The sequence below is a fragment of the Dermacentor andersoni genome, chromosome 7, assembly GCF_023375885.2.
Source record: "Dermacentor andersoni chromosome 7, qqDerAnde1_hic_scaffold, whole genome shotgun sequence".
Taxonomy (NCBI): Eukaryota; Metazoa; Arthropoda; class Arachnida; order Ixodida; family Ixodidae; genus Dermacentor; species Dermacentor andersoni.
Window position 1 is genome coordinate 89,548,289 of NC_092820.1, and position 72,089 is coordinate 89,620,377.

At 45.5% G+C, this 72,089-nt stretch overlaps 1 pseudogene; it reads right to left on the reverse strand.

Annotated features, from left to right (window-relative positions):
* Positions 1-26,982: 26,982 nt before the first annotated feature.
* Positions 26,983-52,784, reverse strand: LOC126534779 (putative nuclease HARBI1; annotated as a pseudogene).
* Between the last annotated feature and the right edge of the window lie 19,305 nt (positions 52,785-72,089).

Consider the following 72,089-nt stretch of genomic DNA (forward strand, 5'->3'; position numbering starts at 1 on the left):
GACTAAAAACAGGTAGCCGGATGACGAGTGGAGGGGGGGGGGGGGGGGGATGCCGTCAAAGATTGGTCCGCATCCGCTTATTTAGCTTCCGGTGGCTAGTCGAAAATCGCGGTGGCCTGCAGCGTCAGGCTAAATTCCGCTGAAGCGGATCCTCAGCACAGAGAAGTGCAAAGGATAGGTCACGATAACCTAAAATATCCTACTGGCCATCTTGACCGAAGGGTTCTACGCCTCCAGGAGTGACCTTACAGAGTTGTGTGCAAGACTTGCCTACTGTATAAGGGCGCTCATTGATTGTAGCGTCATCCAGTAGATCTCAAAGCACTTCCCGACAGCAACGAATCTCCCTGTTTACTGTCACCTACCGCATTCAGCATCCCCCCACATGAGCAACGGCGTGATCCTTACGTGATAGACATCATAACTAAGCTGGAAACATCTGTCTAGACAACTGACGCTTCTCTAAGCATGTTTGTGCTCCAAGACGGTACCTTATGTCTTTACAAGAGGTACCCTGACGGACCTGATTTGCTTATCGTCCTTGCTGGGCGCATGTGTCAGAGCATCTTCGTCCAATTGCAAGATATTCCCACCAGTGGTCAGCTAGGAGATTCATAGACCTATGACCGTATTCAACGTCTCTTTTCTGGCCGGGAATTTGCCGTTCTGTTTCCCGCTATGTTGCTTCCTGAAAATACTCTTTATACGGCAAGAAACCAGCCGGTTTCCCAGCTGAGCACCTTCAACCCATTGAACTACCAGCAAAACCATTCTTCAGGTTCGGTGTTGACCTACTTGGCCCTTTTCTTTTCTTAGTCAGCGGAAAGAAATGAGTAGCAGTTGATACGGACTACATCCATTATGCAATTACACGCTCTCTCGCTATCACCTGTGCATCTTACGCGGCTAATTTCCTCCATAAATATGTAATACTTCACCACGGTGCTCCTCGGCAACTGCTTAGCGAACAAGGATGGTACTTTCCGTCACAGGTTATTGAGGTCATCTTGCACTCCTGCGCCACACAAGTTTACAACGGCGTATCAACCCAGACCAACGTGCTGACACAGCATCCTAATAAAACTATCCCTGACATGCTCGCCACGTACGTGTCCGCTGAACATAAAAACTGGGACGCCGCCCCCCCCCCCCCTTTGTCACATTTGCCTACAACACATCCACACATCGATCCTCAAGCTTCTCCGCATTGTTTTTCTTTTATACGGTCAAGACCCCGCTCTTCCTTTCGGCACGTTTATTACTACTGTTTTTCACATAACGTCAGAACATCCCGTGATGTCATCTCTAGAGGTGCCGATGCGCGTGAAATTTCCCGCTGGCGTCTAAACGCTTCACAGGAAAAGCAACGACGTGTCTATGACGCCCACCACCGCGATGCACATTTCAACCCTGTTGACATGGTCCTCCCCTGGACACTATCACGACGTGTTCATCTTTGTGAGCAGTAGATATCGCCATATTCAAGCCAGCATCGTGTCTTGCGCGAAGTAACCGACGTCACATATGAAATCGTTCCTCTCTATGTCACCATGGCAAAGCTTGACTCTGACATCATCCACGTCACAAGACTAAAGTCATGTCACTTGGACCCACCAAGCGACGGGACGGTGCCTTCACCGCCGGTGGTCAGGCTACGAGGCGCTGTCAGCGATGAAGGTGGTGAGAGAAGGCGACGATGCTCGGTGATGTCGTGTGGTTCGGTAGCCACCTTGAGTGACATCCGAAGCGTCGTTCTGCATATAACCTGCAAATATATTATATGTATTTCGTTCCGGTAACAATATTTCAAAAGTTCGTTAACAATTTTTACCAATTATCTAATTAGACAGATTATGAAAAAGTTATGATAAACTTCAAATGACGGCAAACAGCATTACATTGGTTCTGTCCATCTACTTAGCATCTTTAAATCATTAATCGTGGTGCACGATAGTTGGCGCACCCTGTACGCAGCCTACAACAGCGGTTAGCTATACGCCTTCAGGCTCGATGTGTGGGTCTTCATTTTATGTATTGAAATTCTTTGAAGGTACGTGGTACTTGCTTTGCGTACAAATTAGTTCAAGAGAAGAAACTTGTTCGCTATTTGGTACTGCATAACCTGGGGGAAAACGTAAAAAAAACACGAGCACAGCGGAACGGAACGAAGACACAGCGCTACTAACAACTTAATTCTTATTGCACATGGTTACCACGTATATACCACCGCACAACACGGAAGAAAAGAAAGGTAACTGTTACAACATAGATTTCTTTCCAGCAACATCATCCGTCATAGGATGCTACCACGAAGAAACATGATTTCATTTTTTGACAGGGACACAGATGGGCAAATTACAGATTATCGGTTCTCATCTTTTGGAATGCCTCGATGGTATCCCTAGTGGCACGGCCTCGGTTCCTAAATATCCCATGTGATTTGGTATACAAAGGTTTACTGCCACAATGCGAGCGGTGTGCGGCAAGATAACTAATTTTGACAAGATTATTAACATTGTTCGAACTTTCTCGTAAGCGATCATTGAGGCACTTTCTGTTCGGACCAATGTATGCCTTCCCATAGTCCAAATTAATATGGTACACCACTCCTTCCCTGCAACAATCTAACGCATCTCGGTGTTTATTGCAGTCATGGCACCTCTTTCTAATATTCTTAACTTTCTTGCAAAAACCAGCTAATTTCAAAGGCGCTGAAAAGACGGCGTCAACGCCAACACGATTCCCAGTATTCTTCAAATTATAGATAGTTTGGGCATCACAAGCACTTTTGTGCTTCTGCTCTGTTCGGCAGCGGAATCCGGATGATCATGTTTTTTTAGATGCTCCCAGCCACTGCTGGTAACATTTGCAAGGGCTAGCAAGCTGCGCGTAGGCCGCGAAAGGTTTCCGAAGCTCCTCTTTAGCAGCTCATGGAATGATTTTAGCAGTGTTTTAAAACAAAGGCTTCGGATGCCCCTCTTAACTAGTTTGGAATGAGCTGATGAAAATGCTAGAGTGGCTTTCTTCCCTCTGGGCTCATAGCACCAACATAGATGAAAGCTTCACAAAACAAACGCCAGATCTAAAAACCTAATGGAACAGTTAGCAGGCTATCACGTGACAAAAGAAAAGTTTGAAGGCACTCGCGAGAAAGTGAGCAACGGCTGGCGTAACAGAAGCAAATTATTCATAGTCATATTGTAAATATACTGGATAATCATCAGCATACCTAAAATTTATGCAACCTATGATCTTTTCAGGGTAGTGCACAAAATCCTCTCCTTATGAGCGAGAAATAGGTCGCTTAACAGAGGCGGGAGGCAAGCTCCAATGCATAAGCATTCTCTCTGTAAAAATGTTCAGTTACACCTGTCAGAGAACGGCCAATACAAGTTAATCACGTGATCTTGAGCAAGGTTCTAGATCTCGTGGTCTGGAACACTTTATGAATGGTTTTTATTCGCGCATTCTAAAATTCTGTAAGTCATAAAGTGGGCTAATCACATCCTTTTACTAGGTTTCTTATAGTTGGTAGTGAAACAATGTGAGGTAGCCAATTTTACTGCAGCATAGAAGAGTAATTTTTTAGTAGAAGGAAGCTTTCATAGCGCGCAAGCGCAAAAAAGAGTAACAAAAATAAAGCGTAGCGGCTATTCCGTACCTTCACTCAGTATCGCACAGGCCTAAACAAGTTGCAAGTAAATATGATAGTAATGTTGCTTTCACTGCTCTCAATAAGCTAGGTAAGATATGCGCTGCCGTGCAGAGAAAAAGGAGCAGGCAAAAGGCAAAAAAAAAGAACAGATATTTGCCCTGTGAAGCACAATAAGAACAACAGTTTTACTGACTGTCGTATGGGTGTGGTTTATAATGTTCCGTTTAGCTGTGGTCAGTTCTACGTAGGGCAAACGGGACGGTGTATCAATCAAAGGCTAATGGAACATAAAATGCAATTAACCGGTGGATCGCCTTCTAATCTTTCCCTACATTGCCAAGATTTTAGCTGCACGCCAGAGTTAGATGAATGCGCAATATTGTACACACACAAGAATGAAGATATACGTCTTATGGCAGAGGCATGGCATATCTATAATGGTGGAAGTGCGTGCGTGAGTCAGCCTTCGATTACTTTACTTAAGAAAGAGATTAAGTGCCTGAAAAGCTATCTCTCACGTAGACCGGCACATGTACCCTACGGACACGTGGTCATACCATTCCAGAGATTCCGCAGATGAGTCTTCTTTCTTCTTTTCGCCTCAGTGCTCCCTTCAGTTGATAGTCGGCGTTCGTGTTGTCCACCTCTCTTATCTTGTGTCCTGTCTGCACGCCTCACCTTTTAGTATGCCTGGTAGCCTCCAGGGCGCCGTTTACGCATTGCCACATGCAGCACTACACCTCGTACTCGCTGTCGCTTTCATTGCTTAGCTCTTCGATCAAAACTGTAAATAATAAAAGACAGCGCATTTTATGAGCATGTATTTCCGAACATGCAGCGAAGCGCGCTCTGCTTCTTGGAATATACTGCTGCGCTCGTGTTGCAACTCATTCTTCTGAAATATAAGTCAATCAAAATTTTTTGACGTGAATTCTTAATTGAAGTATGAAAACTGCAACCAGGAATGAAATACTCAGCCTTGTTCTCTTAAGAATAACAGCATCTATAAAACGACTTCAAAACTTTTCTTAGCATGATAATTCTTGTCTAAATAGAATTGTCCGTATTGTTGACGTTGGGAATGCACGTCGCTACAAGCTTTGTAACAAGCGGTCTTTTGCTGCATCAACTGTCATCTGCATTTTCCAATCATTGCATATCTGACTAGGGAAAGGATGCTCCCAAATTCCGAATAGTGACCTTCTGATTCATGGATTTCTGGATTCTGGATTTCTGGATTCTGGATTTCATGGATTTCTGGATTCATGGATTCATGGACTCTGATTCGTGGATTCTTCTGCTTTTTCATGGAAGAAGAAGTCGAGGTGCGGACGTCCCTCACATCGGCTCCATCGTTTTTGAATGTTTGTGCAGCCTTCTTTGCCACCATCACGGATTCAAGCACATCACTGGATTTGTGAAGTCACCGGGAATTTGCGGACACCTTTCTTTGAGGTGGGACTTTCATTTTTGGACTGTTACTGGCCTTTCTTGGTGCAAGACCCAAGTAGGCCTACTGGCCCCGCCGTGCCGCGATGGCGGAAACGCGCATGGAAGATGAAGACGGTACCGGATTAGAAGAGAATGAGGAAGATCTAGGTTGGCAAATTGTGACAAGCCGAAAATTTCGCTCCACCACAAGGATTGCTGGCGATGGGAAAACATCGCCGCAGAGCCAGCAAGAGCAAGGCAACAGCAGCAACAAGGGATCTACAACCACTATGTTCAAAAACCGGATTGTCAAGGCATCAAGGATGCCCCAATTGCCCGAGGAGCACAGCAAAATCATCATCCGCCCACGAGGAGGTCTCAACTTGAGCAAAGTGAGCACCACAGCGATAGGCGTGGCGGTTATTGAAGCATCGGGTCTGACTCCGCAACAAGCCCGAGAGGATGTCGTTTGCCCTAACTTCACGCAAAACATCGTGGTGGTTAGTACACCAGATCCCAACCATGCTGCCAGGTATCTGCGAATCAGGTCAATCATTATAGTGGAAACCAAATACGAAGTGAACGCCTACGAGACAGCTCCGCATACCACGTGTAAAGGAGTGATTCGGAGAGTTGACCTCAGAGACAATCAGGCCACGATAACGAAGAACATTGTGCATGACTTTAACCCACTGGCATTGGCAGCCAAACGTATTAAATCCACGGGTTCGGTTATTGTTCTGTTTGATGGGCTCAAGGTACCCAATTATGTAAGATACGGGTCGACCCTCGTAAAGTGCTACCTGTATAGGAAGCAGTTTGATGTCTGCTATGCTTGCGGAAAGATTGGACATCGATCAGATGTATGTCCAACACCGGACGTGGTACAGTGCAGAGGATGTGGAACTCAAAACCCGAGGACAATCACATGTGCGTGCCTAAGTGCAAATTCTGTGGAGGGGACCACCCAACTGGGGACAAGACTTGCCGACAGCGGTACCAAATTCCATACGTGGTACGAGTTCGACGACGAGAACGCAACAGATCTGCATCGGAGGCGACATCAGCACAGCTGCAATGGGATGCCCAAATGGGCACCAGGGGGCGCACGTGCTCAAGGAGCCCCACACGGTCAAGACGCCGCTCGCCGTCGAAGGGCAGAAGCCGCTCCAAATCACGTGAAGTGCAGGTGCGCTTCGAAGGAGGAGGGCAGACGCCTGGCGACAACACGACATCTGGAACAACCTGGGCCGACAAAGTGAAAGGTATTGTGAGGGCTGCGGAGAGCGGTGCGGGGCGGCTGGTCGGAGATAATGATTCCAGGGTAAAACAGCTAATTAAAGAAGTAACGTGTCTGAGAAAGGCAAATGAAGAACTTACTAAGCAGGTTGTAGAACTTCGCAAGAACTCGCAGTCTAACTCCACAAAAGTAGCAATAGCCAAACCGGTGAATAATGACAACAGCCAGGATGAAGAAAACACACCAGCTCCAAAGAAGCGGGCAATGAGCCCAGTAGAAACGACAGTGTGCTCTGCTTTGGAAGAGATCAAGGAGGCGATTAAACAACTTAGAGATGCCATAGATAAAACTACCTTCAAAGTTGATAAGTTATGGAAATGGAGACTGACGGCTGAAAAGAGGCTCACCAAAGTAGAAGCACAGGGCGATGACGACGAATACCTACCCTCAGAAGCAGAAAGCGTCAGATCGCTCCCAGGCGTGTCGGGGGGTTCTACGAAGCGTACTTTAGCGGGTAGCAGTAAGGCGGGTTCAATAAGCAACGGCTAGCAGGGGGAGCTTTACCGTGTGGCAATGAAATTGCCGAGGATTTTATCACAAAAAAGCACCTCTTATTCAGTTAATAAAAACCTCTCCAGACAAACCGAAAATAATTATGCTGCAGGAAACCTTGGCGGATGAGATCAGCCTATCCGGATACAAAGCGACATGCAGGGGCAAAGAGCCGGGTAGGGGGTTAGCCACGCTCGTAGATAAGAAAATACCTTACATAGAACATGATTTGCGCCTTGGACTAAACGAATTAGAATACTTACTAGTGGAAATGATTTTGAAAAGGAATAGAAGCATACCGCAAAGCCTCTTTTGTCTTAATGTTTATAGCATCCCTAGCGACATGAAACAGAGTTTCAAGGCACTTCTTAATAAGACTATGGCTGTTACTAAGCACGCTCCACTCATTATTGGAGGGGATTTCAACGCCCCACATCAAAACTGGGGATATCGCTGGAATACTAAGAAAGGGGATGGACTCTGACACCTAGCTACAGATCTTAATCTCTCCCTCATCACAGACCCAGCTTATCCCACTAGGTGTGGTACATCTACATGCAGGGACTCCACCCCAGACCTTACTTTTGTATCAAACTTAGCGAACGCTGGCTGGAATAACTCCAATTTTGACCTGGGTAGTGATCATTACATATTACAAATGCTATTGGAAACACCAAGTAATGAGATAAAGCACTTTAACTACGTTGACTGCGATCGTTTTCGGAAAGCAAGGAAAAGCGGAGCTGAGACAGAGGTAGGACAAAAGAAAACACTCCAAACTTGGACCACTCAGCTCAGGGAAGATGTAAAGGCGGCAACGAAGGATATTACCACAGAGGAGGTTATCGAAATCATGGACAGTAGGTTGGCGCACTTGATTGAAGCGAAACAATCTATGTTAAATAGATGGAAAACGCAACGGCTGAACAGGAGACTCAGGAAGCGCATAGCATTGTTGAATAGGGAGATTGAAGAACACTCCAGAAATTTACAGAAACAACAATGGGATGAGCTTTGTAATTCCATAGATGGTCGAATCAGACGTGGTGGGAATTGGAACTTAGTTAGACATTTGCTTCATGAGAACGACACGAAATCTAATAGGAGAACAGCAAAGCACGACTCGTCCATCGTGAGAGTCAGGACACAACGGAGGAGGCCATTCTGGATCTGCTCGCAGCTAGGTATTTACCACTTAAGGATAACGATGAGAGTACCGACCTGCCTGAATATACAGGGGAAGACTGTGAGCCTATGGATCAAGACTTCACAGAAAGCGAAGTTCGTGCAGCCCTGTACGACCTCAACAGTAGATCTGCTGCCGGTCCAGATGGCATTTCCAATAGGCTGTTGAAAAATTTGGACGATCATTCCATAAAATATTTAACAGAGTATTTCAATGAACTCTGGAAAAATGGTGATTATCCGAAGGAATGGAGAATTGCTAACACAATTCTTATTCCCAAACCAGGCAAGCAACTCAATCTAGATAACCTAAGACCCATATCATTAACATCATGTCTGGGCAAAACCATGGAGCATGTCATACTCAATAGACTGACTAAGTATGTAGAAAACAGACATGTTCTTCCGCATAACCTGATCGGTTTCCGTCCTGGACTTTCGACTCAATATGCAATGCTTTTAATCAAGCATCACCTTATTCTTGCTAGCCCGCTACATACGAGAGCTCTTCTAGGCCTCGATGTAGAAAAGGCCTTTGATCGCATCAAGCACAGGGCCATATTGGATATCCTCTGGGAGATGGGATTGGGTAAGCGATTGCACAATATAGTCAAAGCCTTTCTCGGTGGCCATTCTGCTTGTCTCAGGTTAGGCAAACTCCAATCGACAACCCTGGAACTTGGGAATCGTGGGACACCACAAGGGTCTGTCCTATCTCCCATGTTATTTAATTTGGCAATGTCAAAAGTGGCTCGAGGTCTCGCGCAGATTGAGGGTATCCACTTTGCTATATATGCAGATGATGTAACAATCTGGAGTGCCGAAGGTAATATGGGACAAACAGAGATCAAACTACAGGAAAGCATTTATGTGGTAGAAACAACACTTGAGGGTATGGGACTGAACTGCTCTGCTAAAAAATCAGAACTATTGGTATTACGGAGCAGTAAGCGTGGGCGCAGGCCGAACGGATATATCCCAGAGGAAGAACCCCGCATTGACATATACGCCAAGAATGGAGAACCAATCAGGCAGGTGGAGACTATTAGAGTGTTAGGACTTCTCCTGCAAGCGAGCGGATCTAATTGCAGGATGATAGAATACATCTCTAACAAGTCAGAAGAAGTCATTAGGCTTCTGCGTAGAGTTACCAACAAGCATAAGGGGCTAGGAAAAGACAGTGCCATAAGATTGGTACATGCATTCACCTTTTGCCACTTCTCGTACGTGGCTGGCATGCTACAATAGACACAGGCTGATAAGAACAAGCTAAACGCTTTAATCAGACGACTTATAAAGACTGCACTAGGACTTCCCATCAGCACGGCCAATGATAGCTTATTGCGCCTAGGGCTGCATAACACACTAGTGGAGATAGCTGAGGCTCAACAGGTGGCCCACCAGGAGAGACTAATGGGGACACGCCCTGGGAGGGCGCTACTTGAAGAAATTGGCGTAGAAATTAACAACCATACCAACGAAGGAGAATTATTAACACAATTGCAAGCGGGACTACCAGAAACAATAAAGACGACCCCGTTCCCTAGGAACATGCACCCGACACATAACCTCGAGAGACGGAAGGCAAGGGCGAAGGCACTCCTTCAAGACATAGATCAACATAAGCAGCAGGCGGTGTTCGTTGACGCTGCCTGGGTTAAAAATAAGGATGCGTATACCTCCGTTGTCGTAGGCACTCAAGGTAACATACAGGATGCCATCACCGTCTATACCAAGGACCCAGCAGTAGCAGAACAAGTAGCAATCGCGTTAGCCATTCGGGCTAATCGGTGGACACATATATACAGCGACTCTAGAACAGCCATGCGCAACTTTACCAACGAATATGTGACACGGACAGCAACAAAATTACTAGAGAAGGTCAAGAGTGAGAGGATCGAAATCCGCTGGTTTCCTGCACATCTGGGGGTGGTGGACGGAGCTCGGAGAAACCTCAATGAGGTGGCAAATGAATTAGCACGAGGACTTTCTAGCCGTGCTCTTCAAGACCGAGCAACTTACACTTCACCCGGGGAACACAGGGATCGATTATTAACATATAACGAAATCACGAAGCATTATTATTTAAGCAGAAGGGAATACCCATTGCCACACGGTAAGCTTTGCAGAGCCCAAGCGGTCACATTACGTTTGCTACAGACAACAACATACCCAAGTCCATATTTTATTAATAGGATCTACCCGGAGAGGGAAATTCAAACCTACTGTAATAAGTGCAACGGCATCATTACTCTTGACCACATGCTTTGGCAGTGCCCCGCGGTCTTCACAGACCGTGACAAGGAACAAGAATGGTGGCGGCAAATGCTACACAGTGAAACACTCTCTGACCAATTACGGGCAGTCCAGAAGGCCCGCGATGTGGCTGAAGGGCTCGGCCTGACAGTCCCAACGTGGGAGCGGCCCGCGTCAACGTATGCTTGACCTTCAGGACCCAATAAAGTTCTCCATACCATACCATACCTTCTGAATGAAGAAGGAGAAAAACTTTGGCAGCACGTTATACTCGTAACACCTGAAGATGAAGACCTCCTTCAGACATAACGAGCCAAAGTGTGAAGCACGCGTATCCGGCTGTTGGTCGATTTCCTTGGCGACACATGCGAGTACTTAATGCACTACCTAAAGGTTCTTTCGTCCTTTCATTCCTTCTTGATTTTTTTTTCTTTATTTGTTCTTTTTGGGTCTTCCTTTCCTTCCTTCATACTTTCTTGCCTTCTATAATTATTTCTTCTATTCATTCATTCTTCAGCTATTGTATTTTTGCTTTCTTATGGGGGTATGATCCATTACTGATCATGGTATTTTTCGTCGCACAGGAATGGACGCCGCTTTTCCTGTGTATAAGCCATCGCATCGAGAAACTTACGGCTTTCGCTTTAAAATGGTCACTAAGGCGGCGCGCGCACGTGCATCCTATAGCGTGCAACTGTCGCACGGTGCACGTCAATTTTCATAGGGATTCCAGTGGTAGATTGTCGAACCATTACATGACTGCTGAAACTGAAACCTGCTGCTACTGTGAATGCGTGTGCCGTACCTTGGGGTAATCCTAGCAAGCAGCCCAGCCGCAAATTGCTGTAATTGGCCCTTACTTGGCACGGCCCCCGAGACTTGCAGCTGGAATGCTGAGGCCCTGCTACAAATATCGGAACATCAGCTGCACGTCGAACATTTGCGGAAAAAGTGTGTCAGTCAGGCACACGGAGTTTGTCAATGTTTTATTCCTGTAACACTCCTCCCTTTCGTTTTGCACATCAACTGTTTTTACGAAGGTTTGAATTTTAATTGTAATGTAGAAAATTGATAAACACAAGCATAAGCCCAAGTGACGACAATATTTTTATGGAGAGAGTACTTTAAAGCGACGATCTATATGGCTAGAGTTCTATGTGGTTTGCGTGCTAGTGCATCAGCAACAAAAATCTTGAGTGTTTGACGATCCAGGTGATCGCTATATATAGGGCCGAGCCGCGGCGTAGGTGAAACAGGCTTGAAGTATGCGTTAATAATAATAAATCATATTAAAAAAATGAAATACCTTAATCAAGATACATTGTTTCACGTCGATAGGGTATACTGGAATCGTTTTTTAGCATCAGATGAATTCACAAGCAGAAGGCTTTCCCATATACGAAAAGGACAAAATGTACGTTGAACCATACACCCTTTACTGAAAACAAGACATTGCCAGCGATTGTGGGGATGTCTCCGCCGTACAACTGAAAGGCATAAATGTGATCTCCACGGTGTATGCGTCTGTAGGCGCACACAACTGTCATATCTACAAGTTCATGGCAACGGACTTTTCGTTGGTTAGCCCTGATGATACTACCGCTGCGATCATTGTTGGCGACTTCAATGCGGACATTTCAAACCAGGCAATAAATTGTACTTTCGGCTCGTGCTAAGAGTTCGGTTTGAAGTGCCACACCAGTTCATATTATAAGAAGCCAACAAGCATTGCCATCAAGGTCAACACAGGGGAGATTACTTTCGCTTACTAAATGAATTAAATAATGATGAACTTATGGAAAGGAAAGTGGGTGAAAAACAACTTACCACAGGTCGAGAACGATCCCACGTCTTCGCATTACATCCGCGATGCTCTACCAATTGAGCGATTACGGCTCCGTTTTTGCATCCACTTTCTTGGGTATTTATGTTTCCTACTAGAATCCTGGGATTGTTGGCCAGGGCCACCAGAAAAAACCTTGGCGGCGGATGTGGAACATCCTTTGTGCGCCAGGCGTCATGAGTACGTCTTCTTTTTGGGTGAAGGCAACTGGTCAATACACCCAGACATGTTACCTGAAGACATCAATGTACTCAACAACTGAAGTAATCAACAACGGCCGTGTATTGATTTGACTTTTGCCAAGGATCTACTTAAAGTTATATATGAACAATTACCTGTATATTGCAATAATAAAAATGCTTTACACACTATCATTACCAAATGATGAAAATTATACATGTAATCTCTTACCCTGAATGACGTGCTACAGCTTCGCTGGTCATCTAACTTCATCTAGTATGATGGCTCCTTATTTTTTTTCCGTTACAATTTCTGTATTATACATACCATTGCGAAACTTCTTAAATGGCACACAGCGCATGAGATGAATCGATGAAGCACTTCCCCTACACTCATGAGCAAGTCAGGTTCGCCTACAATAGGGGCAAGCTAAATCGGTGGCCGTAGTATGAGGATTGATGTGCGTGCAAGTAAACGCTGGCATATTGCATTGCGAATCTGCAAGGGGAAATGCGATACTGTAGTGTATATTGCAACGAAACAGCCGCCACAGTGTGGCTGCACTGAGGAGGACGAAGACGACGTGTGTGCCGGCTTGATATAGCGTCGCCATTTTGGCCTCCGTGAGCTGCCCTGCAAAAAAACTTGTAAATAGTATTCGGCTTCAGCTTCACGTGACATTAATTTGGTGGAGGTGGACGTTCCCGTACCCGTCATGGAGCTTCGCAGTGGTCGCAACGGCGACAATGCAACCTTGGCTCCTGCTGGCAGCACTTCATCTACGCAAGCGTCTCCGCCTGCAGCCCGGGACCTCCGTCGCCGTTTCCCCACCTCGGGATCCTGGTGTTTTCAACGGAGTCGGCAGTCCTGATGTTGACGACTGGTTCCGCTTATACGAAAGTGTCACCACCAGTCACAGGTGGGATCCGACTATTATGCTTGCCAACGTACTTTTCTACCTCGATGGACCTCCATTGGCGTGGTTCCAGACTCACCAAGAGGAGATCTCGAGCTGGGATCTCTTCAAAAACAAGCTACGCGACCTTTTTGGCAATCCGTTTGGTCGACACGTCAATGCCAAGAAAGCCCTTGCCACACGTGCACAGACGTCGACCGAGTCCTACGTGTCGTACATTCTCGACGTCCTGGCCCTTTGTGCCAAGGCTGACCCGAACATGACTGAGGACGATGACCTTAATCACGTCCTCAAAGGCATTGCTGACGACGCCTTCAATTTACTGGTGTTTACGAACGTCATCAGCATCGATACCATCCTCAAGGAGTGCCGCCGTCTCGAGCATGCTAAAAGCCGCCGGGTATCCCAGCACACCACGCGACTTTCCAACACAGCTGCTACGTCATCCTGTGAACTCTTCCACCAACCGTCGGGATGTGACAACTTGACCGGCATCATCCGTCGTGAGGTCGAAGCGGCACAACCGGCGGCCCCTTCATTCCCGTTACCTGATCATTCTCCGGTGACAGTCTCCTTGATCCAGGCCGTCGTCCGTCAAGAGTTGTCCAACGTCGGCCTGCAATCCATCCGGTCCGTACGCTCGGAACCTTTGTCTCCCCGCACGTCCACACCGCGCTCTTCTTACTCCTCTTATGGACAGCGCAACCCCTCCGAATGGCAAACCGTGGACGTCAAGCCGATCTGTTTTAACTGCCGACGCATTGGACATCTCGTTCGCCACTACCGCAGCCGCTGGACTTCTCCGACGCACTGTTATCCTAATTACCCCCTCGCCCCTCCAGCGCATCCTTTTCCTTCGCCCCTTCTATGCCCGCTCCATCATCTGACCCTGCGACACATTTGACACGAGCCCGCTACTCCCGCTCGCCTTCTCCCTCCTGCCATCAATGTCGCTCGCCCCCGTCAAGCCGTGCTCCTTCTCTGACCTACTCGCCGCACCCCCGACCGGAAAACTAGACAGTGCAGCTTCGGGAGGTGAAGCTGTATTGACGACATTGGCACGAAATCCTCGCTTCACCTTACCCACGAACAAGAATCTTTTGAACGTTCTCGTCGACAATGTACCTGTGTGCGCGTTGATTGACACCGGGGCGCATCTGTCCATTATGAGTGCTGCTCTTCGCCGTTGGCTCAAGAAAGTTCTGACGCCTGCCCCGAACCGAGTTGTACAAGTCACCGACGGAGGGACTGCCGCTATTGTTGGCATGTGTTCTGCCCGACTCACCATTGCTGAGAGACACACCGTCGTTCTCTTCACCGTCATCGAGCATTGGCCTCACGAACTCATTGTCGGTCTGGATTTTCTTGCCAATCATTCTGCCCTCATTGACTGTTCGGCCGGCTCCCTTCGCCTTGACTTGCCTCGTCTTGCCGATCCTGTGGACCCGCCCCAAGCCATCTGAGCTCCATGGATTTTATTCGCCTACCGCCTCACTCTTTGACACACGTCGACTTGTCCTCCCCAGCTGTACCTGACGGCAATTACGTGGCCGCACCAATTCCGGCCGTTATGCTTGCACATGGTGTTACCGTGCCGCACACTGTGCTGAACATTACTGGCAACCGCACCTGCCTTCAACTTGTCAATTTCGCGCTAACCGCGCAAGTTCTGCCTCAGGGGATCTCCTTGGCTATAATTAGAGCTTTGCAGGATGATAAGGTCGAGCCCTTCACAGTGGAAGATCGTTACAGCTCAGCCCATACCGTGACGTCATCGCACGGTACTGACGTCGACATTAAGAAGATGGTTTCCTCTGATTTTACACCTGCTGAAGCTGAAGCTCTTTGCCGCGTTCTTGAAGGCTATCGCGACATTTTTGACTTTGACAATAGACCCTTAGGTCAAGCGTCCGTCGTGACACATCGCATAAATACTGGCCATGCGAACCCTATTCACCGAAGTCCATATCGTGTTTCTGCGTCGGAACAAGCTGTTATCCAACAGGAAGTCAAAAAGAAGCTTGCGAAGGACATTATCGAGCCTTCCTGTAGTCCCTGGACATCTCCCGTCGTACTTGTCAAAAAGAAGGATGGGACGTGGCGCTTTTGTGTAGTTTATCGTCGCCTGAACATAATCACAAAGAAGGACGTGTACCCTTTGCACGTATTGATGACGCTCTAGACTGACTGCCTGTATGATGCCGCCTATTTTTCTTCTATCGACTTACGGTCCGGCTACTGGCAGATATCCGTCGATGCCAAGGACCGCGAGAAGACTGCATTTGTTACCCCTGACGGCCTTTATCAGTTCAAGGTGATGCCTTGCGGTCTCTGTAACGCTCCCGCCACCTTCGAACGAATGATGGACTCTTTGCTTCAGGGGTTCAATTGGTCCACCTGTTCGTCCTATCTGGACGACGTCATCGTTTATTCGCCCACATTCGACACGCATATAGACCGTCTTTCAGCTATTCTTGACGTGTTCCGCCGCGCCGGTCTCCAGTTGAACTCGTCAAAATGTCATTTCGCTCGCCGCGAAATCGCCGTCCTTGGGCACCTTGTAGACCCCAGAGGCGTGCGCCCCGATCCGGAGAAAATTCGTGCCGTTACAAATTTTCCTGTTCCGAAGTCTACCAAGGACGTTCGTAGTTTCGTAGGGCTGTGCTCTTATTTCCGGCGCTTGGTGAAGGATTTTGCGACCATCGCACGTCTCCTTACTGACCTCTTGAAGAAAGACGCCCCTTTTTCTTAGGGTCCTGACCATGCTGCATCTTTTTCGCAGCTGGCTACACTCCTTGCCACGCCTCCAATTTTGGCCCACTTTGATCCGTCTGCCTCAACGGAAGTTCGAACTGATGCCAGTGGTCACGGCATAGGAGCAGTGTTAGCACATCGCCAGCGTGGACACGATCGCGTTATAGCTTTTGCGAGCCGAATTCTGTCACCCGCCGAGCGCAAATATTCAATCACAGAGCGCGAGTGCCGCACAGAGTGCGATTACCCCTTCGACGAACCGGCTGATGCGGACGCCATCGCTTGCGTTTTCTCTGTGTCCCAGTTGCTTCACATCGGCAACGAGCAACGGCGCGATCCTTCATTACGAGCCCTCATCGACCGTCTGGAGTCAACTCCTGGCGACGCCTCTCTCCGGATGTTTTTGCTTAAGGAGGGGGCATTACACCGCCGCAATTTTGATCCACACGGCCTTGACCTTCTGCTCGTCATTCCATCGAACCTGCGTTCGACTGTCCTCCACCAACTTCAGGATGCTCCCTTGGCTGGACACATGGGCGTCTCGCGCACATACGACCGTGTACACCGTGGATTCTTTTGGCCGTGTCTCGCCCGCTCCGTGCGGCGCTACGTTGCCGCTTGTGAGCCCTGTCAGCGCCAGAAGAAGCCCTCCACACCTCCACCTGGATGTCTCCAGCCGATCGACATCCCACCCAAACCCTTTTTCCGTGTTTGTCAAGACCTTCTTGAACAATTTCCTCTCTCGGGCTCCGGAAATAAATGGGTCGCCGTCGCTACCGATTATGCTACGCGGTACGCAATCACCAGAGCCCTCCCAACAAGTTGCACTACTGACGTTGCTGACTTTCTGCTCTATGACATCATTTTAGTGCGCGGTGCTCCGCGCCAATTACTCACTGACCGTGGCCGCAGCTTTCTGTCGGCAGTCGTCGAGGAGATCCTCCGCTCCTGCTCGACAAAGCACAAGTTCAGCTCGTCCTACCACCCACAGACCAACGGCCTCAGGGAACGCCTCAACCGGACCATCACCGACATGCTTTCGAGGTAGGTTGCGACGGACCACCACTACTGGGATCTTGACTTACCATGTGTAACGTTCGCATATGATTCATCGCGCCACGACAACACCGGCTATTCGCCATTCTATCTCCTATATGGCCGAGAAACCATGTTGCCCTTGGACACTTTGATGTCCTCGGCCACACGTTCCGCCACTGAATACACCCGCGACGCGATCGCACACGCCGACCACGCGCGCCAGCTCGCCCGCACCCGTCTCGAGGCCTTACAGGAGCATCAGAGATGCCTCTATGATTGCCACCATCGTGACGTGCCCTTTTCTCCGAGTTCTCTGGTGCTTCTCTGGTCACCCGTTCGCCGCGTGGGCCTTTCCGAAAAGCTGCTGTCGCGCTACACTGGCCCTTACCCTGGGGCACGACAAGTGACCGATGTCACGTATGAAATCATCCCCGCCGATCTCTCAGCGTCATCATCAGCTGTAAGTGACACCGTTCACGTGGCAAGACTAAAACCATACCACACACCTTTCACCGCGGATGTGTAGATTAAGCACCGGGACGGTGCTTCTACAGCCAGGGGGGATGCTACGGAACAGCCGCCACAGTGCGGCTGCACTGAGGAGGACGAAGACGACGTGTGTGCCGGCTTGATTAACGTGGCCATTTTGGCCTCCGTGAGCTTCCCTGTAAATAACTTGTAAATAGTATTCGGTTTCAGCTTCACGTAACAATATTACCAAGATTTCATTCCCCAGACTATCTTTGTGACTCTCCTCACTATAGTTATCTTAGACAAGAACTGGCTGCCTAAGATGGGCTACAGTTGCTACGGCAGGAACATGCAGTTCTGTGACGATGGTTGGGTATTTTATCAAAACAGATGGTCTTCAACGCGTTGCTCCGCTTTCTGAGCACAAGCGATCAAGTTTTTCTTACAGTGAAGGCTCACGTACTGCATTGTGTTCAGTCTACGTTTTTCATATTGGCTATTTTTATATTCGGCTTCTTTCTTTCTGTTTATTTTCAGAAAGCCTTTCCCTCCTGCCCATTAGCAAGACTGTTTTACAATGACTGATATCCTTGTTTTGTTTATTTTGTTGCGCTCCTCCTGGCAATAAGAATGATGAAATGGACTCCGTAAACAATCACCTGTATAGACGAACTCTTCAGTAAAATTGAATTTATTTGTTTTGCAATATTTTTATTCAACTTTGAACATTGATATAACTCAAAGTCGGTATGGTGTACTCCCTTCTGACACCTCTTTATTTATATTACCAAAGCACTTATGCGGACATTCCAGATGAATTTGAGCCGTCATCGCTATCATTGCTGTCACCGTAATAATCGACATTAAGGCCAACTGCGATAAAGTCCTATCCCGCAACGCGACTCCGTAGGAGGTAGGTGCAAGTGAAAGCTTGTGAGGATGAGCCGCGAAGTTGAGCTCAAAGTTGTGCGCTAAAGGGGCGTTTGGTGAGCTCGCGCTAAGGGGGGGGGGGGGGGCACAGTAGGGAAGCAGTTTACTTTGAAACCACGCACGCCTCTAATTTTAGCTGGGCGTCGCTGCTTGTGGCGCGGTAGCGCACGCACTACCTGCGAGGTAATCTGCTCATGGTACAAGTCCTAGAAGAACCGCGATGGCTCATGTTTTTTCGTTTTCGCCGTGTTTACGCGCGCTTATCACTGGAGTTCATCTCATCTCAAGTCTACAAGTGTTGAAGCAACTAGTATGCGCCGGTTGAAAAATAGTGCTGTATTTTTGAACCGATGTAACATTTCACTTGCACCTGCACAGTTACGAGCATTCTCACCAAGCAAACCGCTCCAGTGGCTCCACGGAAGCTGAGGAACCCCGTGACCCCGTCCTTGTACTTGCCACCTATTCCAGGAGAGCTGACTTTGCGTTGCCGGCGCTGTGCCAATGACCTTGTAAACTGATGTTGTGAGCTGCCTCGCACACGAGCGCAATTCGTATCAAGTGATCGTTTGAATTACCTAACGAGGCACAATGCATCCCTGGCACATTTAAAATGTTGGTCCACCGGAATCATCGGAGAAACCCGTGCCCTTTTTTCTAATGTTGTTGCAAAATAGAAACAAAATAGAAGCCGATAGAACAACTTTTTATTTGGCTGTGTCTCGTAATAAGTGTCTCTGTTACGTAAACTATGCTCATCGGTGATAAATATTGTACACACCTTTCTATGAAGATTGTTTTTTTTTTTATTTCTTCTTGCTGCAGGAGTGTTTTGAAGATTGAGACGGCACCGAATTCTAACCAGCAACAGGTACGAATGGGTAATCCACTTCCAGAGGTTTTCTTGTCGTTGTCGTTATTTCTTCAGCACACACGACGGCTGTAAGAAAACCACTGTTAGATTTCGAACGTTGTATAAAAGAATCACAATGACCTCAGTACTATATCTACGCACTAAACGGACAAAATACTTTACTTGGTGATACCTACTCGATTAGCTGCGGTGAGTCTTGATTATAGCGACTTTATCTGTAGCCTGTTCGGTATTTATATACCTAACGTCTCAATTGCTGCCGTAGACAGCCGGTGACTTTCCTGCGTTTGTCTTTACGTGAATATTGCTTCAGTATGATACTATGATTGTGTCAATAGATTTCTTTTTGTGCATTGTCGCGTTCTCCAGGGTAGCGTATCCCACAGGTGCCAAATTGTTGCGACGCCTGTTTATCAAAGCTCGACCGACTTTACTATTGGGTAGCGTGACGTTGTCGGCGGGCTGCAGGCATCCGCTAGACCATGGCGACCAGGCAAGGACGAGACGATTTCTAGTGCGAAACTTGCACGGTTTATTCAATGGTTGGTGAAAGATAAGAAGAGAATGAAGTAAAAAAAGAGTACATTAGGGAGTCCCTTTAAATGGATTCTCTAAAATCGGGGACGGGATCTTGCTCACGTCAACGTCACGTGACATGCACTGAGTCTGGTTTGTGGATGGACGTCTCCCACTTTCAGTGAGCCGGTACGGGCCCGACTCCGCAGGTACCAACCCGCAGGTCCCAGATCGGAGGCGCTTATCCTTTCTTCTAGGCGACGTTGGTTTGCGGAAAGGATGCCTGGTCCATTCTCCCAGCATACGTGGCAAGCCCTCGTCGTGGCTTTGCAGCTGCTCTCACTTTCAGTGAGCCTCTAGGTCCGGTAGGGGCGGCTTGATCCTTTCTTCTAGGCGCCGTTGGTTCGCGGAAGTTCTCCAGTAGAGCTTGGCAGCTCGTTGAAAGGGCGTCCGGTTGTGGATAGGCGGCTGATCCATTGTCCCAGTTGACGTGTTCACCAGCGTGTCTCCGCTGGCGGCAGCACGGGGGTTCTGTCTATTTCGCGGAAAGGGTGCACACACACGAAGGTGCCTGCGAGCACTGCGGGGCCCCACCAGACCGGTGATCCACTCCAGATAACCATAGTGAATTATGAATTCACCCTTGGTTTGAGGCATGGTGGTCGAGCATACCTTTTTCACGGGGTGCTACACGCCAGTCGTAACAGCATACAGCGGCTAGTAAAAAAACTTGATGACGTTAAAGTTTCATTACCCGTAATATTTGTGCAGCATTTTCAACTTTTTTATACCTTGTAGCATCATGACATTCTAAAATGTTGCTAATACCATATTTCTTTATAGTCTCTATCCACGCGTTTTCTGATACTATGAAGCGGTCATCGCCTATAAGGGAGCCGATTTTCTTTTTTTTTTATAGAAAAGCTGCAAGGGAAGCAGCACACCCGGTTTTGGGGGCCACGAAGGCTTGTATGCAGAAAAGTAACATGTTAATAAAGCACAGTGAGTCCCGCTTGTTTCCTCTGATAGTATTATGATATTATTTGACAATTTATTTGTACGTTAGTCAAGTTTTTGAAAACTTAGAAGTGTCGTTTGTTCAACGAGAAATTCAAATTTTTGTTTTCGACGTTGCTTTTTGCCAGTTCAGTATGAGAGTTCCTATGAGTTTGTACGGCTGCCGCAGTGAAACATGACGCTGGGCTGCTGTGGCAAAGCCTGCGAGCGAGAGACCCTTAATAAAATCCAGCTTAACATAATCCCACGTTTCATAAAAGCAGAGAATGCGTTTATATACTAAAACAGGAAAGAAAATAAACGCCATGCACATTCACAACCTTATAGATATATTACCTTCAATTGTGAACGCATCTATTATGCTTAACAAAACACATAGAAAGAGGATGCTTAGTTAACGCGCATACAACTTTATTTCAGCTGCCCACTAGTGACTATCTACCAGCGCGTACTCAGATCTGCACGTGTCCTCAAACATGTCAGTGCACATTTCGTGGGTAAGCATCGCCACCCTGCAAGAACAATATAACCCAGAACAACTCAGTCCCTCTGAATCAGTCAGTCAGTATTGATTTACCTTTTGTTAAAGCTAACTTGCGCTTTTGGTTCTTTGATATCCACAATACCGTAGGTATGTTTTTGTGTACGGGGTTGTCCAACTTCTCCCATATATTTCATTCTTTAATTATGTTGCTCTTGCCTCTTCATTGCAAGGTATTTTCCTTCCAGTTTTGTATTCTGCCACTGATTTCAATGGCATGAGATATTATTACGTTATATCGGTCAAGAATGACCGACATAACTTTCTAAATCACTAAATTTGATTTGATGAATGTAACGGCGCGTTATTTGTGTATTTTCTCTAGCCATGGGCTATTTTTCTTGTGACCCATCAAACATGAATCAGTATCAGCATGTCTTTATAACTATGTTTCTTCAAGTCGTTAAGAAACGTGCAATCTATCTCATATCTATATAGACCTGTATTATTTTAGTGACATAATTTTGCATAAAAGTGTAAAAGTGTGCATTTTTTCAGTAACTTATAACACGATTTAGCCCATTTTTAGGTTCACAAGAGTTAAATTTTCGCACATAAGTAGCTAATACAAAATAGCACAGCGCCCGCTAAAGCACCGCTGCTATAAAAAATGTAAGGATATAATTCTAGACCAGTCTTCAAAAGAGAAAAAAAAGAAGCCCACTTCAACTAAGTGCACGCATCTCAAAATAGGTGTAAACATATAGTCGGTAATATGACTTAACTTTTAGTTATACAGCAACTTGACAACGCAATTACAATATCCCAACGAAGATACCAAATCCTGCGCCTCTTACGCTTACCGAACCCATAGTACAAATTATTGTGTTTTAATAGCAAACAGAATATAATAAAATGTCTTGACTTTCAGGTCTGGTAACAACATAATACTAATGGAATATGATCCCTCTTTCTTATATAGGCAGCAATATCGTGAACTCTCGACGTTTAAGTTTTAATGCCAAGTTACGCCGCCTCGTCGTTTCAACTTCGGGGCGAGAAGACGTGGAGCACCTTGCAAGTGGGTGCTGATTATTTACATTATACAGCAATCTGGTGCACTGGTAATTACGGTGTGTGTCTTCCAAATTATACAACTTGGGTATTCCTTGAGTTCAACTGCACATGTTGGAGCAAGCATGTTTCCGAAGAGACAATATGTGTCACTGCGATTGGTGCACATTAGCAACTACGCAAGTTAACACTGTAGGCCACTCCGTATAAATTGGTGCCTGTCAAATGATATTAATACAGCCGGCGAGGGAATTCCGCAGCAAAAGGTCATGAGGGTCGATAAATAATAAACGGCGACAAAAAACGCCCATAGTGCACAAAAATCAATGAACGTTGACCTGCAAGGCAGCGAAAATCTTCCGAATAAAAATTGGTCAGCTACAAAGTAAAGGTCGGCAACCGAAGAAGTTGAATGTTCTAAAGCTGTTCCAAAGTGAACCGATACAGAACACGGAAGCAGGGCCGTGTGGGGACACAAGCATTTTAATAACTTACATATAAAGATCCGGCAGAAGCCACCTCACTATGCATGCAGACGTTATTGTGAATGACCTTGAATAAATGTAGGATACACCTTCTTGCCAGCGCCGAAACGCCACATGTATAGGGCGTGTGCAGCAGCACGGCTTCTCTCGCGCGCCTCTCAAGACACGCTGTATCATCTAGCAGCACCATCGCGAAGCGCGTACGTTGTATCTGAGGTGCGTTGCGCGCAGTGGCGTGAGATCCTGAATAATACCTTTATCGTGGCCCACGCACATATGTGGAGCCACGCGCTAACATTTCGAGCTGCTTGTAGAGGTATGTGGGTTCGATGTCACCTACTCGATCGAGTTCAGCATTGCAACATCCCTCGAGTGAAGAATACGCTATGGTTCTGAAGAATTGCCGCGTAGCGTCAATGAGTTGCACTGACCACTTCGGTCACAGAGAGGTACTGCTGTCCTTTTCTTGAGTCATTGTGGAGTATAGAGGAGGGTATAGAATACGGGAATAAGCATCTCTGTGATGACGTTGAATATCATATTATCCGTTAAAACGCTTCATTACATGCATCACCGTTGTAGCCCGCAAGAGACTAAACAACCACACCCAAGCACGCGTGTGCACGTATGTTGGTTATGGATATAACTCACGCATCTTGTAGTTTGAGCAAGTTGAAATGTTATAAATGACTCGGGAGTGGGACCCATGCTCATAGTTTGAGCAACTTTACATGTTATATTTGACTCGGTAATGGCATCAATGTGAATACTATCGTGCTCTGGACACTGTTCCGCGATACGTGAAAGATAACCCTTTACAATGACTTCAGACTTTACCACCAGCCTATGAGACGCAAGTGTATTTTCCTAAATTGATATGCCAAAATCTTATATTCAAAGCCCCATAACAGTGTAATGTTATCCAGAACTCTCATTAAAATGCGCCTAGAAACATTGAAATTATCCAATTGCTATTTGACATCCAGAACTTCACGGAGACGAAGCAACATCTTTGATGCGCCGTATCTCCCACCCCCTCCTTGTATCCAATTGCTGTCTTGGCGAGCGAAGATCAAGTTGTGCCACTGGGTGCGTGCGACGTTAGACAATTTGCAGCTTTTTGCAGTTGTCGAGTAAACAATTTAAAGCACAGGATATGTGCGCTAGTTATTGTGCACAAATAGCAACACTTTTTGAGGTGTGATCTGGTCGCAGGAACAACAGGTGCATTGGATAAGTGTACCATTGGAGAGCATGCACTACTTAATATTTCGGCATTGTGAGCGTGAGCTCGCGCATCGCGAAGCCGGAAAGGGAAAAACGAAGCGTAGCAGTCATGTGGAAGTAAGGGGCGCGATATGCGTGGAAGTCAGAAGCATAGCGATGATGATTGTATTGCATTCGAGTTATTAGCGGTACATTACCGCATAATTGCTTTCAATTTCAATTACCCTGTCTGACAAAGGACACCAAATGACATCTCTGTGACATGCCGATAGCGCTGCTCGGTGGGCTCTTCAAAGTGGCAAAGTGGAGTCGATAAGCTTATCATGAACAGATGCTTCCAGAAAACTTCAAATTCTCACACTGGACCTGACGTTCCCCGTATCGAAAACCCGAAGCTTTCTAGGCAACCGGCTGCATTATATACACTCTTCTATGCACCTTCGCCCCCAAAAATACCCAGACGCGTCCAACACCTTTGGCGAGGTCGGACGCTGCCAGGGAACTTCGCCTAATTGCACACAAAAGTCACAAGATCTCTAAATTTCAAGTGCCTTCAATTGTTGATTACCTAAACTGGACCCTACGCTACGGCTACAACTGCCATCTAGCCTTCCCGCGGCGAAACAACCTTGCTGTGCCGTTTGTTGCATGGGTGTGGCGTTCGCGAACGCATACTCCTGTCGTTTGGGAATGGCGGAGAGCCCGATGTGCGATTCCTGTGGGTGCGAAGAAACCACCGAACACCTATTGTGTAGCTGCCCTCGCTAGGATGTACAACGCCTCTCTCTGCGGGCGACGTTGGGGCGACTGGACTCAAAACCGTTCACTGAGTCGAAGATACTCGGACCGTGGCCACACCCGTCACTGGCACGAAAAGCGATTCGTGCACTAGTGTAATACTTGAAGTGCACCTCCTTAAGAGACCGTTAATAGTGCCCCTCCCACACGCATTCAGTGCTTACTCTCTTCCTTTTTTTCCTCTTTCTATTCCTCTTTCCTCCACCCCCAGTGCAGGGTAGCAAACAGGGTGCTCTTCTCGTTGACCTTCCTGCCTTTCCTGTCCTTGCTTTCTCTCTCTTTCGCCTGGCACCCGAGAAGTACTCTGCAGACGCGAGGCTACCCTACTTTTTCGAATATGTTTAGGAGTGGCTTTGCGAAGTTGTTTAAACACATAATTGGATGGAGCCACACGCCTCCTGTGATGACTATGGTAGCTAGGACACTCTTAGTCACGTCCTCTGTAACTGTCGTCGCTACAATTTACAGAGACAATCGCTCGCAATCAATCTAGCACGCTTTGGCCGTACGCCTTGAATAAAGGAAAACAGTTTAGAATGCCGACATCACACTCCACCGGAGCGGATAGCACCAAGGACACTGTTGTAGTTTTCAAGACTGCATGAAGAGTGCTTTTTGAAGCACTCTTCACGCATGCCTGAGCCGCTGACACATCTAACTAAATGTGATGTCCAGTTCGGAAAACGACACAGGTCGACGCATTTCCACAACTCAAACGAACGACGCATGCAGTTACCACCGGTCCTTGCGCACTTCGACGAGGACGTCGGTGCAGAAATCCACACTGATGGCATAAGCCTTGGCCTCGGCGCCACTCTACACCAGGAGAAAGACTGACCTGAATGGGTGATATCTTATGCTTGACGGTCGCTGTCAAAAGCAGAATGCAATTATTCTGCTACCGAAAAGGAATGCCTCGCGATCACTTAGGCTACAGCGAAATTCCGTCTTTACCTATATGGCAGTCGTTTAAGCTCGTCAGCGACCATACGCGTAGAGTGGGCTAGCGAATTTAAAGCACCATTCAGGACGCCTCGCTTGGTGGAGCCTCAGCCTGCCAGAATATGACGTTTCTTTATCCAACAAGTCCGGACGAAAACAATCTGATGCCGATTGCCTATTCCACGCCCCCAATGGCCCGCCGCCGCAAAATGACGAAGGTGATGACGGCTTTCATGGAATAATAAGCGCGGAAGACTTCGCTAAACAGAAACGACAATACCCAGAGCTAAAAAGCCTCGTTGAGTATTTGGAAGAGACCACCAACGTTGTCCCTAGGGGTATGTGGGCGAGGATTGTCATCGTTCGCGCTTCAGAACGCATTACTAACTCATAAAGAGGAACTTCTCAACTGTTTGCCCCGAGCGCCTTCTTGTTCTCGCCACAGTGCTGCGTTCAGAGGTACTGCACGCTGTACATGACCATCCGACCTCTGGGCACCCAGGATTCCTCCGCTCGCTATCGCGGAAATAGAAAGGTATTACTGGCCACGCCTGATCACCGACGTCGCCCGTTGCGCCAAGACATTCTGAGACTGTCAGCGACGGAAGACACCGCTGGCAAGGGCAGCAGGAATACTGTACTACATGCAATCGAGCCTCCTTGTCGAATATATCAGCAGATCGGGATGAGTTTGTTGGGACATTTTCTGACGTCAACATGTGCAAATAGGAAAATCGACGTGCCGATAGGCTACATAAGTCCCTTCGCTGAAACGAAAGCTCTGCAGAAAGGTAGTGCAGCAGAAGTGGCGAAATTATTTATCGAGAGCACTGGTGCGACATGGCGCCCCAGACGTTATCTTCACCGTCAGTGGAACGGCCTTTACAATGGAGCTCACCCAAACATTCTGCAACACAGCCAGGCAAGCCACAGGAGGACAACTGCCTACCACAAGCAGAAGAATGGCTTTACGGAGCGCCTGAATAAGACTATCGCTGACATGCTATCGCTGACATGCTAAGTAAAGTTAAGACCTGGAATGCCGTCTTTGCGTACGTAACTTTCGCTTACAACACGGCGTTGCAAGAAACAACGCAGAGTCCGCGTTCAAGCTGGTTTACACAGGAACCCGAGGACGACTCTCGGTGCCATTCTGCTGCACGTCACCGGCGAAAATAATCTTGACGCCCAGTGCGCCGAGAAGCTCGAAAGCTCGCACACCTGCGGGTCAAAATCCAGCAGACGACCGAGAGCTGACACTACAACCTTCGGCGACGCAATGTCGAGTACCAGCCCTGTGACCGTGTTTGGGTTTGGACCCCGATACGCTAACGAAGCCTGAGTGAGAAGCTTTTACGCCGCTGCTTCGGACCCTATAAGATCATCCAAGCATTGGCGCACTCGTCTATGAGGTCGTGCCAGACAGCGTTTGGCTATCACAGCGGTGTCGCTCATGACCTATTAGTGCATGTGTGACTTAAGCCGTTATACCAGCGTTAAAAAAAATTTGGAACTGCGCATAGGTGAAACTAAGACATTTTTTTTAACTGTTTCACTTTGGACTTTGTTTCTTCTTTTGTTACTTTTGATTTATGAGTGTACTTTTGTCTGTCGCTCTCCTCTTATGTTTGTAGCATCGCGACCATGGTTTTTGAGAAGCGTCATAATCAGAAAGTCGTGCCTCATAATCAGGAAGTCATTTTCGCACGTAGAACCCCATATTTTATATTTCCTTTTCATGCATAAAAGCCGACGTGTTTGGCCGGCAGATCAGATTTTCTACAACCGCCGACTGTGTTCGCAGCTGTCGTTCTTTCAATGAAGCCTAAATTTTTGGGCACTGGTTCGCTTAATAAACAATTGCTGTTGTTGTTGTCGTCTATGACGTGTGGGGCTCCTACCCACAATGGGGGATTGGCCAAGAAATGGGTGGATTATTCGAAATGATATGGACGATAAATGTGCGAATATCTAAAGAATTAGCATTGAATAGCGCTGAATTTTCTGTTAAAATAAATCAGGAAAGTCATATAAAATGAGTGATAATTATTTTAAAATAAGTTTTGCCATTTACCGTTTCGCTACTGTGTTCGCGAACATCATTAGCTCGTGACCATATACTAAGTTGTGGTCCTGTGCTGTTTCTCGCTCTGGTTCTCAACTGATAGCTCCATTTACTGAAAATATCTCTTACGATTTTTCGACAGCAAGGTATTAGTCACAGTTGGGCGATGTTCCTCAAATAAGTTGTCAATTTTTTGTTGCCTAGAGATTCAGCGCCGTGTGCGACAAGTAAAGTGCGCGCCGGTTTTGGAGGCCACGGATATAAAGTCTGCTAGTACTTTAGATTTCGCATAGAGCGCCCTACCTTCTGCTCAAATTTGAAGTTGCCGTTTCTCTGTCACCGGTGAATCGTCCACTACAAAGTAGTTTTACGCGTTCGCAGACGACCATCAGTGGGCAAGCACTGTAAGGATGCCCGCGCTCAGTGAAATGAGGAAGTCGCGGCTGGGAAGCCCACCTACTGAAATAAAATAGAGGAAAGGAAACGTGTAGGTAGATTGCAGGCTATTTTGGGGTAAGAGAGCGCCAAGGAAGCCTCTACTAAGGACGCTTCAAAAAAATATTTCAGGTTAGACGTGAGGCAGCAAAGCTGCAATAAGGAAGGTTTAAGAATGTTGGCTGTAGTGTTTAGAATGAGTAGAGATGCCCTAGGCATAATTGTTATTTTGCCACACTGTTTCTTAAAAGAAATGATGAAGTGGCTGCTAGGGCTTTATGTCCAGTAAAAAAACTCGGTCAATTTGGGGTGGAGAAACGTAAAAAGGGCGGCTTATAATTGATGGTGGTCGATTGAAGGATAGCTTAACACAATCCAATATTATCAGATATGGTGGTTGTCAAAAATGGACCATGCATTATTTTGAACAAAGGTAAGCCCAGACAAAAACAAAATGAACAAGTCTTGAGGTGGGGGGCTGACCCCCAACGAAAGCGAAACAGGCTTGAAGCAATCCACAACTATCAGTAATGAATAATAAAAAAAATTATAAATAAAATGAATAAACCAAGATACATTGTTTCAAGTTGATGGGGTATACTTGAATGGTTTTTGAGCACCACGTGAACTCACGAGCAGGAGACGTTGCCATATACGAAAAGGACAAAATGTACGTACAACCACGTGCCCTTGACTCACAAGATGACAATGTCACGGATTGTTGAGATGTCTGCGCCGTATAATCGACAGGCATACTTGTGGTATGTACATCTATATATCTCCAGGCACGCCTAAATCTCATATTGAGACATTCATGACCATGTGTTAGCCGCGATGACACTACCTCGATGATCATCGTTGGAGACTTCAATGTGGACTTTTCAAAAGCATAAAAAAAATATCCTTTCTGTTCGTGCTACGAGTTTCGTTAGAAGTGCCACATCAATCACTGTCCATCAAGTACTCAACCGTGGCCGTGTATAATTTAACTTTAACCAATCATGTATCTAAGGTTATAACCGAGCAACTAAGTGTATAGCATAGTAATCACAAAGCTATCAACATAACCATTACCAAATGATGAAAATTATTACATGTATCCTTCTCTCACTCTGTATGTTGTGCTACTGCTTCGCTGGTCAGCGAACTTCACAAAGTGTAATGGCTGCTACATTTTTTAGTACAATTTTCTTGATACACACATGATTTTCACGTTTTTAAATCCGACATAGCCATCACATGAATCGTTGAAGCACTTGCGCTTCACTCGCGGGCAAGACACGTTCGCCCAAAATAGGGGCGAGCTACATCGGCGGCAGTAGTATAAAGGCAGATGTGCGTGCATGTAAACGTTGGCACATTACATAATGACAATGCACGGACAAATGTTATCAGGTAGTCTCGAATAACAAGGCTTCATTCGCCAGACTACGTATATGACTAAGCTCCTAATAGTATGCTTAGGTAAGAACTGACTGCCCTGGGTGGTCATGTTTCTTACTGCCGGAATATAGTGCCCTGTGATGATGGTTGAGTATTTTAATAAAATAAAAGACTCTGCTTCCTGAGAACAAGGGAACAACTTTTTCTCACTCTTAGGGTTCACTTACTGCATCGCTTTCCGTCAATGTTTTTTATATTGGTTGTTTTTGTATTCTGCCTCTTCTGGCCTTTTTATTTTCCTAACGCCTTACCCTCCCCTGGCTACTGGCAGGACTGTTTTACAATAGCTATTCTACTTGTTTTGTTTATTTCCCCTCCTTGCGCTCCTCGTGGCAATACGAATGACTAAATAAACTCCCTGAAAGGATGACAGGAATACAGGAACGATTGACGAAAGTCTATCTCCTTAATTTCGCAATATTTTTTCTTCCAATATTAAAATACCTCAAGTCAGAATAATGTTATCCTTACTGGCACCTTTTAATTTATGTTACCGCAACACGTATGCGTACAACGCAGGCGAATTTCTGCCGTCATCGCCATCATCACTGTCGCCGTGATGTTCTACTTAAAGACCAAGGGCGGCAACGTCCTATCCCGCAACACGGCTCCGCACAAGGTAGGTGCAGTGTCAAGTGCGTCAGGATGAGTCGCGAATGGGATCCCAAAATCAGGCGCTACACGATTCTTTGGTGAGCTCGTGCAAAGGAAGGTTGCTAGGGAAGGAGGGCAGTTAGCAACCACGCGCTCTTCCAATTGCAACTCCGGCGTCACTGCTAGTGGCACAGCAGCGCAAGCACTAGCTCGGAAGTAATCTGCAGGGGCGCGAACCCCAGTAGAACCACGATGGCTCGTATCTTCGTTTGCGCTCTGTTCTTGCGCGCCTAGTACTGTAGTTCGTCTAATCTCAAGTTTAGAAGACGCGTTCAAGCAGGCAGTATGCAGCACTTCAAAAATGCTGCTGCACTTTACAACCGGTGTTACATTTCATCTGCTGCTGCACAACGCAAGCATTCTCACCAAGGAAAGAGCGTCAGTGGCTCCAAGGAGGTCGAGGAATTCCTTGACCCCATTCTTGTGCTTGCACCTAATATAGGAGAGGTGACTCTGTGTTGCCGTCGCCCTGCCAATGACGTTATAAACACGTTGTGGACAGCCTGGCACACGAGGGAAATTCGCTTTCAGTGATCGCTTGAATTACCAATCGAGGCACACTGCATCGCTGGTACATTTAAAATGTTCGTCCACGGTAATCATCGGTAAAACAAATGCCCCCTAATTCTGTGCTATTGCAAAAAAATAAGCAGCAGACGAAAGAATAACTTTTTATTTCTATATCACATACTGTCTCCGTTATGTAAACTATGTCCATGGGTTATAAATGGTGTTTAGTGCTTTCTATAAACATTGATGTTTAAAATATTTCTTGCTGCAGGAGTGCTTCGTAGCATTGGGACGGCACCCACGTTTAATTCCAATCTGGTGCATGTTGGAAATTCCAACCCGGAGCTGCTGTTGTGCTTATTTCTTCAGCACACACAACGGCTGTAAGCAAATCATTGTTAGATATGGAAACTTGTTTAAAAGAATAACAATAGCCTAAAACTAGTATATACGAATGAAACTGAATAGCAGCTTTTCTTGCTGATACCTACCTAATTAGGTGCGGTGATTCTAGGTCATAGCAACTTTATTTGTAGCCTTTTTGGCATTCGATTTCCAAACGTCTCAATTACTGCTGTCGACAGCCGGTAACTGCCTTGTGTTTTTTTCTTTACCACAAAATTGCTTCACTAAGGTAATGTCATTGTTCCAATAACTTTGTTTTTCTGTGCTTACACAGGCAAGTAAAAACAAAACATGATGTTTTTAAGTTTTATTTCCGGTAATATATGTGCAGCATTTCAACTTTCCTATGCGTTGTAGGATCTTGGCATCCCAATAATTACCGAACAAAATGTTTCTCTATAGTGTCTATCCAAGCTTTTTCCCATCCTATGTAAGTCATCACAGACTAGGGCGCCGATCTTCATTATTTATAGAGAAGCTGCAAGGGCAGCTGCACGCCCGTTTTTGTGGGCCGTGAAGAGTGCTGCGCTGCAGAGTAATCTGGTAATAGATAACGCTGACTCCCGAGTGTTTCGTGTGAATGTATTATCATATGATTTGACAATTTGATTGAGGTACAATCAAATTGTCTAAAACCAACGAGTGCGGTTTCTTTAACGAGAAATTTATATTTTAGTCTTTGACGTCGTGTTTTGCTGTTGCAGAATGAAAGGTCTTATGACTCTGTACAGCGGTAGCAGTGAAAGCTGGTGATTTTCTGCCGTAGCAAAGCCCGAGAGTGAGCACCCAGTGAGAACAGGCAGCAATCCTCAGCCTAAATTTCACAGGTCACATAATGCGTTTATACGCTTCAGCTGTATTTGTACTTGATGCACCATTTAATCACTATGACATGCTTCAGCGAAGCATATTGCAGAAAGAATTGGCCGAGCAGCGTTTGCACCGGCGTTAATGGATGACTCAGCAAAAGTACCGCACGGTATAATTACTCAATTCGACAGGACAGAAAATAAGCGCCATGTACATTCGCACCCATATAGATATATTACCCTCACTTGTGAACGTATCTATAATTATGAACAAAACACGTAGAAAGAAGTTTAGTGCATGGGCATACAATCTCATGACAGCCGCCTACAGATGACTATCTACCAGCGCGAGGTCAGATCGGCACGTGTCCTCAAACATGTCTTTTCAGAATTGGTGCTTAAGCGCCGCGACCCTTCAACAACAAAATAGCGCAGAATCACTGAGTGAGTCAACATTCATTTACCCTTTTGTAAAGTGAACTTGCGCTTTTGGTTTTGTGATATCCACAATAGCCAAAAATAAGTTTCCTGTGTGCGGGGTTGTCCAACTAATCCTAGATATTTTAGTTTTTTTTTTTAAATTGTGTAGCTCTTGTCTCTACTACATAAGGTATTTTCCCTCCGGTTTTGCATTTTGTCACTAATGTCAGTGGCATGAGGCGTTATTTTTTTATATTGGTCACAAGCGATTGGCGTACATTTCTGAACCGCTAAATTTGATCAGTTGATTGTAACGCAAGTTAGCTCTGATAATTTGTGTATAGCAGTGGTGTTTTTTTCTTTCGGCCCTCCAAACATGAGTCAGTATCAACATGTCCATATAACTCCTTTGCTTGAAACTGCTAAGAAACAGGCATGCTAGGTTCTGTATTATATGGACGTGTATTACTTTAGTGACATATATGTTCTGGTGATTTCTTACAAAATTATCCCATCTTTAGTTTGAGAAGAGTTAAACGTTCGCACCTAAGCAGCTAATACAAGATAGCATAGCACCCGGTAAATCGTACTACAATGAACAGGATAAGTACGTGATATGGGCAAAAGCGACTTCAAAATACAAGGAAGGAAGGCCACTGTCAATTAGTGGACGCACTGTAAAATAAGTGTAAAAACTGAGTCGGTAATCTGGCTTCATTTTTTTTGCGTTACTACAACCCCACGATGTAATTTAATTATCTCAATGAAAATGTCAGGAACTACGCCTCTTATGGTGACAGACAACATAGTATAGAATATTGTGTTATAATAGAGAAAAAATGACAAGTCATGACTAAAAGCTTTTTTAACAACATAGCTCTAATGATGTTTGATTACTCTTTGTCATGTTTGCAGCAATACCGGGAACATGTGGACGCTTAAGTTTGAAAACGAAGTTTCATCGCCTCGTCTTCTCACCTTGGGGGCGAGAAGACGAGACGCACCTTGCAGGTGCGTGCTGCTGCTTTAAATTATGCTGAAATACGGAAAACTTGCACTGTGTATCTACGAAGGTATGCACTTTGGGCAATGCTTAGGTTCGGCTGGAGATGTTGGTGTGGTTATGTTTCCGAAGAGACAATATGTGTCACTTCGAATCGTAGAGATTAGCAACTAGGTAAGTAAACACTTTAGGACCGTCCGTAGGGATAGGTACTTGTCAAACGACAGGTTGTAAAATCGATGAGAAGATTTCGCAGCAAAAACTCATGAGGGTCCATAAAAATAAACGACTGCAAAGAGCATCCAGTTCGCACAATGACCCAGGAATAATAACCTACAAGGTAGTGAAGCTCGTGCTAAGAAAACATTGGTGAGCTACAAAGGTAAACTTTGGTACCGAAGGCATTGAATGTTCTAAAGCTGTTGGAGAGCAAACCGTTACAAAATACGGACAACGGGAGCGTGTGGTGACAGAAGTATTTTAGTATGTACCAGAAGAAGATGCGACAGAAGCCACCTCACGATGCATGGAGACCTTGTAGGACACGCCTTATTGCCAGGGCTGAAACGCTTCATGTATGAGGCGTGCCTTGCAGCACTGCTTCTCTCTCGCGCCCCTAGAGACACGCTATGTCATCTAGCAGCACTACCGCAAAGCCCGCACGTTGTGTCTGAGATGTGTGGGGCGCAGATGAGTGAGAACCCTAACAATTCTTGTTTCGTGGCACCCACACAACTGCGGCGTCGCGCGCTAACTCTGCGGGCTGCTTATGGAGGTACGCGAGTTCGATGTCACCAACTCCATCGAGTTGAGAATTGCATCTTCAAGAAGAAACTCAAGAAGAAACTGGAGCTCTGAAGAGTTGCCGCGTAGCGTCAACGAATTGCAGAGACCACTTAAGGACCGCGCTGCTGTCCTTTGCTTAAGTCGTGGTGGACTGTTGAGTGGAGGTACCTTCTAAAATACTGGGGTAAGCCTCTCTGTCATGATGTTGAATATCATATTGTCCTTCGAAGCGCGCCCTGACATGCACCATCGCATTACCGCGCAATAGACTGGGAAACCACACCTAAGCACGTGTGTGCGTATATGCTGGCGATGCATATCACTCGCGCATCGTGGAGATGGAGCAACATCAAATGTTCTTATATATGTCTGGAGAGTAGTTCCCATGCGGCGAGTTTGAGCAACTTCAAATGTTGTTGTGCTTGACTGGGTAATGGGACTAATGTGGATACTCTCGTACTCTGAAGGCTCTTCAGCGATCCGTAATAGATAACCCTTTACAAAGATTTCAAACCTTACAGCCAGCCTAGAACACGCCAGCGTAGCTTCCTGACTTGATCTGGCAAAATTATATCTTCAAAGCCCCATAGCAGATGAAAGTTTGCCAGAACTGTTATTAGAAAGCATCTAGAAAGATTGAAATTATCCAAATGCTATTTTACCTCAAGAACTTCGCGAAGACAAAGCAACATATTTGATGCGCCGTATCTACCCCCCTCGCTGTAGGCAATTTCTGTCTTGACGAACGAAGATCAAGTTGTGCGACTGCGTGCGTGCTACGTTAGACAATTTGCTGTTTGTTGCAGTTGTCGAGTAAATCAATCTTTAGTACAGGACATGTGCTGTAGCTATTGTGCACAGATAGCCACAGTTTATAAGGTTGCATCTGGTTGCATAGTCAACAGGTGCATTAGACAACTGTGCGAATGTACAAGTTGCAGCGCTAGTATTTAGGCATTGTGAGCATGGTGAGCAAAACGAAGCGCAGCAGTCGCGTGCAAGGAAGGGACGCAACACGCGTTAAGTCAGAAGCGTAGCACTGAAGATTGCATTGCCTTCGTTTTATTAGCGTCACATTCAAGCATAATTGCTTTCAGTTTCAATGGCCCTGCCTGAGAAAAGGCACACGCGACATTTCAGTAGCTTGCAAGTCATTGCGGTATCGTAGGCAACAAACGTGGCGATAGCTCTGCTCGGCAGGCTCATCAAGGCGGCAAAGTGGAGTCGATACACTTAACATGGACAGATGTTTCGAGAAAGCATCCTATTCTCACATTGGACATCACGTTCACCTTGTCGAACAACCGAAGTTTTCTAGGCAACCGGTTGTACTACACAGACGATTCTCTACACATTTGCACCCCAGCTGGACTCTGAGGACACGACGCTACCCTGTTTTATAGAATATGTTTACGAGTGACCTTTCCGAACTCTTTTGAATTCAGATTCGGATAGACCACTGAGGCCCCGTGTGATGAACGTGGCAGCTAGGAGGCTCTTATTCGCGTTCCCTGTTTCTAACGACAACAGACTTGGACAAGCGGTTGTAGCCTGAACTGATTTTTAGAGCGCTGGAAGAGCTACTGTGCCCTGCCGTGATAGTACGCGTTGATAGTGACACATGGATCGGGCGTCCGTGTTGCTATCTTCCTCTCTCCTTGTAGTTGCCTGTCCCTTTGACTCCCCCTCCCTTTTCCCCTTGCGTAGGGTGACAAACCTGATTTTCCCCTCTGGTTAACCTCCCTGTGATTGCTCTGTCTTCTGATTGTCTCTCTCTATGTTCAGTTTGCACCATGCGTATAGGTATTTTGGTCGCCAGCGTTGCAGCTGCTAAAGATTTTCTTTAGGATTTCTGCAAAGACGCAAGGAACCAGCACCTAAAAGCCATTCTCAGATAAACGTGGAATGTCCGTATTTGTTCCCTGTTCTTGTTGGCTATCTTTAGAATACGCTTGGAACCCTTACAACGTTGTCTCTTAAACTATTGAGGCAATAGCTTTCTTTAAATATAGCTAACGAATATTGCATGTTCCATCGGTTTAAAATGCTATGATATATCAAGACATGCTTGATAATAACACGGATGCGTTCATTCCAGCACGTTACTATAGGAGAGCTTTGACTAAACTGTGATTAGAGAACCAGCTAAGTCATTTTTGAAACCGTAATGATGGTGGATGCTATTTAGTTCCTTGGACGCCACGCTCTGCCTGTCGTTGTAATTCCACATGAATCAATAACAGTAGGCATGTTACATATTATCTTGCCTTCACATTGTCCTGCTTTAGTTTTGTTGCTGCCATTTATCAGAGTGGTTTACTTCGTTTTTGTCTTTCCGAAAAGGTCCGCATTTCCAATCTTCATGTTTAATTTGCGGTGTGCCTCCTTCAGGCTGTCTAAATATATGTTTTCACACTTCAATTCTAAACGACAGCTCGCCAAGATATTTTTTTAACCTTCCAGCCTAACTATACTTTTTGTCACAATTATCATATTCCTAATGTTCTCGAACAATGCTTAGAACCACAGGAAACAGTAAATTCGTAGGTATTCGTGGTACAACCAGCCAGGCGTGTGAAACCCGCACGCTTGAATCACAGGGTAGCAAAAAGAAAAGGTTTGCATCATAGTCTATTGGTTCCCCTTATACTACTCTTGAAGGACATAACGACAAGAATAACGACGTTTTTGTGGTCTGGCTTGTAATTCGCGTGTTCACGTTTTGCGCACGTGCCTTTCCGTACAGTGACTTGTCGATGCAGCTTGCGCAGCGAGTTCTTTTTTTCCGTCTGTGTGTAACTGAACAACAGTACCGATATAGCGTATGCCGTAAAATGGGTTCCTTATCATAACGCAAATAGGCAAGAAGGTCTAGATTTCAGAAATATTAGCGCAACGGAACATGTGGGCTGGATGCTTAATATCACACTCTGAGCCAATTGTAGCCGCTGTAGTAGCCACTTTTTGTAAAGCAAGATCAATAAATAAATCAGGAACTGCCGTTAACCAAGCAATTGTTAAATTCGATATTGCACCATTGCTCATTAGCTAAAAGAAACTTGCGTTATCGACGGCTTCTCAGATGCATTGGAAGTTGACATGAAGTGATGCAGCTGCAATGCATGCAGTGTTTCCCAACTGCAATGCAATACCATTCAAAGACTGAGCGATTAGGTATGAGAACACATCATTAGGAGAACACTTGAAGATGATATCTATACATTCGTAGGGCCAAATTTTGAAACCTTCTTATCTTCAGCCACGTCAGACCTTATTTGAGGGGCATTCGCACATCCCTACCGCAACGGAAGCATGGAAAAACCAAGCGTATTCTTAAACTTCCCTTTGCCCGCACTCTTGAAAAGGACCTTTTCGTTAACTAAGAAACCTACTGAACCCGTAAACTTATTGAACGCGTTTTTTTTCGACATATATTTATTCTACAAGAGAATACGCTTTATACTGATTAAAGTTCAACGCAGATGCACGTAAGGATACCTTGCGGGAATGCCTGCCGCCTCTAATATTGACACGTGCAGTTGTTTTTCTTTTACGGGTGAGCGCTTGTCACCGTATAACAAATGTTATCGCTCAGCGCGGGACGCGCCCGCAAGCATGGGAAGTTTCTCGAATCGGAAGAAGACGAAGAAGTGGCTGTTGAGCACAACCCCGTTTTCTACTGCTCTCATTTTACGAGTGTTCTTGCCTCCTTTCGGGAGACGCCGCTGCCGAGACATTCGGCGATGGCAACGGAGTCCGCTAGACGTCCGCCTGAAGCCTGTTTCACATGCAAGCCATTGAGCAAATGGAGCGAACAGTGGCGCGGCGCTGCGAAGCTTTTCGCGATGTTTCGTTTCACAAGCATTGCCGCCGCGCGTTTTCCGCCTCCGCGAATAGCAATGTTGCTGGCAAAAAACGCGGGACGTTCAGCCAGTTTCGGTACTTTGCGACTGCCAACATAAGCATTGCTGTATCCCTGCCTCCCAAATTTTTATTTTATAAATACATATCCTGGGCTTAGCGATTAACAATTTGTTGAAAAGCGCTCTTGACATGTTGCCCGTACCACGTGTAGCAAGTAAATAAGCATCGTCCTATGCGCAGGCTTTCCTGCACTAGTACTCCACTGGTCACGTGTCGAGGTGGGCCGTTCGGAAGCGGTGCTGCCGCTCTGCCGCTGCGATGAAATTCCAATTTTCCCGAACCTCGCCGCTCGCGCCGCCAGTGCCGCCGCTGCCCCTCGAAACAGATTTCTGCGGCGCGGCGGCAGGATTCGCGAGCATTTTCGCTTGCATGTGAAACAGGCTTGAGACAGACGTCACAGCGTCAAGTGCTCGTAGGAAGCGCAACCACCTCATGAGCGAAACAGGCAGCGAGGACGGACACCATGCTGTAGTACTCTGCTTCAGACGAGGATCTATCGGATGACGGCGACTACTTGACAGTTGTGAGGCAAAAAGGAAAGAGGAAAATCGTTACTGCTTCCTCGTCTTTAACATAGACGACAGCGATGGTAAAGAACAATGACATGGCTCATACGATCCCTTTCTTGCCAGATACTAAAACCGATGACCTGAATCGGCAAAAGAGGCAAGCCATATCTGTCACACTGGAGGCTCTTGTTCGGAATGAGATTACAAATATGAGAATCAACCCCCGTAAGAACATTCTCGCGATCGATGTCAGGGACAGAGCAGCGCTGGAGGTCTTGACAACAGTCAAAGTGCTGGGAAAGCTTAATGTTCGCACCATAATACCACAAGACAGCGATACTTCAGCAGGTGTCATTTATGATGTCGACGAGTCAATCAACGACAACGATCTACCTATATTGGTTAAACCCGCCACAGCAGATATCACTATTATTTGAATCGTCGCCTAGGAGAATCACGTTGTGTACGGATAATCTTCAAGGGAGGAAGCTTGCCGTCACACGTGAAAGTCGGATTTTTCGGACCATTCGTTTAACGTCCACTTAAGTGCCGTAATTGGTTGAAGATAAGGCATGTCAGTGGCATATGCGAAAATTCGACCGTGTGTCCAAAATGCTCCGAGCAGGACGGCGCTGATGTTTGCCGTGCGACTGATTTCAAGTGTGCGAATTGCTCTGGTCCTTATGAACCATCGTCGAAAGACTGCGCGAGACACATGACAGAGCTGAAAGTCTTAAAACAAATGGTGACAGAAAACTCAACGCACAGAGATGTCGCCGCCAAAGTGCGACGGCGTCGTTCCCCCCGCAGACAATATTCGTCTACTAAAAATACTAAGACCGTCGTAGAAAAGACGCTACTTCCAAGAGCTGGTGCTCCCAAGACACTCACTCACACTAGCAACACGGCGTGTGGTGACGCACTGAATACATCTTCTGCAAACGCCTGGCCTGCACTTCCGACATTACGTCCTCCAGCAGAACAAAGACTGACGTTGGACTACAAACGCACCAATGACGGCACAGTTCAAGTGCGAGGACAAGACAAGCAAGTAATCACTATAATCAAGTGTCTAATGAAAGTCATTCGCGTGTTGATAAATGACATGCAGACGCCAACTGCTCGGGGTGCACTGCAAGTGCTTGACGGTCTGCATCCGGTTCTTATGAGCCTGGAATACCAAGCACAATGGCTCTACCGCGCAAGCCGTTTTTCAGATAAAGTCAAGGACGCATCTATTATCCAATGGAATGCCCGTGGACTGAAATCCCGTATTGCTGATTTTCGCCAATGCATTTTCACCAGTCGATTCCCCAATATTGTTGTATGTGAACCGATCCTACAGAAACCGGTCCGGATCTTAGGCTATCAACCTTATGTGTCATCGACTTGTAATGAAATTAGCAAGGTGATCATTCACATACGCCGTGAACTGACTTACATTGTTCATCCAGTGCTGCCACACGACAGTGATCAGTGTGCCTGTTCGACCGTGAAAAAGCGCAAACTTTCATTTAGTCTAGTGGGCGCTTACCTTTCTCCATCAAGTCGGTTCGACAGAGAGAGACTGAGTGGCATTATAGTTGCGACTGCTGATGCATGGATTCTTGTTGGGGACTTTAACACACATCATTCACTTTGGGGAAGCGTCCAGGTAAATTACAAAGTAAGAAACCTCGTCTCCTTTGCCTGTGACCATGAAGTTTGCTGTCTAAGCGATGGCAGCCCCACCTTTCTGCGCGGCTGGACGTACAGTTGGTGTTTAGAGTTGGCTTTTGTCTCGGGAAGCCTCACTCGCCGCGTCCTTTGGTTCGCAGATATAGAAACTCACAGAAGCGACCACATTCCTACCCACATGAAGGTCAAAGGCCTAACCAAATCCGCCCCATTTAATTTTACATAAACAATAGATTGGCATGTATTTAAATGACTTATGGAAGATGCATGCCACGAAGGCTTTTCGTCCGCACTAGAAACTCAGATCGCCGAGGCTATGAAGTCCAGTCTCCTTGTTCCACTCCTCAAGCCTGGGAAGTCTCCACTGGAATTGTCATCTTACCGTCCGATAGCACTGGCCAGCTGTATCTTCAAGGTAAGGTTGAGAATGATGCTTACACTGTTAGAATTTTACTCGGAATTTTACGTCTATCCAGAGGTAATGGCTGGCTTTCGACGCAGACGCTCGTCAATTGACAGCGTTATTCACCTCCTAACATATGTTCAGCACCAGAAACATCTAAAGCGAATCACTGCGGCCTTATTCCTTGATGTCAAAGGTGCGCACGATACTGTCCCTCCTCATGCGATTCTGGACGTCTTAGCCGCTGTAGGATTGGTCGACATGCCTTTCGTTGGATATACAGCTATTTGAATCGAAGCTCTTTATTTTTACTGAAGACGGACCAACGCCGTCTAGCTATACCAGTCGTGGTGCACCGCAAGGCGAGGCATTGAGCCCGACCCTGTTCAACCTGGTGCTCGTTGGTCTCGCCGATTCGTTACCGCAAACCATTCAGCTCTCCATATATACAGACGACATTTCCATATGGCCTTCAATGGTGACACGTCTACAAGTCCGCGCACGACTTCACAAGGCTTCAACGGCCGCGTCAACATACCTAAGAAGGCAAGGCCTGGAGGTTTACCCTGAGAAATGTACACTCGTTGCCTTTACTCGCAAAGCCATGGCCCCGTATGCTTTGCGGATTAATGACCAAACTGCACGATACAAACGAACGCACTGCTTTCTTGGCGTCATCATTGACAGGAACCTGTCTAGAAGTAGCGTGAAAACAAAATACTCTATACTGAGAGCGACTTCAATGCCAAGGTAGGCAAGAAGGAGGCTGGAGATAAATCAGTGGGGGAATATGGCATACAAAAAAAGGAAATAGCAGGGGAGAGTTATTAGTAGAGTTTGTGGAACAGAATAATTTGCGGATAATGAATACCTTCTTCCGCAAGCGGGATAGCCGAAAGCAGACGTGGAGGAGGCCGAGCGGCGAGACTAGCAATGAAATAGACTTCATTCTCTGCGCAAACCCTGGCATCATACAAGATGTGGACGTGCTCAGCAAGGTGCGCTGCAGTGACCATAGGATCGTAAGAACTCGACTTAGCCTAGACCTGAGGAGGGAACGTAAGAAACTGGTACACAAGAAGCCGAATCAATGAGTTGGCGGTAAGAGGGAAAATAGAAGAATTCCGGATCAAGCTACAGAACAGGTATTCGACTTTAACTCAGGAAGAGGACCTTAGTGTTGAAGCAATGAACGACAATCTTGTGGGCATCATTAAGGAGTTTGCAATAGAAGTCGGTGGTAACTCCGTTAGAGAGGATACCAGTAAGCGATCGCAGGAGACGAAAGATCTGATCAAGAAACGCCAATGTATAAAAGCCTCTAACCCTACAGTTAGAATAGAACTGGCACACCTTTCGAAGCTAATCAACAAGCGTAAGACAGCTGACATAAGGAAGCATAATATGGGAAGGATTGAACATGCTCTTAGGAACAGAGGAAGCCTAAAAGCAGTGAACAAGAAACTAGGAATTGGCAAGAATCAGATGTATGCGCTAAGAGACCAAGCCGGCAATATCAATAATAATATGGATGAGATAGTTCAAGTGGCTGAGCAGTTCTGTAGAGATTTATACAGAACCAGTGGCACTCAAGACGATAATGGAAGAGAGAATAGTCTAGAGGAATTGGAAATCTCACAGGTAACGCCGGAAGAAGTAAAGAAAGCCTTGGGAGATATGCAGAGGGGGAAGGCAGCTGGGGAGGATGAGGTAACAGCAGATTTGTTGAAGGATGGTGGGCAGATTGTTCTAGAGAAACTGGCCACCCCTTATAGGCAATGCATCATGACCTCGAGCGTACCGGAATCTTGGAAGAAGGCTAACATAACCCTAATCTATAAGAAAGGGGACGCCAAAGACTTGAATAATTATAGACCGATCAGCTTACTGTCGGTTACCTACAAACTATTTACTAAGGTAATCGCAAATATTAACAGGAACACCTTAGGCTTCTGTCAAGCAAATGACGAGGCAGGAATCCTTAAAGGCTGCTCAACAATAGACCATATTCACACTATCAATAAGGTGATAGAGAAATGTGCGGAATATAACCAACCCTTATACATAGCTTTCATTGATTACGAGAAAGCGTTTGATTCTGTCGAAACCTCAGCAGCCATAGATGCATTACGGAATCCGGGTGCAGACGAGCCGTGTGTGAAAATACTGAAAGATATCTATAGCGGCTTTACAGCCACCGCAGTCCTACATAAAGAAAGCAACAAAATCCCAATAAAGAAAGGCGTCAGGCAGGGAGATACAATCTCTCCAATGCTATTCACAGTGTGTTTACAAGAGGTAGTCAGAGACCTTGATTGGGAGGAATTGGGGATAAAAGTTAATGGAGAATACCTTAGTAACTTGCGATTCGCTGATGATATTGCTTTGTTTAGTAACTCAGTGGACCAATTGCAGTGAATGCTCACTGACCTGGAGAGACTAAGCAGAAGAGTGGTTCTAAAAATTAATCTGCAGAAAACTAAAGTAATGTTTAACAGTCTCGGAAGAGAACAGCAATTTACAATGGGTAGCGAGGCACTGTAAGTGGTAAGGGAGTACATCTACTTAGAGCAGGTAGTGACGGCGGAATTTAGATCATGAGACGGAAACAATCAGAAGAATAAGAATGGGCTGGGGTGCGTTTGGTAGGCTTTCTCAGATCATGAACAGCAGGTTGCCATTATGCCTCAAGAGAAAAGTGTTTAATAGCTGTGTCTTACCAGTACTCACCTACGGGGCAGAAACCAGGAGGCTTACGAAAAAGGTTCTACTTAAAGTGAGGACGACGCAACGAGCTATGGAAAGAAGAATGATGGGTGTAACGATAAGGAATAAGAAAAGATCAGATTGGGTGAGGGAACAAACGTGAGGTAATGACATGTTAGTTAAAATTAAGAAAAAGAAATGGGCATCGGCAGGACATGTAATGAGGAGGAAAGATAACCGAATCGTCATTAGGGGTTACGGACTGGATTCCGAGGGGAAGGGAAGCGTAGCAGTGGCGGCAGAAAGTTAGGTGGGCGGATGAGTTAAGAAGTTTGCAGGGACGACATGGCCACAATTAGTACATGACAGAAGTTGTTGGAGAAGTATGGGACATGACATGACGTCTCGGACATGACAAAGCGTTTGGCCGCCATTGTGCACCTTCTTGCATTTTTCGGCGCGAAGTACTGGCGCGCAACAGTACCATCAATAATTGCAACTATATAAAGAACTGTTTTTGGGCTTCCTGCGGTACAGCTTACCTGTACTAGAATATACTTGCACTACAAATATCCACAAACTTCAGTATGTGCAAGCACAAGCACTCAGAACTTGTCTCGGTCTCCTCTAAAATACGTAACCGATTACGATAGTGGCCATTGCAGGATATACTGCTTTGACAGTCTATATAGATACAGCGGTCCTGAGAGCACACATCCGAAACCTGACTCGGATTCTCTCACACCATGTTGCTTGCTTGCTTGCCAGCAAAGAGGCAACATTCTACTTTTGCCAAAAGGTGTTGTAAGACATCAGTCCTACTTGGCATCAAAATATACACCCGCTACACGATTATCAGATCCATTGTGGTGTCTGCACCGGCCGCAAGCGCAAGTGACAATTCCAGGAATCAGAAAGAAAGCTAGAGTGCCGCTGCAAGCTTTGAAACAAGCAACTTTGGGATGCATTCACCACGTACTCAGATTCCGGCTACATGCTTATACAGATGGTTCGGTAAAACTGAACAGCTCAGCTGCTGCAGTCTTCATCCCGGCAAAATCTGAAGAATTCAAATTAGGAACTTCATGTTCGATCACAACAACGGGGGCTGAACTTGCGGCACTCATTAATCAGGAACCCCTGAAACAATGGACATTCTTCAGTGACTCCAAGGCAGCCCTTCAGTGCATACAATGCCCAATGCGCCACAGACCCAATGAACGACTGGCTTCAGAAATTCGACACATGTATCATCGCAGCCATGACAAGGGACACAACGTTATCTTTCAATGGCTTCCAGGACATTGCAGCATCAGCGGGAATGACCACGCCGATGAAACCGCCCGATCTGCACATGAAAGTGGTCAACGTGTCTTGATTCTTCTTTCGCGAACAGACGCTGTGGCTGGGCTGCGATTGACATCCCGTGAATGTACCTTGCCTCTGTGGGACTGGAACGCTTTCACCATGTGTCGTTTGCGTTCGTTGTCTCCGGACATACGGATGCACCTAATGCCTGGGTTACCACGACGTGAACAGACCATGCTGTACCGTCTGTGGCTAGGCGTTGCATTTACGAGCTCGTATGCTTTCCTTATTGGAATGACTAACAGCCCCACGTGCGCCACATGCAACATTGATGAGACGCTCGCACATATCTGTGTCTGCCCACGATATAGTGGTCAGAGGCATCTGCTGTGCACAGTACTAGACCAGTTGGACAATCGTCCACTATCAGAACCTAAAGCTTTAGGTCAGTACTCCCACAGAACATCCACGCTAAAGGCATTGCTCGCGTTATTAAGGTTCCTGCGGTCTGCGGGGCTTCACGATAGACTGTAAGAACGCCGCCCCCTACCGCTCTGTAGAGTACGCGGTTTGGTCGTGCTCGTCTCTGTTTCTTTCTATCGCCCCCGTCCGGTCTCTTTCTCTTTTTATCCCCCTTTCCCTGTGCAGGGTAGCCAACCGGAACTGCCTCTGGTTAACCTCTCTGCCTTTCTAAGCATCCTTTTCTCTCTCTCTCTCTCTCTTTTTCTCGAATGATATCGATAGTGCTGTTGTCGCCGAAGCTTGCGCAGTCTGGCTGCAAGTGCGACGTAAATTGTGAAGAAGTTTCTGGAAGACACGAGGGCGCCCCCGATTACTCTGGAACTTTCGATGGCTCGTGTGTAAAGGTCGACGTGTTTGGCCGACAGATCAGATTTTCGACGATCACCGACTGTGTTCACTGCTGTCGTACTTTTAGTGTAGCCGGTTTTTCTGGGCACAGGTTCGCCGATAAAGAGTTAATTTCGCCATTTACAGCTTTCATACTGTGTTGGTGACTATCATTAGCCCGTGACAATGTACTAAGTTGCGCTCATGTGCTGTTTCGCCCTTTGTTTTCAACTGATAGTTGCATTTTCTTTAGATTTCTCTCACGATGCTTCGACAGCAAGGTATTCGTCACAGTAGGGCGCTATTCCTCAGATCGTTGTCAATTTTTCGTCGCCTAGAGATTCGGCGCCATGTTCGACAAGCAAAACGCGCACCGTAGTGTTTTGGAGGACACGGATATTAAGTCTGCTTGAACCTTGCACTTCGCATAGAGCACGCTATCGTCTGCTCAAACTTGCAGGCGCCGTTTTCTTGTCGCCAGACAGCCGTCTACTAGAAAGTAATATTACGTGTTATCACACGAGCATCCGTGGGCAAGCATTGTAAAGAAGACCTCGTTCATTCATATGAGCAAGTCATTGCCGAGAAGGCTACCTATTGAAAAAAAGGGAGGACAGGAAACATGAAGGTCGATTGGAACTACATTAGGGTAAGGCAGTTCCAAGGAAACCTCTTCTAAGGACGCCTCAAAAGGTAACATTTCAGAATACACATAAGGCAGCATAGCTGCAACGAAAATTTCCCTTCTAATTTAAGGATGGTTTAGGTATCTCGGCCGGAGTGTTTAGAAAAATTAGAGATGCCGTAGGCATTATATTCGTAAGCTTGTCAGTGTGTTTAAATAAAAGAAACGATGACGTGGCTGCTCTGGCTTTATGTCTAGCAGAAATAGTTTTATCAATTTGGGGCGGAGAAACATAAAGGGCAACTTATAATTGATGGTGGCCGATTGAAGGATAGGTTTAGCAAAATCCAATATCATCAGATGTGGTAGTTGTGAAAAATGGACCATCCATTGTGTTGAAAAAACAGTAAGAACACAAAAAAAAAAATGAACCAACGTGGTGGTATCAGCCACAACCCTATTTCAAGTAGATGCGAAACATATGCATGTGTCTATTTGCCGTACATTCACTCATCCAGTGCCAAGCTGGGCCAAACAATATGCAGCACTTGAGACCTAGAGAGGAAGCCATACTCTCTACTGCTGTGCGTAAATTTGAGGATGATTCATCTGCAAGTTCGTTCATTGAAAGTAGGGGCTGGTGTAACTACGTCACGAAAAAGAAATCTCCTGCTTTTGGAAAACTGAAGTGGCACTTACTTTGGCAGTTTTTGTTGCACTCATCACAGCTATTAAACTGATTTCCGTTTGTACCACAATGTGAGTTGTCATTGGCACGACACAATCCAAGTTGCGGATTAAAGTGCCAACCTTGGCTTTTTCCTTCGCACTCATTAGTGCAATTGTAGGCACCACACGGTGATGAATCTGCAGAAATGAAAGACAAAATATTTATTTCCTTTACTTTGCAATGATTGTTTGAAAGTAAATTTTTTCTTGTCAACGAATGAAACAAATATATTGTTCTTTCATTAGTTTACTCGACGTTAATGGAAGAGGCGTAGCCCGCCGTGGTTGCTCAGTGGCTATGGTGTTGGGCTGCTGCGCATGACGTCGCGGGATCGAATCCCGGCCATGGTGGCCGCATTTAGATGGGGGCGAAATGCGAAAACACCCGAGTACTTAGATTTAATTGCACGATAAAGAAACCCAGGTGGTCGAAATTTCCAGATTCCTCCACTACGGCGTGCCTCATAATCAGTTAGTGGTTATGGCACGTAAAACCCCATAATTTAGTTTAATTTTTTTGAACAGGTGCATTAATAACGTAAAGAACAATTTATTATAAAACTCCACAAATTGCACATAATGCATATGCCTTAACTGAAATTGAAGATGTGTTCATATTGGTGAAGAATTTTGCTGGAAAATTTTTAATGCATTAACCCCCGTATTCAGAAATGCGCCTTAACTTGAAGCTGCGCCTTGACTTGAACAAGTCCTGCTCAAGACTACACCCGACTTAAACAAGCTGAAGGCAGCGATCACGTTTCACAAACGTTCTCGTTGCCTTCCTTCGTCAAGTCAAGCCCAAGCTACGCCGCGGTGTGTCTGGGAGCGAGGTTACCAGATTGAATGACAGTAATAATATCTCATATATCTGTAGAACCGACGATTTCCTTAAACGTTAAGCTAGGTGCCCGTTTGCAGACAGCCATTGGCAGAAAAAAGAAATAAATAAAAGAAAACCGCACGAAAACAGCCATAACCATCCAAGTCGATCCACTGCCACTCTACGGTCACTTTTAAAATGGTGTCGGAGGAGACGACAGCACCGTGTGGCTCGAGAAAACCGGCACCGCGCTTCACATCCGAGAAGAAGTCGCTTCTTTTGAGCTTAGTTAACAATCATAAAAAAGTTCTAGAATGTAAAAAGAAGGACGTGGCATCACTGAGGGCGAAAACTGCGGCGTGGAAGAACCTCGCTGTGGAGTACAACGCACAGCATGGTGTCACGCCTCGCCACCCCAAGCAGCTGAAGAAATGCGGGGAAAAATGAAGCAGAAATGGAAGGAGGAGAATTCTGAAGAAAAAAGAAAAATTCACAAGACGGGTAAGCGATCTTTTATTGATGATGGAACGTAGAAGACCAGCACCATTGTGTAGGTCATTGGAATTGTGTCGTCAAACTGCGCGTGTGTGTCTGTGGTGTCGACAGTATATTGGCTTCGGTGATTGCATGCTTGCCGAGACTCGCGTCATTGACTGCGAAAACAACGACACACCGCTACGTATAAGTGACACGAACAGTTCATCGTACTGTATGTTCGTGTTATTTATGTCTCCGCGTTTCGACGTTGTCACGAAAATTAACATTGCCACTTTTTCGCTCATTTGTACTGCACTCCTTACACTTGTGCTTCGTGTAGAGTTGAGATTTGCAGCTGGCCGAAATGGTGCACGGTACAAAAGCTTTTTCCTCAAAGTGATCAACGTTATGCGCAAGCACTTCTCGCGTGGTGCATATGCTGGAACACATGATGGGGGTCACATGGGGCGTAGGGTAACACACGAGCAGACACAGCTTAGGTTTGCTAAACGCAGGCATTAGGCTCGAAGCAGTTATGCAACAAGCGAGCTGTTCAAACAGCATTCGTTCTACTGCTCTGAAAAGTAACGTCTTTTTAATGGTACCCCGACACAATTGTATGCTGGCAAAAACAGCTTAGCAGTAGTTTGACACGCTCAGGGTACTTTATTTCAGTATGATCAGATACACAAAAGCTCCAGTTCACAAAATTTGGCACTGAATCACATTTTGTAACTCCTGAAATGCCCTATTACTATAACAGCCTGCCTACTTGTTTGTATGTGCATAGAAGTTTGCTGCACCCTGTTTCGGCGAGACTCAGAACAGCCTCAATGAGCATTGTGTATTGCATCCACAATACAGCAGTGACATTTTATGGAATACCACATGGTCTTCTAAACATACGCTGAAAGGCAATGCAGGTAACAAAAATACATGTACTAGGAAAATATTAACACATTTATACAAAGATTAGAGAACATGAAATGTGGCACAATGTAATACTGTAATATACCTTGCATGCAATACTGGAAAGGATGCGAGTAAAAAAGTGGGTCACAGCAGTTTCAGCAACCTGCTTGAAATCAAATATGTTGAACATTTTTATTCAATGTGCATTGTGTACGGGCCCACTCAAAGCACATCATAAATGTACTTCATAGAATGTTACAACTGTTGCGCATTTCTTTAGGAGGAGGACCTGCTGCAGCAGGCATGACACCGCTGTCGGCTTTGGTTGGGGCGGTGGCAGGCCACATGGCCACCAGAATACCAAATGAAGAAGACTCTCATGGCGCAATCTACCTCCCCCCAGTTGACAGTGAGCTTGTTATTCGGCTCCTGCAGCACATAACAGGAGAAGTGGAACCAACATATGACTATTATGGTATAGTACTATTTCATGAAACACATTACAAAGGTTTTGTGGCATGAAACTTGAAGGCAATCTGCTGTGAGGAAAGTGGGAGGAACCACTTCCCAGTTTATCGTGGTTTCTGAGGCTTTGATGCTGTATACATGTCTGTGCAATTGGTACCTTCAGCCTGTTTCTTGTACAGTGCGGAGAAGTTACATATGTCTTTAGAAGGCATTTAGGCTTTTTTCAAAACCCTCAGCTGAATATGTCGAAAGCAATTTGTTGTGGCAGTTACATTCAGTGATGCAAAGTGTGCTGCATGATGAGTATAATTTTGAACTAATGATCATTTCACAGGAGCACAGGAGCCCTGGCCATCTACAAAACGACTAATCAATGGGTAATGACTTGAACGCTACAAGTTCACCCATTGTGGATGACACTACACCTGCGCCAGAGCTTCTTGACTGAAACAAGGAGAATGAGCCAGAACTAGCCAGAGAAGCTACAAGCCAGAGGCCACCCAGAAGCAGGATGGCACTCCTCGAGAAAACTTTGGCTTCTGAAAATGAAGTCAGGATTGCTTTGCTCAGGGAAGAGCACAAATTGCGAATGCATCTCATGGAAGAAGAGCCCGCAGACAACTTGAAAAAATGAATGAAGAGCATAAGCTCAAAACAGAAATATTGAATCTTCAAAAGCAAGTTGAGCTCGCAAAATTGAATGCGATAAATAAAAGCTGCATGACACCCTGAGGCTGCGTGTGGAATCAATAACTGAGTTTTTAACACACACGGTCTTTTTACATTTCGTCTGTCTGTAGTGCCATACAGACGCCACACGACACATAGAAGAACCCTAAACCCATTACCCAACTATTCAGTAGGGGTGTGTGAATATTCGAAACTTTTTGAATATTTCAAAGCATAAACTGCGCCCAATTAAACAAAATTGGAGCAAGAGCACGGTAAGGTTTTACCCCTAGGGCATAGTATAGACATAAAACTTGAGAACTCGCGTAGTGGAACAGGCTACGTCGCTTCGGTAGCCATACATTACAGGCTATACAGTGACCATTCGCACACTCTAAAGAGTTCTGCGCATACAAAGAAACTACTGGTCTGCTCCTGATGCTCTGTTTGAGCTTTTAATAAACACTTCATAATGTGCTATGTAATGACAGAACCTTTCTGACTATACTAGGATGTGAGCATTGTTTTATATTAATGCTGCTAATGCCTCTTCATTATTCCAAAACCATTCGATTTGATTCTGCACGATTTCCATTCGATTCAGTCTCAAAATTCACTGTTCACACACCCCTATTATTCAGAAACACTGAGGTGGATTTCAAACAACAATCTTAAGAGAAACTTCTCTGGATAAGAAGTTGTCGCGCACGCATGCCAGGTAGATTGCCCCCCACACCATTAACAGTTGGCAGGTGCTCTTGGCGAGTATTTCTCCCTGTACGTCTGCACCGGCTGGTGGGAACATGGAGACCGAGTGGCTCGGGTTCTCTTCGTAGGAGGGCCACGTTGTGCAGGGCAGCAAGCTGTTATTATGCGAGCTGCATTACGAGGCTTGTGCTGCAGCTTCATGTCCAAACATGGAAAGCGCCTTTTCCACACTCCAAAGGCCCTTTCTATGGAGTTGCGGGTCTTGATGTGCGCCTTGTTGTACCTGATAGAATGACAATGCAATGCAATTAGTTTTCGAATACACACTGTACATTATATTGTTCCAAAGCTTTTATTCTGTGTAGTTAGCACAGATCTACATTGAATGGTTACAAATACATTCCATTTCTTGCAAACAATGTAGCACCTAGATTTTGCATTCGTTCTGGCCAGCCATATTTAATTACCCACCATTATATTGAACGGAACTGTAACAATCTCGCGCTATATAGGCGACGCCATCTGTGTGCTCTTGGTGCAGCAACAGATAACAGAGGAACGTGTTGCTTATGCATTGCAGCTACTCACTGTAATACACCTCAGGTGTATTGCATAGCTTTACAAAAACATAGTATGTTATTATGGAGAGAGGTGTTACCTATCATATACACCCCTGAAAGAATTAGGCATTACTTGCCTGCCTTCTGGTGAGTTGACTGGACCTGGCTCAGCAAGGGGGGTCATCAAGAAAGGAGAGCAGGCATAGCCCATGTCCCCAAGCAGCAGACCAGGCACACGGTGCTGTTCGTACATAACTCGTACTCTAGAATTGTCGAATATGCGACTGTCATGGGCAGACCTCGGCCAGCTCGCTACAACGTTGAAGAATTGCAGCATTGGTCTGGCAACCGCCTGCAAAAAAAAACCAGAGTATGAGTACAGGAACGGCATGTTGTCGTTGCAACAACTGTAAGTACATTTTACCTCCCAGCAAGACGGAGGATAAAAATCTGAAAACAACTGAAGGCTATCTCGCAGAAATTTTCAACTAACTAAAAATTTCATGTGGCCCATAATTCACCGCCGCTTTTGCCACGGCACATGTATATACGGAATTTGTTGCACAGCTTGTAGTGGTCACGATGGACAGAAGTGTGATAGCCTATTTCTTACGTTGTGAAATAAAAATATGTGCACGCGCACATCATATCAGTTGCTTCGTGATCAGCAAGCGAAGCTCGTCCTTGCCGCAGCGCTACAGTTGAGACCACACATGCGACTAAAAAGCGGCACTCGTACCGTCTCTCCGTCAAATATAGCGTGTGAATGAATATGACGCGCGTAACATAGTTACTTAAAACAGCATGCGAGAATTGTAATATGACTTTTACCGCTGCTTCTACGTTTCTGCAAAACTAATCGCTTACGTACGATCCCTACACATGGTGAGAAAGGGCTTACCTGAACGTTAATAGAAAACACTCCTTTGCGCTTGCGGTAAACTTCTGCGTCATCGCTTCCGGGACTCTTTATGCGTACATGTATGCCGTCGATGCAGCCCGTCACCCCGGGGAAGTGGGCTATCTCGTAGAAATCTCGCATCACACCTGACAGCTGTGAGGCATCCGGGAAGCGGACGACTGCTCGGAACAGGTGCCTTGCAAGAAGGCGCGTCACTCGTTTCACCGTGTGGCACACCGTGGGCTGGGACACATTGACCAAGTCTTCGCTCACAGTTTGAAAGGTTCCGGCGCCGTAAAATCTCAGTGCATCGCGCATCCATAGCCGTGGCACAGTTTGCATGTAAAATGCATCACCGAAGACGACATCACATGCTCTACACGCAAATTCGTACGCGCTGATTCTTCTGGCAACGTCGCTCCTATAAGCCGCCATGGCTCCTCAACCTGTCAAGCCCACTTGAAGGTAGCACTGGCCCTGTCTTGAAGTTTTCGCGTACTTGGTCAAGTGAAGTCCACCGCGAGGAGGCGCTTCAAGTCAAGGGAGGTTTATGATGCGCGTTGGCGCCGACTTGAGGCGGCCGCAAGTCAAGTTCGAGTCAAGGCGCATTTCTGAATACGGGGGTAAATCTCGTACGGTGCTTCACGCACTTCCCGTGAGCTATCCATTTATCTCTGTATATTTCTAGGTATGTACCAATTTACCAGTCAAATTATGTTTTTTGTAACTAAATATTTATCCATCTGCCTGGGAATTCGTCAAGTGATGGGTCTTCCTGCAATTTTTATTAGTGGTTTCCGTTATCTCAGTTACTACAATTCATTAGGACGTGATCTTATTAGTCTTATTACAATTACAAGCCCGTACACAAGAAGAAAAATTAAGTCCAACGTAGCCTCCGAATCCTGTTTAAGCCAATCAAGGTGTAAGTAGCTTGCTACCAAGTGTGCTTTGGGGTTCTGAAAACCATTATCACGTGGACGAACATCATTGTCTTCGGCATCAGCAATACAATAATGGCGAGGACGGTACTGGACTTTGCGATAGGTTGACTTACATTTTAATGCAATGTAATATTTGCGTAGTAACTGAAATTTTCCTGTAGGAATGTAAGTGTATGGCGTGATTTTGGGGGTCCAATAACAAGAAATGCGTAACAAATAGTGGTAGATACGGTCTCTCCTTCGAGTACAGCAATCCGACTCTCTAAACCATCGGCCACGATAGTCTTTTTTTTAAAGACAATCTCTTATTTGGTGAGTTACCTTCAATTTTTGGAATTGTGTGTGTCTATCTCTAAACACCTACTATATTATTTCATGGGATGATCCAGAAGACAGTTCAGTCCAACTTGAAGTGCGACTGGGTCTACTGGGCCCTTCTCATTGATGGGAACACGATCACACTGGGTAATACGCACTTAGTTTGGAATGACAATGGTGATGGTAATAGTAATGCTGATTGTAATCATGATGACGACGGCAATGAAAACGATGATAACCGAAGAAAAACATTTCAAAGATGGCTTATTCTTTATACAACGGCTAAAAAGAACGGGCAGTCTGGAGAAAGCTATAGGCTGCGGCAGGCCACGTAAGTGATCCAAAGTAGCCAATGCGGCATTTGTTCCACTTCCTTTGAGGAGAACGAATAAAAAAACACTAAGCAGACGCCGCGGCAAGGAATTGGTTCACTCAGCCATCCGTAGTAGACGCACTTCGTTTGAGATGACAATGATGATGGTAATAGTAATGATGATAGTGATCATGATGACGACGGCAATGAAAACGATGATAACCGAAGAAAAACATTTCAAAGACAACTCATCCTTTACACTACACCTAAAAACAACGAGAAGTGGAGAGGAAGCTAAGGGGTGCGCCAGTCCACGTAAGACATTCGAGCGAGCCAATGCGCCATATGTGTCACTTTCTTCGAGGAGAACGAATAAAAAACACGAAGCACACGCCACGATAAAGAAGTGATTCACTCGGCTATTCGTAGTAGACTTCGTCACGACTCACGTTTAGAGATGATTAATCCATACGACCGGGCTCTTAGTCAATTCTTTGGCCTTATGAATGCTCGCTGAGGCTATTTTTTATGCAAAAGAGAATTTTTTCTGATTTCATGCGCTGTCTGAATCAAGGTTATGCAAATCATTTTGCAGGCACCTGGCTACATAGTATTCTTTGAGGTTGAGAAAACAATATCAGGTTGACCAAGCTGTTCGCTTACATTGAGCAGTTTGTGTCACTTACGAGCCTTCTGGGCATGACGACAGCAACACGACGATAACCACGTCACACGTGATTGTATGACGGCAATGGTATGATTTGTGCGGCAGCCTATCGGCGCGAGGCTAACACATAGCGTGTGTTGGCTTCTATACCTATAAGTAATAGGCGAGCTTAAGAAAGGCAAACACAGAATTTGACATCATCAGTGATTGCGTGTTGTACAATCGTACGCACATGTGACCAGTTTCTGTGGTGAGCAAAACGAGAACAAGGTAAAAGCGGCAGCCAACGTTTCGACTTTTTTTTTTCTCAGAACCACAATGGGGAGAGGGGGGGGGGGCACTTGTACTGCGTTGAAGAAATTCGAAAAGCTCATTACCTTCGGCTATAACACATTGTTTACAATACCGCGTACATTCTACGTACCGTAAGCTGCTACTAGGAATGTTATCCGAAATTTGGGCTTGTCCTGGATATCTTGCAGTGTAACACGGCACAAGAAAAGAAAGATGAAAAATGGGCGCGGGGTCATCATCATCATCATCAGCCTAGTTACGCCCACTGCAGGGCAAAGGCCTCTCCCATACTTCTCCAACTACCCCGGTCATGTACTAATTGTGGCCATGTTGTCCCTGCAAACGTCTTAATGTCATCCGCCCACCTAACTTTCTGCCGCCCCCTGCTACGCTTCCCTTCCCTTGGAATCCAGTCCGTAACTCTTAGTGACCATCGGTTATCTTCCCTCCTCATTACATGTCCGGCCCATGCCCATTTCTTTTTCTTGATTTCAACTAAGATGTCGTTTACCCGCGTTTGTTGCCTCACCCAATCTGCTCTTTTCTTATCCCTTAAAGTTACACCCATCATTCTTCTTTCCACAGCTCGTTGCGTCGTCCTCAATTTCAGCAGGACCCTTTTCGTAAGCCTCCAGGTTTCTGCCCCATATGTGAGTACTGGTAACACACAGCTGTTGTACACTTTCCTTTTCAGGGATAGTGGCAACCTGCTGTTCATGATTTGAGAATGCCTGCCAAACGCACCCCAACCCCTTCTTATTTTTCTGGTTATTTCAGTCTCATGATCCGGATCCGTGGTCACTACCTGCCCTAAGTAGATGTATTCCCTTACCACTTCCAGTGCTTCGCTACCTATCGTAAACTGCTGTTCTCTTCCGAGACTGTTAAACAATACTTTAGTTTTCTGCAGATTAATTTTCAGACCCACCCTTCTGCTTTGCCTCTCCAGGTCAGTGAGGATCCATTGCAATTGGTCTCCTGAGTTACTAAGCAAGGCAATATCATCAGCGAATCGCAAGTTGCTAAGGTATTCTCCATCAACTTTTATCCCCAATTCTTCCCACTCCAGGCCTCTGAATACCTCCTGTAAACATGCTGTGAATAGCATTGGAGATATCGTATCTCTCTGTCTGACGCCTTTCTTTATAGGGATTTTGTTGCTTTCTTTGTGGAGGACTACGGTGGCTGTGGAGCCGCTATAGATATCTTTCAGTATTTTTACATATGGCTCATCTACACCCTGATTCCGTAATGCCTCCATGACTGCTGAGGTTTCGACTGAATCAAACGCTTTCTCGTAATCAATAAAAGCTATATATAAGGGTTGGTTATATTCTGCACATTTCTCTATCACTTGATTGATAGTGTGAATATGGTCTATTGTTGAGTAGCCTTTACGGAATCCTGCCTGGTCCTTTGGTTGACAGAAGTCTAAGGTGTTCCTGATTCTATTTGCGATTACCTTAGTAAATACTTTGTAGGCAACGGACAGTAAGCTGAGCGGTCTATAATTTTTCAAGTCTTTGGCGTCCCCTTTCTTATGGATTAGGATTATGTTAGCGTTCTTCCAAGATTCCGCTACGCTCGAGGTTATGAGGCATTGCGTATACAGGGTGGCCAGTTTCTCTAGAACAATCTGACCACCATCCTTCAACAAATCTGCTGTTACCTGATCCTCCCCAGCTGCCTTCCCCCTTTGCATAGCTCCTAAGGCTTTCTTTACTTCTTCTGGCGTTACCTGTGGGATTCCGAATTCCTCTAGGCTATTCTCTCATCCACTATCGTCGTGGGTGCCACTGGTACTGTATAAATCTCTATAGAACTCCTCAGCCACTTGAACTATCTCATCCATATTAGTAACGATATTGCCGGCTTTGTCTCTTAACGCACACATCTGATTCTTGCCTATTCCTAGTTTCTCCTTCACTGTTTTTAGGCTTCCTCCGTTCCTGAGAGCCTGTTCAATTCTATCCATATTATAGTTCCTGATGTCCGCTGTCTTACGCTTGTTGATTAACTTAGAAAGTTCCGCCAGTTCTATTCTAGCTGTAGGATTAGAGGCTTTCATACATTGGCGTTTCTTGATCAGATCTTTCGTCTCCTGCGATAGCTTACTGGTTTCCTGTCTAACGGCGTTACCACCGACTTCTATTGCGCACTCCTTAATGATGCCCATGAGATTGTCGTTCATTGCTTCAACACTAAGGTCCTCTTCCTGAGTTAAAGCCGAATACCTGTTCTGTAGTTTGATCCGGAATTCCTCTAGTTTCCCTCTTACCGCTAACTCATTGATTTGCTTCTTGTGTACCAGTTTCTTTCGTTCCCTCCTCAAGTCTAGGCTAATTCGAGTTCTTACCATCCTGTGGTCACTGCAGCGTACCTTGCCGAGCACGTCTACATCTTGAATGATGCCAGGGTTCGCGCAGAGTATGAAGTCGATTTCATTTCTAGTCTCACCATTCGGGCTCCTCCACGTCCACTTTCGACTAACCCGCTTGCGGAAAAAGGTATTCATTATCCGCCTATTATTCTGTTCTGCAAACTCTACTAATAATTCTCCTCTGCTATTCCTAGAGCCTATGCCATATTCCCCCACTGACTTGTCTCCAGCCTGCTTCTTGCCTACCCTGGCATTGAAGTCGCCCATCAGTATAGTGTATTTTGTTTTGACTTTACCCATCGCCGATTCTACGTCTTCATAAACGCTTTCGACTTCCTGGTCATCATGACTAGATGTAGGAGCGTAGACCTGTACAACCTTCATTTTGTACCTCTTATTAAGTTTCACAACAAGACATGCCACCCTCTCGTTAATGCTATAGAATTCCTGTATGTTACCAGCTATTTCCTTATTAATCAGGAATCCGACTCCTAGTTCTCGTCTCTCCGCTAAGCGCCGGTAACAAAGTACATGCCCGCTTTTTAGCACTGTATATGCTTCTTTTGTCCTCCTAACCTCACTGAGCCCTATTCTATCCCATTTACTACCCTCTAATTCCTCCAATAACACTGCTAGACTCGCCTCACTAGATAGCGTTCTAACGTTAAACGTTGCCAGGTTCAGATTCCAATGGCGGCCTGTCCGGAGCCAGGTATTCTTAGCACCCTCTGCAGCGTCACAGATCTGACCGCCGCTGTGGTCAGTTGCTTCGCGGCTGCTGGGGACTGAGGGCCGGGATTCGATTGTTGTATTCATATAGGAGGTTGTGGCCAAGTATTGCACCAGGGTGGCCAATCCTGCTCTGGTGAGAGAGTGCGTTACCGGTTCTGATCACCGGGATCAGGCCGCACTCCAGGCCTGTTTGTGCAATTTTCTCAACACACGGTTTTTTTTGTATTTTCCGGTGGAGAATTGCGCGGCACCGGGATTTGGATCACGGTCCTCTTGCACTGGAGACGGATACTCTACCGTCCCCGTAGGAGTTAAATTAAAAATAAATTTATGGGGTTTTACGTGACAAAACCACTTTCTGATTATGCACGCCGTAGTGGAGGACTCCGAAAATTTCGACCACCTGGGGTTCTTTAACGTGCACCTAATTCTAAGTACACGGGTTTTTCGCATTTCGCCCCCATCGAAATGCGGCCGCCGTGGTCGGGGTCCGATCCCGCGACCTCGTGCTCAGCAGTCTAACACCATAACCACTGAGCAACCACGGCGGGTCCCGCAGGAGTTGTACGCCTCATTTAACCTACAGTGGTGCCCTATTTGATCAGTCAAGGTGGACCAATCTGAGCTCGGTTATGCCGCATGGATGGCACTCGGCTAGAGAACCTGGTATTTATGACCTGCACATGTGAGGCCATACATATTTGAAGATATATATCTTCTATTTTTTTTTAGGAGGGTTCCCGTACAGTGATAAAATAAAGGAAAAGACATTACAAGAAAGAAAAAAAAAAGAAAGAAAAAGGGCCGAAAAAATAAGGAACATAACAGGTGATTTGAACTCGTGACCCTTCGATGTTGCCCGGAAAGATAGCTCAGTCGGTTGGTTCGTCAGGCCCAAGGCTACTTTCAAGCGCCACAGCTCCTGCTCCGAGCCTCACACTTACGTGGAAAGAGACTAATGTTGTCCGCGATAGTCCGAGTGGTTGGAAGGCATACTTTCTAGGAAAAATAGCCGCTTGAGTAGAAGAGCGAACTCGAGCCGCGTTAGAGGCTAGGAAAACTGCCCTAAAATATTTAGACTTGAGGGAAAGCTTCGTTAACAAACTATAACACGGCAATCAGCACTCGAATACGACGAGAGAAATTACTGAGACGTGGAAAATTCCCTTGAAAAAAAATCTGGTTTGCGAGACAAATGCTTGTATGTATTGAACCTCTTAAAAGATGAGGGGGGGAAATATGCGCTCACCGAGAGGGCATCGTCAGCATGAGACGACCACAAGGCACCTTACAGAGATGTGGAGAGCTTCGCGGCCGGAACGAAGCCTCTTCTCTCCGCCGGCCAAGAGGGGAAAACGCGCTTTCCGATCGCTCAAGGTTGCGCGGACAAAGCACAACTCTAGCGTCTAGGAAAAGCTTAACCAGGTGCGATGGCGGCCCGCATAGCGTGGGAAGCTAGCCGCCAGAATAACTATACCAAGGACTGCTGCTGACGAGGGTGAAATACCTTCGTGTAATTATAATAACCCTAATAGGACTACTTTCGAAAGAAAAAAATGGAAACGGCCCAGAGGGCTATACTACGAGAGCTATGACTGATAGTTTTCTGTATATATATATATATATATATATATATATATATATATATATATATATATATATATTCATCTCATCTATGGGATCGCATGCGCGCGCTGTTGCTTTGTCTCTGCGTGTAGTAGTTCAGAGAGCCAGTTTAAGGGCGGAGAAGAAGAAAGGAAAGAAAAGCAAAAACTGCAGCGCCGTGGTTTTAAAGCGCACCCGTGGTAGAGAAACGGAATGCGATATAAGCGTGCGTAGCCATGATACGCACACGACAAACTGCCTTAAAATATTTAGACTTGAGGGAAAGCTTCGGTAACAAACGATAGCACAGCAATCAGCACTCGAATATAATTATAAACCTAATACTAATTGTAAATATTCATCTCATCTATGGGATCTAATGCGCGCGTTGTTGCTTTGTTCTGTGTGTAGTAGTTAAGAGAGCCAGTTTAAGGGCGGAGAAGAAGAAAGGAAAGAAAAGCAAAAACTGCAACGTCGTGGTTTTAAAGCGCACCCGTGGTAGAGAAACGGAATGCGATATAAGCGTGCGTAGCCATGATACGCACACGACAAACTGCCTTAAAATATTTAGACTTGAGGGAAAGCTTCGTTAGCAAACGATAGCACGGCAATGAGCACTCGAATATAATTATAACCCTAATAATAATTGTAAATAGTCATCTCATCTATGCGATCTAATGCGCGCGTTGTTGCTTTGTCTCTGCGTGTAGTAGTTGAGAGAGCCAGTTTAAGGGCGGAGAAGTGGGGAGGAAAGGAAGTCTCTGAAGCAAACTTGCAGCGCCGTGGTCTTAAAGCGCAACCGTGGTAGAGAAACGGAAGGCGATATAAGCGTGCGTGACCATGATACGCACACGACAAACTGCCTTAAAATATTTAGACTTGAGGGAAAGCTTCGTTAACAAAATATAACACGGCAATCAGCACTCGAATACGACTAGAGAAATTACTGAGACGTGGAAAATTCCCTCAAAAAAAAATCTGGTTTGCGAGACAAATGCTTGTATGTATTGAACCTCTTAAAAGATGAGGGGGGGAAATATGCGCTCACCGAGAGGGCATCGTCAGCACGAGACGACCACAAGGCACCTTACAGAGATGTGGAGAGCTTCGCGGCCGGAACGAAGCCTCTTCTCTCCGCCGGCCAAGAGGGGAAAACGCGCTTTCCGATCGCTCAAGGTTGCGCGGTCAAAGCATAACTCTAGCGTCTAGGAAAAGCTTAACCAGGTGCGATGGCGGCCCGCATAGCGTGGGAAGCTAGCCGCCAGAATAACTATACCAAGGACTGCTGCTGACGAGGGTGAAATACCTTCGTGTAATTATAATAACCCTAATAGGACTACTTTCGAAAGAAAAAAATGGAAACGGCCCAGAGGGCTATACTACGAGGGCTATGACTGATAGTTTTCTATATATATATATATATATATATATATATATATATATATATATATATATTCATCTCATCTATGGGATCGCATGCGCGCGCTGTTGCTTTGTCTCTGCGTGTAGTAGTTAAGAGAGCCAGTTTAAGGGCGGAGAAGACGAAAGGAGAGAAAAGCAAAAACTGCAGCGCCGTGGTTTTAAAGCGCACCCGTGGTAGAGAAACGGAATGCGATATAAGCGTGCGTAGCCATGATACGCACACGACAAACTGCCTTAAAATATTTAGACTTGAGGGAAACTTCGGTAACAAACGATAGCACAGCAATCAGCACTCGAATATAATTATAACCCTAATACTAATTGTAAATATTCATCTCATCTATGGGATCTAATGCGCGCGCTGTTGCTTTGTTCTGTGTGTAGTAGTTAAGAGAGCCAGTTTAAGGGCGGCGAAGAAGAAAGGAAAGAAAAGCAAAAACTGCAGCGCCGTGGTTTTAAAGCGCACCCGTGGTAGAGAAACGGAATGCGATATAAGCGTGCGTAGCCATGATACGCACACGACAAACTGCCTTAAAATATTTAGACTTGAGGGAAAGCTTCGTTAGCAAACGATAGCACGGCAGTCAGCACTCGAATATAATTATAACCCTAATAATAATTGTAAATAGTCATCTCATCTATGGGATCTAATGCGCGCACTGTTGCTTTGTTTCTGCGTGTAGTAGTTGAGAGAGCCAGTTTAAGGGCGGAGAAGTGGGGAGGAAAGGAAAGTCTCTCAAGCAAACTTGCAGCGCCGTGGTCTTAAAGCGCAACCGTGGTAGAGAAACGGAAGGCGATATAAGCGTGCGTGGCCATGATACGCACACGACAAATTGGGTACCCTCGCCCAATGTTTTTAAGAGCTGGCTGCCTTTGGAACGAGATAAGTATGCGTGGGAGCGGGGCCTATCTAATGTTCTGATGGCATTCTGAGGTATTTAAACCGCGCGAATTGACTCTGCATACGTGGCAAGAATGCTTTTCATACAACACACCCGAGCATTTATCTAAGTTTATAACACTGCCACTTACAGAATTAGGCAGGTTACACAGCTTGTGGTAGACACGTCTGGCTATCCGACTTTCTGAGATAAATATACGTTCTACGTGAGACAACTTCATAGAAAGTGCATGCTACATTTAATACGAATATGAGGTAGTGTCCGCAAAGCTAGTTTTGTTAATTATTTTCAATAAGGCTAACAAACCCATCCACCACCGGAAATTGGAGCTCAGCGAAGCTTGTCGTTCGTCCACTTGACCTTCGTCACAGTTCAGTAACGCACTGGTAACGGTGCCGGATGGCGTTGGTCTTTCGATCCATCAGCTCGTGATATTCTCGTTCCGGTCGTATTGCTTGGGCCCAGACAGCTCTAACAGCTCTAGCTCTAGCAGCCGTATTCGGAGAATGAGCTGAACGTTAACGAAGCGTATGCAGTGTGCGCGAATCCTTTTCCGGCCCTTTTTCTCCCTGGCGGAAGCGAAACGGATCTGATTGATTGCGCGCGTGGCGTAAGCACACGCCGGCGCAGCCGTCTACTCATCAAACCACCCTTTCCCGCAGCTGTTCTGTTCACGGAGCGACTGCTTCTTTTTTTTGCGTAAGCACAGCGCCACCGGAACATATCAGTCAATACAAGCTTCACTTGAAATACCATTGTGGTCCAAATGTTGGAACACCAGGCTTCTGTGCTCTTCGGCAGATGTTCGATTCCCACATTGATCCCACATTATGTAACACACAAAATACCAACCGCAAAGGGCCAAGCGTGAAGTACAGAATGCTTCGCCGTAAAAAGCAATCTGCGAATCTGACGCGCGCTGGCAATGGGTTAAAGCTAAATGTGCATTCCTGTTTCTCGAAGAAAAATACCAATGCTTAGCAAATTATCCAGTTGACACTGCATGACACCGATTGATATTTTTACTGAAAACGGCCTCACTACACATAAATATTTAGAGCTCTATCATGCACATCACACGTTTGTTGACGAAGGAATGAAAATGAGAGAACGACCGCGATGACCGGTGGATTATGCCATAAGGTCTACGCCACAACAACAAAGAAATGATGAAACCATGACGAGCCCCCCAAGAGGGGACAAAAATCACTATGGCAAAATGACAAAATCGAACGAGCGCAGCGCTTGATGATGACTGTAGGATGAACTATGTCCGGTACCGGCTAATCTAGATGCCTTAAACAGCACCGTTATACGTGTTTCTTTGCACCAGGCTTGGTGCTGGCAAATCGTGTCAGACTAACCATTAGTCAGCAGAGATGACTGGCACGGCGACGATGGCATGACGCCCATACTGCATTCATTATAACCAATGCATTTCGCTGGAGCGAATAGACAACAAAACAGCTCGCAGGAAGAAGCATGCATATGTAGCAGCAGCAGTCGAAAGAATAAGCAACGAAAGCGCCGGTCTAATAGGAAGATCCCGCATAATGCATTGAATGTAAGCGCATTGTATGTAAGCGAAGCATCGCGTGCACTGGCACAGTGGATAAACGCTCAAACAGTGATAATCTCTGCATGCAGTTCGGTCAGTCACCGCGAATAGTGAAGCATTAGGGCGACACTGTAAAAATGTTTGCACCCTTAAGGGTGTTTTCTCGTCGCACTGCTAACTCCCTTCCTTTAGGACCTCATGCAAAGCGTAGTGAGAACTGCCACAATTGGACTCTAACTAGACGTCATCATCATTATCATCCTGGCTACGGCCATTGCAGGGCAAAGGCATCTCCCATACTTCTCCAACTACCCCTGTAATGTGCTAATTGTGGTCATACTGTCCCTGCAAACTTCTTAATCTCATCCGCCCACCTAACTGTCTGCCGCCCCCTGCTTACGCTTCATTTCTCTTAGAATCCAGTATGTAACCCTTAATGACTATCGGTTTTCTTCCCTCCTCATTACATATCCTGCCCATGCCCATTTCTTTTTCTTGATTTCAACTAAGATGTCATTAACTCGCGTTGGTTCCCTCACCAAATATGCTCTTATCCCTTCACGTAACATCCATCATTATTCTTTCCATAGCTCGTTGCGTCTTCATCAATTTAAGTAGAAACTTTTTCGTAGGCCTCCAGGTTTCTGCCCCGTAGGTGAGTACTGGTAAGGCACATCTGTTATACACATTTGTTTTGAAGGATATTGGCAACCTGCTGTTCATGAACGGAGAGTGCATGCCAGACGCACTCCCGCGCGGTCACTACCTGCATAAGTAGATGTATTCCCTTACGACTTTCAGTGCCTCGCTACCTATCGTAAACTTCTGTTCTCTTCCTAGACTGTTAATTATTACTTTGGTTTTCTGCAGATTATTTTCAGACCCACCATTCTACGTTGCCTCTGCACGTCAGTGAGCATGCATTGCAATTGGACCACTGAGTTACTAAGCGAGGCGATGTCATCAGCGAATCGCAAGTTGCCAAGGTATTCTCCATTTACTCTTATCCCCAATTCTTCCCAATCCAGGGCTTTTAATACCTCCTGTAAACACGCTGTGAATAGCATTGGAGAGATCATATCTCCCTGCCTAACACCCTTCTTTGTTAGGACCATGTTGCTTTTTTTTATGGAGAACTAGGGTGGCTGTGGAGCCGTTATAGATATCTTTCAGTATATTTACGTACGGCTCGTCTACACCCTGATTGCTTAAATCCTGCATGTCTGCTGAGGTTTCGACAGAATCAAACGTTTTCTCGTAATCAATGAAAGCTATATATAAGGGTCGGTTATGTTCCGCACATTTCTCTATCACCGATTCATAGTGTGAATATGGTCTGTTGTTGAGCAGCCTTTACGAAATGCTGCCTGGCCCTTTGGTTGACAGAAGTCTAAGGTGTTCCTGATTCTATTTGCGATTACCTTAGTAAATACTTCGTAGGCAACAGAGAGTAAGCTGATCGGTCTATAATTTTTCAAGTCTTTGGCGCCTCTTCTCTTATAGAATTAGGGTATGTTGGCGTTCTTCAAAGATTCGGGTACGCTCGAGGTTATGAGGCATTGAGTATACAGGGTGGCCAGTACTTGAAGAACAATCTGCCCACCATCCTTCAACAAATCTGCTCTTACCTGATCCTCCCCAGCTGCTTTCGTCCTTTGCATAGCTCCCAAGGCTTTCTTTACTTCTTCCGGCGTTACTTGTGGGATGTCAAATTCCTTTAGACAGTTCTCTCTTCCTTTAGAGTCGTGAGTGTGACTGGTACTGTATAAATGTCTATAGAACTCCCCAGCCACTTGAACTATCTCATTCGTATTAGTAAGGATATTGCCGGCTTTGTCTCTTAACGCATACATCTGAGCCGTGCCTATCCCTAGTTTCTTCTTCACTGCTTTTAGGCTTCACTCATTACCTTGGAAAGTTCTGGCCGTTTTATTCTAGCTGAGGGTTTAGTGGCTCTCATACATTGGTGTTTATTAATCAGATCTTTCGTCTCCAGCGATAGCTTACCGGTATCCTGACTGACTAAGTTACCACCGACTTCTATTTCGCACTCCTTAATGATGCCCATAAGAATGTCGTTCATTGCTTCAACACTAAGGTCCTCTTCTTGAGTAGAAGGCGAATACCTGTTCTGTCGCTTGATCTGGAATTTCTCTGTTTTCCATCTTACCACTAACTTATTGATCGCCTTAAGTAGCAGTTTTTTACGTTACCTCCTCTAGTCTAAGCTAATTCGACATCTTACCATTGTATGGTCATTGCAGCTCAGCTTGCCGAGCACACCCACATCTTGTATGATGCCAGAGTTAGCGCCGAGTATGAAGTCTGTTTCATTTCCAGTCTCGCCATTCGGGCTGCTCCACGCCCACTTTAAGTTACCCCGCTTTCGGAAGAACGTATTTATTATTCCCATGTTCCTCCGTTCGGTAAAATCTACTAAAAACTCTCCCGTTTTAGTACTAGAGCCTATGCCATATTCACCCACTGACTTGTTTCCAGCCTGCTTCTTGCCTACCCTGGTTTTGAAGTGGCCCATAAGTATAGTTAATTTTGTTTTGACTTCACCCATCGCCGATTGCACGTCTTCATAGAAGCTTCCGACTTCGTGGTCATCATGACTGGATGAAGTGGCGTAGACCTGTACGAGCTTCAATTTGTACGTCTTATTATGTTTGACAACAAGACTTGCCACCCTCTCCTTAATGCTATAAAATTTCTGTAAGTTACCAGCTATATCCTTATTAATCAGGAATCCGACTCTTAGTTCTCGTCTCTCCGCTAATCCCAGGTAGCACAGGACATGCCCGTCTTTGAGCACTGTATGTGTTTCTGTTGTCCTTCTAACGTCACTGATCCCTATTATATCCCATTTACTGTCACTAATTCTTCCAATAGCACTGCTAGACTCGCCGGACTAGATAACGTTCTAGCGTTAACTAGGCGTGGGATGGCAAATATCGAAGTTGAAAACTATGTAATCATTTCGATAGCATTGGGCGCACAGAAACATTCGACAGGAGAGTTTGATATCTCGCTCTGTGAAATTCTGTTGGCGGATATTTCTGCCTGCTCAAAGCTGTCAGAATTATTACATTGGTTTTCACTGCGTGTTTTGTAATCGTTCGTCTACTTAGAGCTCAACTGTCGGCCTCTAGAAATTTCTACGAGGCCTTAAACGTGAAGGTGTTACCAGTGCTACAAGAAAACAGCCTTTAAAATATTAATATTTTTACAATGCAGTGGAAGACATAATGGTAATTTCATATCACCAATATGCTTAAGGCCCATTTTTGAGACATGTCATTGCTGTAGAAACGACGGAATCAAAGAGTAAAACAGTCCTACCTGATTTTATTGCGCTTGTGCGAAGTGCTGGGGTGAAGATTTTTTTTAGTGCAGCTCCCTGTTTTTGTATTTATTTTCTTTTGTAACCTTACTCGTGTACCACGCTGCTAAAATCTTGTTTAAGACCACAGTATTTATAAATAGATAAAAAAACTTACTCCGGTCAACTGAAAAGTTCACTTTTTGAAACGCCAGTCGGCAGATGACAGCCGGCTTATAGCAGGATACTTCTGTGTACGCTCCAGCATATATCAGTGGCGACTGATGAGGGTTCACGAGCTGTTCACTTTCTTGGTCTGGTTTTAGTGAATGCCCTACTGGTTCCTTTTCGTGTTGTATTTCTTTGTGTTAACTCCCGCTGCGCATGAAGCCGGGAGGTTGGTCGAGAGTTCACAGAAATCACTAATCTTACAGTGCCACGTTTTTTTTTTCACTTCTTTTTCGTACGTTCCTTTGCACTCTCCTACCACTGAAGCTTAAAAAAACATGACTCAGCATGCGCGTGTGAGTAGATTATGTGGGGCGTGGGAGGATTATTCGTGCCAGCATTCTAGCTCAAGCCGACTACCTCGTCACCAGGAAGACGTAGTTAAAACCTGACTAGAAGGCACAATAATAAAAAGGCGAGTATCTTTCACATTGTGGTAGCCACATCGAGGTGTTCGACAAAGAATGAAACTACGCAGTATCACCAACGAGTGTTCTTTTTGAATTAGAATCGCCAGAGGGCTGAGGTGGGTTGCGACGAATTTCCAACTCTTCTGAACGCTGTGATAACATTGTTAGGCAAATCATTCAATACAACCTATGTATCGCGTGCACTTACGGTCAAACTTATGAATGGAGTACAAGTCGGCAATACGGTGCAAATTTCGCGCGCATTCACAGGCGTGATATTTAAGTTAGTGTCAGCAGAGCAATATTGTGCTCGTTGAAGAAGCAGTATAGAAGGGCCAAGTAAAAAGATGGCTCCGGGAAAGCTTGCTTTAAATCAACCGTTTAACGCAATTGAAAATAGAATTCTTGTATATGTATTTCAGGTAAAGTCTACGTCAACTCCACGATAAAATGTGCTGTATTATAGTAATTTGTTGATTTGACTTTGGCCAGTTGCTTAAAAAAATGGAGGGGTCTTCGTCCTGCACGACACATATTATAGCAAAACAATTATGATGACAATGACGAAAACGATTCTGAAGCTGTCTTGAATATAACAATAACGTCAGTTGTACTGATGCTCAAGAGGTCGGATAACTGCCAGTACACGTCGTCTCATCGAATTTTCATTGCAACTGCACACTTAAGAACGTCCGCCAATGCTTCGCCGTTTTCTTCTCATTTATCCTGGGTAGAGCCTACCAGTGTAGCACTATTTCTCAGTCATGCCCTTGTACGTGTGTGTTTTAAATTTTCTTAGACATGACGTAAAGCAAAAAAAAAAAAAAACAAATAGAGACGGCGCAGGAAAAGACGGCCACTCCGAGAGCTCGCATACAACTTCTCAAAGTTTTACCTAGTCTTGAAGGTACGAGGCGAAGAGACGTTTTATAATAGTTACTGCAACTGGTCAATACAGTCGAGTGCTTACGTGCTAAGGAAGGTTGCATTACGCAACAATCTGAGCGCACCGGTTGTCGAAAGCAAAATGGCGAATGCGTAGTACGGAACCGTGAGGAGTGTTATGCAGATGCGAAATTCAAAGTTTCGTCTACATCCTAAAACAAGAAATCAACATAAGCTAACAATGGGAACTGAATATTTTTGAAGAGCGCGAAAGAATACACTTTCTGTAAGGTTGCTACGGGGAGTACCTCATTCCAGAAACTGTGGACGAGTGCAAAACCTAGGAGTTCTGCATGTCTTTTGTGATAATTGCTACACTGTATTTTCGGGTAAAATATTTCAGTCACTCAAACTGTAGTGGAAGAAATATAAAAGCTGGAATACACAACTTTAGTAGATTTTTGCAAGAATTTCGGAACCCTACGAGTCATTTTATCGCCATTGTTGCATAAGCACCACATTTTCGGGATAAATCTCTTTAATTGATATGGCCGAGCATTGAAGCGGTAGGTGCCCTAATGACATGGCACTGATAATAATTTCTTTGAACATCATGTAGTGTGTAGTGCAGATAACCTGCGGGTCATTACAGGTACAGAATGAGTACCAAGGAAAAAGAAACCAGGTCAAGGACGGCAGAAAATTAAGAGTGGTGATGAAATTGGGAAATCTGCAGGCGCGAGATAGAATTGGTTAGCACAAGACAGGCGTTATTGGAGAACGCCGGAAGCGGTCATCGTACTGCAGTGGGCATGAAATACTCTAATTAAAATGATTCTGATGAATTAGTGAAAGGTAATCATGAGATAGTCGAGCGACCTGTTTGGATATCACATTACCCGCTAATGGGGACGTGGACAGGAGAATAGACCACAAAATGACAATAATATGATACCGCCAGTGCCGTTATTTTGTGTTCTCTTCACCTGCCCTCGTCATTATTAGCGTTCAGTATGATATGCAGGAAATACAAACTAGGCCAAACTGAAGTTCTTGTGGCTTGTCTAGGACGCTTCGCGTTCTAATGACCAAAACATTTCTGGTAGCTGGCAACCTAGCAACTTTTGCTATTAGGCAGTGAGTTTGAGATGACCAATGTGTCTGCGTAAGACACAAAACAATCTGTCAGACGCGAAGGTAGATTTGACGAGAACAGCTAGAAGACGGCAGGGATGACCGTGTGACGACAATGGCGTGGTTTCTATTCCTTTGTTTCAACGTGAGCTTCTGACATTTTGATAATTGGTTTTTACTTATAATACCAGCGAGCGTAAATAAGTGAAAAATGCATTGTCGTACTCTCAGCAAATAATGTATTATACAATCATTTGATTCATGACTAACTATTTTGTGGGGTGTGATAACTGGAATATCAATTGTACTCCGGCCATAAAGATGTACTCCTGTTTGACCTGGGCCGACCAGCAGGGCCGAATCCAGCGATAGAGCGTCGCAGGGTTTTTACGTGAAGCTATCTGATAAGCGGAAATCGTTCGGGGATATGGGTCAGTCCCGGAGACTGGAGGCAGATGGGTCAGGAGTGTGAGCCCGGTAACAAAGCATGAGCTGCCACGCACAAAGAACACGAAAGCCTGGCATGTTACGCACGTGCGGAACTTATGAAAGAGCCAGTCGGCTTTAGCACGAAAGGAGTTTGTGCACGATCGCTAGCTATGTTGAAGAAAATAATATTTCGCAAAAATTGGATAATCCTCCACAAGCTGTCATATAGAAAGTTGTTGGATATCACCAGATTTGCGATATGGGAAACATTCATATTGCGCGATTGATACTTGACTGTGGAGCAGAAGGATGCGGAATGGTGGCCATCAATAATTTCGTTGCACTGCAGCCTTTGAGAGAGTACATAAATGGTACACAATTATTTTTTACTGAAAATGTCGCAGTTGTGGAGGTATTCTGTAACAGTCCACCTAGCTGACAAGTCCATTTCGTCTGCTGCTGAAGTTCTCTTGGGCTGTGATACATGATGGCTACGGAGGCGCTGCGCAGCTCAGCCAATCACAATTTCAACAGCAGACGTAATGGACATGTCCACTAGGGGGACTCTTACAGAATACCTCCCCTGATATAAGATCCCGGCTTATAAAATGTATGAACATCTGCAGTACTAAAGGTTTTTCAAGGTTGATTTTAAATGGTTCCTTCAAAAACAACTAATCTCTCTGAAGTAGGCAATATTCTAACGGTAACCTATGCCATACTGCTGTTTCGCTTATATATAAATTTATATATAAAACCGTTTCGGAGGCGTACCTACAACAGCAAATCTCTCATTGCTACATACTGCCATCAAGAAAAGTTCGTGCTCCGGCCTTTGCCTATAATTTCGCTTGTTTCAGCAATGATAAAAACTGTGGAAAATCTGGAATCTGGAAAACGCAGAAAGCCCGATATCTGCAAGATCGTTTTTCTGTGAGTCTGCAGCCATATTAGAAGTATGTATGCAGATCAGAAAATGCCCTTAAATTTGATCGTGATGCTAAATTCGTGCGTGTGCTTACTCAAATTTTATGTACTTTGTATGAGATGTGTTGTTGGCTGGGGGGTTCGAATGTAAAGGTTTAATTCCACATAGGTCATGCATTTTGCTATCACAAAATCTACACGCGTAGCGAGACGCATATTATACTGCAACGAAAAGCCTAGAAGGAGGTAAAGAATCATTAGCATGTAAAAATCATCTGTCCATTTTTTTCGACACGTAGAATTCTTTTCAGGAAGCTCTACCGGAAACTGTCAGTAATTTCATGCAAGTCACGGTCATTACTTTAGTAAGCATTAAAAAATCAGACGGAGAGAAGGGAAGAAGGAAAGTCAGGGAGGTTAGCCAGACTGAGTCCAGTTTGCTGATCATATTCTTGCAGAAATATCTGGAAAAATACTGGTATAGTTTTCGACTAGGTGAAATGTTCCCTAGAATAAGAGGTTTAATGGTGGTGCATTTCCTAAAGGACGTTATGAGTAGGAACGGCGAGGCATCATCATGCACCATCTGAAAGGACAGCAGTTACCAGTATCGCGCGAGCACAGCGAACCGAGCTTTGGCGATACTGCTGCACGGAGGCGCGCATTTTGTTATATCTATATCTATCTATCTATCTATCTATCTATCTATCTATCTATCTATCTATCTATCTATCTATCTATCTATCTATCTATCTATCTATATATATATATATATATATATATATATATATATATATATAAATGTGTATGTGTGTGTGTGTTTGTGTGTGTGTGTCCGCATCCAACACAGGTGTGTTGGATGCGGACTGAGCGTGCCTAAGGTGGCCGTATGCAGGAGCAGGAGTCAAAGCACAAGCAGCGCCACCCATGCCTAGCACTTGTGACGATGCTTGGCCAGAGTGCGTCGTGTTCA